The sequence below is a fragment of the Sparus aurata genome, chromosome 21 (genome assembly GCF_900880675.1).
Source record: "Sparus aurata chromosome 21, fSpaAur1.1, whole genome shotgun sequence".
NCBI classification, from domain to species: Eukaryota; Metazoa; Chordata; class Actinopteri; order Spariformes; family Sparidae; genus Sparus; species Sparus aurata.
The window spans coordinates 12,346,882-12,398,875 of NC_044207.1; the positions used below are offsets into that span (position 1 = coordinate 12,346,882).

Genomic DNA, 51,994 nt, shown 5'->3' on the forward strand with positions numbered 1-51,994 from the left:
TGGGATTTTGTTCGAAACTGCATTACACTGTGCAAAGTCTATGGTCAGAATAGAGATTGTCTTCAACCCAAGAGGTCACAAAGGAAAGCTGCCCAGCTGAATAAGGATGTTTTCCACGTCTGGTTACCATCAGGAACTTCACATTCTGTAGTGACTGAAGTAGCTGCAGATTTGAAAGCATAGGTGTAGCAAAAGGAAGTGGAAGATGACTCCTATGCGGCCTTCCGTAAACATTCACCTACCTGCAGGAACCAGCTATTATCATATGCCTTCTGGACAGAAGGCAGAGCTGAAAGAATTCAGTGATCTGAAGAACTGGTAAAATAACCCTTTAAGGAGATGCAGTGCAGGCCAGTAGCACAGGTGGCTAATCCCTGCTCAAACTGTCTCAAGCTCACAGTGTTCTGTCTAAAACCATTTAGGCTTAGGTTACAAGTGCAGTGCTCCAGCATATCTGTGAAAACAATCATGGTCCAGTCTTCGATTAAGTCTTTCATCAATGCTTCTCAAACATTTCAGAGAATAGACCTCACCGTATGACTTGATTTTGCTTTCAACAGCTACCAAGGACAGAAAAATAAAACATTTGCACCTCGTTTATTTGCAGACACTTGGAGCATACCAACATAAAGCAAAGAAAGACAAACAGGCAGGGAAAAGAGAAGAGATGATGATGTCAATATGACTTATGCACAGAACGGACCATTAGCACTCGCAGCTTGTGCCCCCTAGAGGACTGTTTCTTCTGTGTGTATTGCACTCATAATCCTCTCAAAGCTAACAGACATTATCTGCCTCTAAAAGGAGTCCAGAACATGATGTAACTGTAACTGACCCAATGACAGTGTTTTAGTTTTCACAAAGCAGATATTCTGTGTTTTGACTGCCTTTTAAGGCATCTTTGTGTAACTGTTCTGAAAATGGTGCCAATCTGGATGTGGTTTATCTATAATGGCATAATTTGTATTTGTATTAATTATCATTAATATGAACAACATTACTGATGATTTTAGTCTAGTTTTTGTGGGTTAGGGTTACTTCTACTACTAACTTTTTAGCCCATAATCACACCACATATCAATCTATCTATCTATCTATCTATCTATCGATCTGTCTATCTATTAGAATACCTATGGAAACAAAAGACTACAGTAAAGAATCTGTCTGCTATTACATTTTGCCAAAATCTGGTTCACTGCAGATTTCCTAAAGGTGATCACTAATTAGATGTCATATTTTGTGAACTTTATAGTTTTTTTTTTTACCAACACAGCAATGCAGAAAAATAAGCCATGTAACATATGATTTCAGTTGTTTAAATCATAGCAGGTAGAGGGATAGGTAGTATTAGCATTACAAAGTGCAACAGCCAGCTAAAGCCTCACCTTCAGTTGTATACCTGTCGCAACAAAACAATAACAATTAAAGCACCATTATGTAACATTCTTGCCTTAAAATAACAGCTTCAAGAGCTTCAACAGTTTTTTTGTAATAGGATATTGTGTCTCTGCCCCATCACTTGTTTAGCTTTTCAAATGTTTCAAATGTACTGCTTGTTTCAGAGTGCTACTACTACTATAGTAAAAGCAGCTAAATAAAGGTGCTCGGGTACCTGTTAAAGATGAACAAAGCCTTCCTTTATGTTGTGGGTGCTCGCCGATGGGACAACAAGGGACTGCATCTTCTGGATAGGCTGATAGCATGTTGTAATCCCATAGGAGCATGGAATAAAACACTGAACTGGCTAACAAACATTAAGATGGAAAGATGCATTAATTACAGGCTCAAACCTGGTGATAAAGCACACATAATCCTTACTACTGTAGTTGTAAATGAATGAGTAGAGAACAAATTAAGTAAAACTGACTCTCAGTGAATAGTAGGCCATTCATAACTCTTAATCAAGATGTTATTTGAGAAGACTACCAGATACCAGTGACCCAATATTTATTTACATTATAACTACTTTCTTAATCAAGTATTTTTTGACCTACGAAATGGAAGAAAAACTATTATTTCTTTCTCATTACAGTACATGCATGTTACTAGTCACAAAGGTGCTTGTAGTCATCTAATTAGAGTAAAAAACATATAATAAGCATACATTCCGACATAAATATCTTAAGTTACCTACCATGTTTGTGTCTCAAGTTGAATCTCATCTGAAAGTGTCAAGTGAGTTAGGTTTTACTCAGAATGAGCTCATAAATGACAAGTCATAGACAGCAGAAAGGAGTAATGGAAATCAATTTATATCAAATCTACAACTTACAATATTGCATCTTACAATTTGTATATTACGAAAAAACGATTTTCATATATTACAATTTCCTTTTTATTTGTTGTTCTAATGAATGTACTAAGAAATGGCAGACAAGTCATGGCACAATGGACATACTAATGTCACCAAAGATCCTGTAGAGGATTGACAATCATATCAAACAAATGTTAAAACTATATCATTACATGAATAAAAAACTAAAAAACATAAAGATAATAGTCTTTAGATCATCTTACACAACTCACTTGGGAGGATGAATGTGCAGAAATGGCATATTAATATAATTCTGAAACACAGGCAACATTTGACACCAGGATTAACTCAGTGTTTTGTCTGGCTTTGCACTGTAGTCTCCTTCACTATTGCTCAGTGCAGTGTTCTACACCAGTGTTTCCACAACACAGTTGTCCTACAAAGGTTGGCCAGGCATAGGCATGCTGGAATCAGAGCCAGCTTCTGGTTCAGGGTTACAGCCAGGTTTAACATCACAGTAAGAGTTGGCGTCAAACTCAGTACCAGTGACTCTGCCAGGGCTTAGGTTGCAGATAATGCCAGGCTGAGATTCCATCTCTGAACCGATTGTCTGATTCAAAACTGAGCTTTCATCTAGATATTCCTCTGTCTTTGCTTCCAGGTCAGAGACCTGTCCTTCTTCTTGCTCCTCGGTCCTCAGCCTTCTGCGGCTGATCAACTTCTGCAGCTGTAGCTTGCTAGTAAAGAAGATGCTGCGCCAGCCTACCTCAAATGCTAGAGACGCCACCTCAGCTGAAACTGTGTTACAGCGCTGCCGCACTGCCTGCTCCCAAAACTCCTCTGACCCACATAGCTGAGGGGAAGTGAAGGGTATGAGGAAAATTACATACGAGCTGATGCGTGTTATATTTTCCAATTTATTAATAACAATGTAAGAATAGAATATTACTTTAGATTTAAAATGATGCATATATGCTAGAGACTACAGAACACAAATAGTGCAACAGCGAAGCCTTGAATGATAGACTTAAAATTTCTTATCTCATCTCCTTATGTGTCTCTGGAACTCACCTGCCTGAACCTGCGTGATGTTCGTCCAAGCTGACCCACATCCTCTAGTTCTAGATAATTTATTATCCGCAGGAGTAAGGAATCAGACAGGTGCTCCAGATAATCATAATGGCCTTGGCACAAAGCTTTGGTGTACTGCAAGATCTGGTGACCGAAAACCATACCGACCTCACCTGGGAAGAAGCCCATTATTTTAGCTGCCATCCATATTCAACCATTCAGTTAAATCTCACATACAGTATTCACAAGACAGAACCTGAATGTAAGGTTTCAGGGATACACAGACTTGAAGGTATTATGCAGTTATAGTACCATATACACCTATGGTATTGAATCCTACCAAATTCATATGGTTCGTATAGTATAGAAAGTTTGTATCAAGTTTCACGTCTGTCAGGTCATAACATTTTGTGAAATTATTAGCGTTTATTCATACCATGAAACCTAGACATTTTCCTAGATGGTTATCACAAAGTAGAAAACTCAACCCGTTGCGACCTTCCTAAATGATAGTGAGTGATAAGCACCTTAAGCAAGGTATGATAAAAAGCAGGCATTCCTGTACAGGTTATTAATGTATTTAAGCAAAACTGACAGAGCATGTGTCCTCTTTTTAACATCATATTGCAAAACAGAAACAACCCTGTAAACTGCCCTGTAATTACTGGCACAAAACCTATATACAGGCACCACCAACTGTTAACATATTAAAGTGAAACTCTCGCCAAAAAGCAACTGAGGCTTTATTTGTGATTGAATATGAGTCAAACTTTCGTGTAAATGCATAATTACGACGAAAGAAACACTGTTAAGATTTACCGTAGTTTCGTTTTCGGGCAAGCTAATTTTCAATGGAGTGCAGGGGCACTTTTACGCTAGCATCAAAATCGCTATTTTTAAAACACTTAGAAGGCTTGAAACAACATGAAACTTTGCTCGTAGTATCACCAGGGTCTCTACACATGAACACAAGCACTGAGAACATTGTTTGTGTACGCAGAGTTTACTAAAAAGAAGGTTTTTGGACAACTCACGTTAGCAGTAGCACCTCCGGCACGCCACTGTCATGGCAGACAAAAAGTGTCGATCCCCAAGTGCGACCTAACAGGTAGGAGGTCCACCATTACTCTCCTGCCTGTTAGGTCACACTCGGGGATCGACACTTTTTATCCGCCTTGACAGCGGTGCGCCAGAGATCCAGCTCCAACGGTGAGTAGTTCAAAAACCTTCTTTTTAGTAAACTCTGCGTACACAAACAATATTCTCAATGCTCGTGTTTATGTGTAGAGACTCTGGTGATACTACGAGCAAAGTTTCATGTTGTGTCGAGCCTTCTTAGTGTTTTGAAAATAGTGATTTTGAAGTGCCCCTGCATCGCATTGAAAATTAGCTTGGCCGACGGTAAACGGTAAATCTTAAAAGTGCCTCTTTCGTCGTAATTATGCATTTATACGAAGGTTTGACTCATATTCAATCACAAATAAAGCCTTGGTTGCCCTGTGACGAGAGTTATACTTTAAACAAATGTGTCAACTGTGCTTGTACGGCAAGGACATATCATATATCTGCTGTGAAAAGGTCTATTCTGACCTTTGACATGCCTCCATTAAACCCCGTACAATGAAAGAAGGGCAGTTGGTTCTTGATATTCTCACAGCAGACATTAAGACTCTTTTAAAACACTTCTGTTACAACATTAGGAATCTCTCCTAATCACTTGTCCCAGTAAGCAATGGCTGTGTGGCAGCATGCACAATACCAGGGCCCTTAAACTTAAAACAGCTAACTTGGATCAATCATTAATTTCCTTCTTTACACCAGGAGTCTTTTCTGCTTCTATTCTTCTGCATAAAGGCCTTTTTACCTCTCCAATCGCGAGTTGTGTTTTCATCTTTCATTGCACCCCCTTCTTCTAATTGCAAATGGAAAATTAATTTAACGGTAAGTTCAAATGCTAAACCTGGTCAGATGTGTTCAAGTTGTGTGAATTACTCACTCTGCAGCCCAGAGTCATCCAAGAAGTCCTGGTGAGACTCCTTGAGTTGTGCAGGCCTGGAGTGCTTGTCCACAGTTCTCAGAGATATCTTCCAACATCTCCAAATCACCTGGAAATGACCCCAATGACCAAACTTGAGTATTCTTTTTTTATTCTTATTTCACCATCTACACTGCGGTATGAGAAAACTATCGGTAAATCATCACCCAGCACACAGAGAGCCAATGAGTTATAATTCGTATGTTAATGGTATCGTACCCTTGTTAAGTTACAACACTAATTAGACAAGTTAAACAGTTAAAGGTTATGTGTGCTACAAGTGTAAATGTTTTTGTGTTGCTTTTCTCTCATTCTTCTTTCATTATTTATTTAATTCAAAGCTCTGATACTTCCCTTTTTGTTTTTTTTGTATGGCAAAAACAGGGTACCGACATATTTAGCTAGTTAACTAGCGGAGCAAACAGCAGACACGGCGTTTAATTTTCCGCTAACCTAGCTACCAACAAACTTCTGCTAGCTACCGTTGATGTTGACGTTAGGTCGCTTAGGGGCTTGGACTGAGTTTATTAAATGGCACGTTGCTATTTAAACCCAAAACAATTAAAGTTCTATCAAAAAATATATACTTACTTCTGACTTGGTGACAGCAAAGTGATAAAAATTCTTACTGGGTGGAGGAGCCCGTCCAGAGATTTCAAACAACGGGTCTGTTAAAAGAGACGCCATGTCAACGTTTCTGCGTTGTCATAGCAACATGGCATTCTCTGATAGGGACCGTTAGCATTTACATTTTTCTTCTTCTTTTCTTTTCTTTTCTTTTCTTTTCTTACTCATTTTAAATTATGTAAGAAAATGTACATGTATAAGACGAATCGACAAATCACGTATGATAGTCATGGTTTCTTGATATTGCATTTGATATGCACACTACAATGAGCAGATAGAGGAACATACGTCAAGTTGCTTAATATTAACTAGCCAAACTTAGCTTAAAGTAACTGATTCCACCTTGTTCAGCTTTACAATGCCTAGTTTTGATGCTGATTGAAATATATGTGTTGACTTCGAAGGTTTGGTTGTGCTTATATTCATTTTGGGAGCTCAGTTCGTGGTAAAGTGTTATACTGGGAGGTGTTTCCGATATTTTAGCCCCCTCTTAAGAAAAATTACATGGAAAAGATATCAGAAACACCTATCAACTCGACATTTTGACAACTACCAATTATAAACTTCATAAAGGAACGTTCCTTTATGAAGACAGCAGTTATATTAATCTCCATTAGTTTCAGATGGTTATACGTTATACACTGGCAACTGAGTGCATATAGTGACCTCTCTGTTGGAATAAAGAATAAGACTGTTTAAACTGTTAGTTACACAGACTCAAAATTGTAGTTAAAAATCTTTTAATTTATTTATACATATATTTATATATGTACACATTCACTTACCTATTCTTGTAAAGACAAGAAACACATTTTCCAATTAATTGTTAGTCATGGGTGGCACAATAGAGACCCTAGCGCTCCGGAGTCCCAGGCTGTAAAAATGTATTAATCCCTAAACTTAACTGTTTTTTCCTTGCCTTCTTTTAAAGCAAACTGAACAGAGGTCAGCGTTTCTCCTCATCCTTTCTTTTACTCCAAAAGCTTTTTAATCAGAAGGCAAAGAAGAACACAGCCGTCAAGGGAGTGTGGCAAATACAACATAACCAACATTTCATAAATATTTTGCTTCCAAATGCTTGGCCTTGGCAGGGTCTGGAAAACCTGTCATTCCCTGTCAAGAGGACAAGTCATGGGCAACCATGTGAATAACTACTTGACTTGTTTTGAGGCTACCCAATTTGGGTCACATTCACAACCCTGAAGCTTTCACAACAGTCTTTCTTTCTGTCTTTACCATATTCAGAAAATATAGTGAATATCTTGAAATGTGCTCCTCTGACATCTTCAACCAGCAGGAGAGGTTAATGAGAGTATATTTAACAACTGTAACGTTTTATAGATTAGGTAGGGTACTGTAAAAAGACAAAGAAATAATCATCTTAATGCCTGCACTTATTGTCTTTCCTCCGTTTGTGCTGTAGTAGACATGCCCATCCCTTTGCTTGGTGGCTTTCACATCTGTAAAGTCTCTGCTGGCCTCATATTCAAGGAGCTGCCCTTTGTTTCAAACCAAAATCTAGCCCCTACAATTTGTTCACAATTTCACAGATATTGGTAATATTTAAAACGGTGACGAATAGTCCTGGATCAATGCTGTGTTCCATCCACCTATTTGGGATGTCACTCTAAATTAAAATTATGTGGTTTTGGTTGCATTGGGTTATAGGCAACTTGGATCTGGAACCGTAAGTTAATAAAGGACATTTTGCACCTTAGTGCTAGTATAGTAACATGTATGCTAAAATATATATTTAAAAAAAGAAGAAGAAATCCCTTTTGAAATGAAATACCTGCATCTTAACGGTTGTTTCAAACCACAGATCATGGATTTGGATGGATCCCTGTTAACAATATTAAATCCTATACCCTTATGTAGATAGTTTGCAGTGGGGGTTTTTTCCACAAGGCGTATATACTCAGCTCAGTTACTCAGTTAACTCAGTCCTTGTTATACACAACATGTACTTAATTGTGATTACAAATGTTGATATGCACAGAGCTTACAGTCATAAACAAAAAATAAAAAGCATATAACGTATTTATATTGTCCAAACAGTACATTTTCCCCCCATAACAGTCCCTTAGTCTTGAACGTAGTCCTTTGTACTCCTTCATAGTGTTGTAAACTTCTTTTATGAAAAAAAAAACAAAAAAAAACGTAGGTCTTTTTTTAAAAAATGAACTGCCTCTAATTGCATGACGGAACAGGTGCGTTGAGTATGTGCTGCATGCTGCCCTCTGGTGGCAAGGACCGGAGATGTGCTACAGGAAAGGATTGGTGGAACCCCCTGAAGGGAACGACCCGGCTGGAGCTCCCGCCTGAAAAAAAAGTGAGGGGTTCAACATTAACAATTAAGACAACAACAGAAAACATTACTGCAGCGAGGAAATTATTCACTACCTCCGCCAAGGAGACGGAGGAAGGGTCTTTGCCCAGGGTTAGGGTTTCTAGGTGGCCAGTATGTATGATGAGGACAATTTAATGAGGTTTAAGATTTAGAGTGATAACAAGGCTATCAAGTTTGATATTGGATTAGGCTTGCTTGAATTAAAGGGGACTGATGTGTCTTTTCGGAGGTATTGACATTCAAGTGTCATTTCAGTTACATTTAAAACGGTACGAGTAGCAATGTTTTTAGTAAAATCAATCCACAATTAATTTAAATGTTATAGAAATTGCAATATGGCCAAGGCAAATCTCATGATTGCATTTTTTAAAATGTGACCAAAGAGCATAATAATTAAGTACTATAGTGCTGCAAAGATGCCCTGAGCCACACATCTTTTTCTTCTGCTGCAGATATAACAATCTTTTTGGTTTGGTACAGACCCCAACAAATGTGACATCATCATAATATTAATAGTTTTTCAATGAAAACAAAAAAATATATTATGCAAATATGATCAATTCCACTTTAGTCAAATGTTTTAGAAGCTGACAAAGCTCATTCCGAATGAATCATTTATTTCCTTATTTGACAGTCTCTAAAAAGTTGTTGGAAAAAAAGACAACACATGCTTACCATGAAAGGATTATTGGACATGCCAGAACCAGCCATGGGCTGCCCAAAGGGCGTCATGGAGGGCTTGTTCTGACCGTAGACTGGGAATGCAGGGCCTGGGGGTGATAGGAGGACAGGGATTGAACAGATTGAGTCTGCTCTCTCCAGCAGTTAAGCAACATGTAATAGTAGTACATCATTGTAACTGTTACATCACCAGGCCATTAAAAGCTTTTTTTAAAGAGTGAAATGTAAAACAATCTTTACAATGAACTTAATGATGAGAGAAATATATATTTTTTAAATGATATAGAACTCAGACTGTAAAGAGGAGAACGAAGATAATGAGAGCCAAGCCCCAGTGTGTCAGACTGCATTTAGGTGTAAACAGAGCTTTACGAGTGATGTCAGATCTGTTCATTCTGTTTTCAGAGCAGAACCATAAAGCTTTGTACACTTAATGCAACCTTTTATCACTGTGCAGTAGGTGTCACTGACAAGTCACACTTCAAATTTGTTGCAGCAAGTCTGAAACATAATTCTGAATGCAGCATATAAAGATTACAAATAATTCATGCTGAGGAAAATGCTGCATGTGACCTGAATATCGGACAGGTACTGCACAAGTGGAACAAGGTAGGAGGACAGAGGGATGTGGTAGGCCACTAACCATTAGAATGAGGGTGGTAGGCCCCAGGTTGAGAGTAAGGGACGGGGGCCTGGCCAGGGAATTGCTGCTGGAAGTTTCCACTGAAACTGGTCGGGAGGCAGTAGGAAGACGCATTTCCAAAGCCGGCGGGCATGCTCATAGAGCCAGTACCAAACGAGGCTACAAGACACACACAGGGTGTGTACACACACACACACACACACACACACAACACAAACAAGGAGGAGTAAATTCTAGATACTTTGGCAAATCACAAAGCTACTAGGCAATGTAACTGGGTTACATGAAAGACACACAAATGTCTAGGTTAAAAACGTGGCTTATTGAAAACACTAAACTTTAAATACACACACACCTGCAGCTTGAGCTCTGCCATTTGCCTGGAAAGGGTTGGTTGCCATCTCCGGGGCAACCGCTGCAGCAACGAAGGGATTTGTGGAAGGGCCGGCTAGATGAAAAATACGCAGTAAATTGCAAAATGAGCTACATGTGAAAATGGACCAGTCGTTCTATATGCATCACTGTAGCTGTAATCACTTTTACCACCTCCAAAGCCTGGCTGCATGCTGGGTATCACAGGTGGATTCTGGGCTGGCGATGAACCGAGGACTGGTCCAAATAAGTTCCTGTAAGAAAAAAACCCAGATTTTAATGATTGTGATGCGTTTACATGCACACATTTATTAACCTCTTTTACACGAGCAGTGAGTCTGTGAAAAGAGTGTGTGTGTGTCTGCCAGACTCTCACCCTGTCACACTGCTGCCTGAGGAGACAGAGGTGCTGAGCTCGTTGTCCAACTCAGCCAGAGCAGCGTAACGATCCTCTGAGCAGCTTCCTATCTGGGACTGGGCGGGGACGGCACTAGACACTGACGGGATTGGCACACCCCCCCCTTTCGGCAAATTTTCAAAGAAAAAAAAACATACACATGCACATTCAAATAATAAAGAGACAAGGATACAACTAACTTATTCAGAGAAAGCTTCATATTTTACAACATATGCACAATGTGATGTTTAGGGCTAACTGACCACTGGGTTACTCCCTTCACAATGCCTCTGAGAGGTCTTTCTTAAATTAACCCCTATAGAAAGGGTGTATTGGTGTATTCCCAACAGTGCAAACAACTAACAGAGCAATAGTTTTAAAAACCTTTAAAATATTATTCAAGAGAATTGTGTTGCCATCAAGTTGTATAGTTGCCTAGCAACAGCAGTAGTAAGCATCTAAAGAGCAATGCTGACAACAGAGAGGGCTTGACCAGTGAACATAAGGTAAGAATAGATAAGACAAAAAACTGGTGAGTATGTGTGGTTATGGTGGAGGTAAGACAATAAGACAATGGTGGTGAGGGGGGTACCTGATGAAAAGGACTTTGAGGGGGGTGACGTGCTCAGATGAGATGGAATCGCAGTGTTTCCAAATGCCTCAAAGTTGGCAAAGTTGGTATTTGGATTACCCTGAGGTGCTGCAGCCACACGCAAGGAAAAATTAACACAGGGAATGAATGTGGAAATAAAAACAGTGAAATGAGGAAACAGGATGACGACAAACCATACTGTGAAATACCTTATTGATCTACATTAGTCGGAATGTAATGACCTTTCACAGAAAGCCATCTTACCCGACTGGCTTGGAAAATGTGCAAAGTTGGCAAAGTTGGCAGAGCTGGAGGTTTGAGTTGGCGGAGCAGCAAAGATGTCTCCTCCCAGGTCAGAGAGCAAGTCGAACTTCTTTTCCTGAGCAGCGCTGTGAGCCTGGGAACGAGCTAACCCTGGAGACTGGGCAGCAGCACGAAAAAAAGAGCGTTAAAACATTTCTCCAGCCAAATTCAAATGGACACCATGGATGGATATGGAAAGGGTGTATGTAGGTTCAGTGTACATTTCTTTTACCTGCCGCAGCGGGGTCTTGTTAAGCTGCAGAGTCTTGAGGGGTTGGACTTCTGGGGTACTACCAGTGCTGCTGGCTGAGGAGCCAGACACAGAGGCCTGGACACTTGATACTGCCCTCGCTTGGTCTGGAGGAACATACCTAGGCAGTCAGGAAAGAACACCAACATAAATTAAGAGATATATAAAAGAATAGAATAAAATAAATAAATAAAAAGGAAAACAGAAACAGCATCCCATGTGGCCGCTATGTAAACATAGTACAACAAATGTGTAATCACTACTTTGATTGATCTGATTAGGTTAAAGTATCTTGTTCTTATCAAACAGGACTTTTTCTACGAATAGCGCAGTGTTTAAACATTGTGCTGTCTCTTCCTCAACGCTGCAGTAAAAGAGGACAGTGACACGTAGCTACAGACAATGAAGAGCATGCTGTCAAGCTAAAACCATAATGGTTTCTTTTGGCAGGGGTAGCAGCCAACTCTCTGCACTCTTTTTCTCTGCATCACAGTCGACAGTAACAGATCAGCACAATTTTGACACTGACGAAGAAAGATTTTTGAGGTATTTATTACCTTTCCAATTGCATTATTTAAAGAAGTATGCACCCAAGTATAAAACAGTTATCAACTCAACTATGTACCCATTTAAACAATGGTTACCCAAATTGTACAAAGGACTGAAGAATGGTCATGAATGCTGGTTTGATCCTGATATGATTTTTAACAACAACCAAAGCCAAAACTCTTCAAACAAACAAACAACAATCTATATGTTTATGTTACCATCTTTTCTTTTCGTATTTTTCCTGAAGAAACTCTTTTACTTTCTGTGGTTCTCTGAAGTCTGGAACAACTGATGTCCTGTCGTCATAGAGGCCCAACCAGATGTGTTTACAGACCTACAGGGGGGGCAGAGGAATGAGGAGAGTGGGAGGTAAGGAAGGGATTTGGGGGGGTGGTGGCAAAGCCGGGAGAGAGGTGAGAGAAAGTAAAGGGAAGGGGGAGGGGATGACGAGAAACATGGGGGGAAAAAGTAGGGAGAGAGGAATGCCAATAAAGTTGACTAAGCAGGGTTCAGAAAAATGCCAAGATGAGCCACTTCTGAATCAAAACCAGAGAGCCATGGCTCCAAAAATGATGTTACGCAATGTGAAATATGTCCTTTGTTGTAAAGTGTGCACGATACCTCATTGCTGTGCTTCTGTAGGAACTCGATTTCCTGATGTGTGAATGTGGTCATAGAGATGGACTTCACTCTATGTGGGGGATTCAGTCCTCGCCTGTGGGTGGAGGAGGTATATGTTAGCATAAGAACAAGAGAAGCAGGATGTAACCCAGTGCTGTTCATGTGATATGAACAAGTAAACAAAAACTCCAACCACAGATGCATTGATATATTTTCTTCCCAGAGTATATGTTTGAGACATGGAAACTGAGCTCAAATCTAAACATTTGACGGTCATCATGTAAATAATACAATTAATTGTAAAATCCACTGAATTTTTAAACACCAAAATAAAACATGCAATTGATTACTTGTGACTGTTAGTTTGTTTAGATATAGGGTTGCTCAGATATAATACCAGAAGTGCAAAAGCCTCTGATACTGCCTAAAATGCTGGATCGGGTTAAGGGCAAGTATGTAAGTTTATGCATCGATCCCATACCGCTTAATTTATTAGCGCCGAAACTTGACTCTGCAACTTCCCAGCAGCATCCATTAAACCTGTACGAAACTTAGAATATTTTTCACTGCACAAGTAGACAATATCCGTAAATGGCAAGCAACTTGTGTAACTTCAAGAACATATCAGCAAACTTGCATTTGTTGTTGTTTGTGTCTCGTTGCGCCGTACCTAGTTCTGACTGACTGTAACAAGGTTTAACCTGAGCCAGGCTATACAACTATGACAAGAATGACATCACATCCATACAGGGTGTGACACCTTTAATTACAAATTAACTAGACCCATTTGAAATTGGCCAAGATTGTGCTCACTTTTATTCAGGACTTAAAGCAGATGCCATCATAACTACATACATCTACAGTGTCAGCAAAAACTGGAAACCAATCATTTTAAAACACGTTTTTTTACATGGATTAAAGGACAAAATATGTGTTTCAGTTAAAACAAATCTCTACAAAGGTATTCAAACCAAGTGCAAATATAACACACAAAAAAAACAACTTCACAACTTGTAACTCAAAAAGAAATTATGTAACCGGTTCAGCCAAGCATTTTGAAATCACCGATTAGTATTGAAAAAGGTGAAAAGTTACAGTCTGACTCGTAACTGGAAAGTGCAACAAGGAGTTGTTCAGTTTTCTGGCAAAAGCTAAATCCTGAAGACAAAGAAGCTTTACAGACAAATCTGTGACAAGATTACTGACTTACTGCTCGTTAATACAGCAAACAATCACAGTTGTGAGGCTCGGGGGATTGTCTCAACACTGATAAGGAAAAAATCCACAAAGCCACCAGAGCACATTAAGGTCAATCACCTCAAATTAAATTCTCTTTAAGTCTCTCAGGCCTTCAGATATCAAAATCTGGTGGTCTGTGCAAGAGGGACACCAGGGAGGAAAGCAACCATGAGGCCTCAGTCAGTCTGGAGGAGCTTTTACTGCATGCAGACAGCAACTATTGCTGAAAATGTTGGAGCGTAATGGCAGATTGGCAAAGACAAAACCACTGTTGTACAAAGAAAAAGCACATGACATCTAGGCAACTGTTTGCTATGAGGGTTGTAGGAGACTCTGAAACAAAGTGAGAGAACATGATGAAGGTTCACAGTCATCCAGGTACTTCTAGGTAATTCTAAGTGCTGCATCGTAGGCAACTGGACGTGTTTCAGTTTCTTGAAGACATTTCACCTCTCATCCAATAGGCTTCATCAGTTAACTAACTGGAGAGGGGTTGCAGGCTTTTAAACATTACTTTAAACATTACTCATCACCCACCTACAATGCAGCACCGAGTTCCCTCCCCAAACAGCTTTACAACCCTCCACACCTGAACTCACCTAGACCTAGCAACCCACCTGACGGTCGGTTGGGTCAATGACCAAAAGGGGCCCCATCAAGTCTGAACCTCAGAGCTCACATGTGTCCTTTACGACTCTGTAAGGACACTCTCACACACAGTTTAAAGCCTGCAACTCCCCTCCAGTTAGTTAGAGCTGAAGAAGCCTCTCGATGAGAGGTGAAACATCTTCAAGAAACTGAAGTTACGATACAGAGAGAAGGTTTTATGGTCTGATGAGACTGAAACACACCATCATCACCATGAGGCGCTTGTGATGACAGAATCATATTCTATTCATCATTCATGATTCTGCGGGCCATAGGAGGCTTGTGGAGGTTCAGGTTGAAATAAAGTCAAACAGTCAAGAAACACCCTGATGCGATTTGTAACGATACTGGCTGAGAACTGAAAATGTTCATGTCCTGGTGTGGCCAAGTCAGAGTCTAGATCTCTATCCAAACCAGAAATTATGGCATGATTTGAAGATTGCTGTGCTCAACAGCTTGACTGAGCATTCACAGTTTTTCTCAGAGGAATGAGGAAAAGCTGCTTACAGACTTTTCCACAAAGACTCAAGGCTGTAATTGTTACCAAAGGTGCTTCTTCTCATACCAACTTCAAGGCTGTGAATACACGTGTAATACATTATGTCAAGGGTTAGTACCACTTTGTTGATCCATGTCAAAAAGGGCCAATGAATGCAACATCATGTTTCACTTTTTGTAACTGGTGTGCTACTCTACTTATTCTGTTCGGCTTAATAATGGATATTGGCACATATTCATATAACTGATGATAAAAACTCAGTATATCATACAATACCACATCCTGGCCGAAAAAAAACATGCAACATACTGCCAGCACGATTACCAGAAGTGTTGTGCCTCTGTATGAGCAACCTATTGGGCGTGGGCCGCTAAGATATTGCATAAATCCTGGTTATGGTTTCATCATGGATAAAGTTTTTGAGGAAGAAGACGTGACTCCAGCGGACAGCAGTCGAGGACGACCCACTGCCCTACTTCAAGCACTTCCCAAGTTGAGACCCACCCTGCCCCTTATCTAGAGGTGTGTGTGTGTGTGTGTGTTTGCGACATTCCTTGTCGGGTCCTGCTAAAGTTCAACTAGAGGTGGTTCCTCTGTGACGTGCTGTTTTTGAACAAGGTGCTCAAATATTTGACCGTTAGGTATGTGAACCTAATGTTTGGCTTGCTAACCTTGACCACACTGGCAGTAAAACACTGAGACCACCGCTCACACTCAGCCCTAACGCCACATTTTATCACAGTGAAGTAACGCTGTACACAAACCAGGCTGCCCGGCCCAGCGCCCCCTCCCCTCCCGTCGTCAACGTTACCTGTGCCGACTTTAACGCTAGCTAACGAGCTAACGGTGCCGCTAAGTCAATGCCGGACTGGACCGCACAGACGCATGACTGACAGCGGTGGCTTGTGCCCGCCCGGCGGTGACTGTGAAACACAAGCAAGACACTTTTGCCCAAAAGTAAACTCACAAGATGCCAGAGCAGGTGGTACAGACGAAGGAGCCCACTGTCATGTTGACATAGGTCGGGCCGCGCTGGTCGCAGTCGAAGCATTTCCTATTCGCGGGCAGGCTAGTCATTTCCCGGAGCATCTTCAGATGAGTCTCCTCCTGCTTTCTCTTCGCGCTCGTCGCCATGGCCGAAAACAGCAGGATGGTATCACCGGGGGAGAAGTTTTCGTCAAGGGACCCGGGACAGGGCGGGTGCCGTCGGGGCAGACTTGTAGCGTGCGTCGGCGGTGGCCGGGCAGACACCTTGCTGAGAGGTCTAGCAGGGAGACTGGGCGACTGACAAACTACTTCTTCTGCGGGGAGAAAGTGACACACAGGGCGGCCTCACAGGCACAGGCGCCATCTGTTGGTTTGGAATGATGCCTCGTATTGTGATGAAAATCAACACTTTTAACTGGAAATATTTCAGAAATAACTGTTGAAAAATAGCGCTATGAAAACATGTTTGAACTGATCACATTCGCCTTTAAAAAAAACATCACACGAAAGAAATAAACTGACATTATTTTAATATATAAAGGCTAACAGCATTTCAAATAAAATCGAAATATAAAACATGTGTCATCTATTTACAAGTATTTTCAAATAATATTATATTTTCAATAATACAAAAATGCCTTTATGTGGATATTAACATCTCACTTTCTCTTTAAGCACATGTTTTAATATTCAAGTCTTTGGTCCCTGCCTTGGCACCCTTTACACAGCAGGTGCTCATTGAATATCTAGTGATGAGACATTCCCTGTCTCCAGTTCTGGCTTGGGGGAAGGCCACCCTGACAGTGATCACACTGTTCTCTTTCATAGTCGTCCACCGCCTGCGCTGCTTTTCTTGGTGGCTCTGCAGGAAACTGCTGGACACGCTGAAGAGCTGCTCAGTGAATTGTTGCGGACACTGCTGTTAAGACAAGATCAGATTATTTGGATTGTCAGTGGGGGCAGAGCTCCCATGCAGAGGCAAAGACGTGATGTCCTGAAAGATGTCCATTTTCTAAATGCACGGTGATTAAAAGGCACTTTGAAAAGAGAAGTCCTCTACACGGGCTGCCTCTGAACCTGTTCAAATCTGTTAATTATGAGTGTTACGGAAATTCAAATAAAATCTGAACACACTAGACTTTCATATGAACAGGAATTAAAAGCATGATGGTTTGTTAAAGCAAAATTATGCTGGAAATTAAACGTCAGGATCACAGAATTGTCTGTCTGTGTTTTGTACATAATTTTGCTGGGGATGTCTAGACGGGCAGACGGGGTTGAAATCAACTTCTTTCCAACTTTGATGGTCGAGGCAGCGAGCAGCAGATGGTGGCGGCCTTATTTTGACTTTGGTCTCTTTGTGTTGCTGCTTAAAGTGACCGCAGTTTCCACAGGCTGGAGAAAGAGAGAGAGAAAAACGGTTCAGACAGACCAACACACCACATCTGGTATTACAGAAAATTAATAATTATTGTGATGGCTGATGGTTGACTGCATTAGAAGTCATGGCAGATCTGACCATTTTAAAATTGGTTTAAAAAAATGTTTTAAGTTAACTGAATCACTACAGTTTTGAATCCAACTAATCAAGGTCACAATTAATTTAATTAGCTTTAATAATGCACTAAATCAAACATTTTGTTTGTAAGTGACTGTTGCTCACATGATCCCTCTTTCTGGTAACTCTGAAGAAGTCCTCCATTCGAGTCTGCCTGCTACGTCCTGCTGCCCTGTCCTTTTCCCTCTCCTCCCGCCTGCTGTCCCGAGTCTGACGGAACCTCACCATTCGATGACGGATCCTGTCCTCCCTAAAAACACACCAACATGAAAACACTCACGACTGTTTCTGACAGAAGCATGTGGAACAAAAGCTAAATTAAAACACAGCCACAAGTACGTACTTAACGCGTTTCATGTGGCAGAGGAACCGAACCAAAGATTCTTCATCTGGCTCAGTCCAGTTAAGTTCAGGAGCGACGGTTTGTGGTGCATCCAAAAAAATCTTCCGTGCTTCTTTGTACTTCCATGAAAGTGGCACAGGATGGGTCTGAAGGGGCAGGGGTTACTTGTGTCTTAATTGTTCTTACATTTTTTGTAAAGCAATGTACAGAAGGAAAAACAAAGATCACTGTTTGTACATCTTGTACCTTTCTGTTGACGTTTAAAACAACGCTCTCTATGGTCCGATGCGTCTGGATCAGTTTCAGAGCTCTCTTTGGACCCAAACCGGCTATCTTGTCACAGTAGTCACAGCCCAACAAAATACATAGGTCAACAAACTAGGGGAAGAAAATTTCAAAAGATGGAGAGTTTGAGCACCTTCCATAAAATTGTGTGACGATTTATGATATTCTATGTTTTAAAATACATATTAATGAAAGTTTCCGTTTTACCTCCTGGTGACTAATCTGCAGTTTCTCCAACAGCTTGGGCAAAGAAAATTCCACAACCTCACTGTGAAGAAGAAAAGCACGGATCAAAATTAGATTAGTTTAGAAATCTCCAAGACCCTTATTTAATTAAAGTGACAGATGGAAATTAGAGCTGCAATGATTAATCTTCTAGTCAATTAGTTAACCTAAAGATAATTAATTGCTGACTATTTTGATAATCACTTAATCATTTCAGTCATTTGTTAGCTGAATGTCATTCCCTGGTGCCTTGGTGTGCAGACTTCTTGCCTTTGTCATTTATGATGGTAAATGAGGAGTCTTTGGGTTTTGAACTGTTTGTTGGACAAAACTAGCAACTTTAAAACGTCCAATTTGATGACTGGGAAAATGTGATGAAAATGTTTCAAAAATGTTGTCAGGATTTTATAAACTAAATGATTAATTGTGAAATCAACTGGCAGTTGTTTTTTAATGAGATCAACACTGAGGTCACTGTGGAGGTCATCTACATGTCTAACTGCCATTCAAGGTTATTTCCTGCTTAGCTAATGGACCATATGCAGTTCATTTTTGTCTGATAGGTCTCTGCTGTGACCTGCTAGATAAAACAGATGGAACCTAGTTCGTATCTTTTGAGAGTTACTGTGGCTTAAAATACTTCTGTCAGATTGGCCCAGTTTGCTGTTGCTGTTCATTTTTACCTTGCAAGCCACCAGCTGACAGGATGATGTCTGACTCACAGCCCCAGGTGATGTCAATGCAAGGGTATCAGTGCACATGATAAGACCACCTCATGTCATACTTTGTCATAATCAATTACACATGAATACGTGTATAGAGGACATAAGCTTGTAAGTTTAAACGTGGGTCATGAAACCAGCACTGTTCTCTAAGGTCTAAGGTTCTGAAGAGTACTTGAAGAAAACATTACATCTGGGCACGCTGTTTACTGTGACGAATAATCTCTCTAAAGCATGCCTCAAGTTTCTGGAAGTAGTTATTCATTGTGCGCTGACATCAGGCGGAACCAAAGCTACTCGTAAAGTAGAGCAGGCTTTGAGGAACATAAATATCTATGGAACACTTTGGAAAATTGCCAGCTTGAATTCAAAATAATACTAAGAAATGGTTTAAAAGGTTGGAAAGTTAAAAAAATATTTATATTATATAATAATATATTATTTAAGCATGACATGAATTGCACAGTTCTTACCCGTCTTTACTGGCATTCAGCTGGCGAATGAGAGTATTTGCTCCAAATGGCAGAGTGTCCATGTCCTCTGATGCCACAGCGTCCACAGTCCCCTCCCTCACCAGCTGGGCACACAGTGCCTCAGCGTCCCCTGGAGCCTAGAGCACCAGACAAGAGGGGGAGAGAATGAGATAACAATGAAAGTGCATGAAGTGAGGGAAGGAGGGTAAGGGATGGTGAGAGAAACATAATCATGACCATATCTATCTATCCATCTATCTATCTATATCTATATCTATATCTATATATTTTTATTCTCTATGTTGAATAGGTCATACCTTGATGACCGGTACACCCATAAACTTCAGTAACTGGTGACAGTCTTCTGTCTGGGATGATGCTGTACGCGGCAGAAAAGAGTCAAAATTTACTTGAGAAGGCTCAACATTCAAATACTATTCCCAATGAATATCTACCAAGAGTGTAATGCACTCTACAGATAGTAAAGCTTCAAAACCTCTGGTCATGGTTATCAGGCGGTGACAATGTACCTTTGCCTGTGCGCTTGGGGGAGCTCCAACCAGCTGCCTCAGCTCGCTTCTCAAGCTGTAGGAAAAACAAGCGCTTCAGTCAGCAAGGGTGGCAAGTTGTCTGTGTAACACTACAGATGTGTGTTGTCTCTATCACATTGTATAAAATTCACTTTCCGGTTTATATGTTTTTATCAATCAAAATTTTTTAGGGGATCAGGGTTCTACCACCATTATAAGCACAGGTCTCTGACCTATGACTCTCTTACAGACACCAGGCGGATGTGTTCGGTATCATGTTCAGTCAGAGGATACGGACTCAAAGGTGTCACTTACAACAGCTGCCTTTTCGTCAGGAGGCTTTCCGTCCAACACAAAGACTGGCTTTATGTCATGTTCCAGGAAGGTGAGCGTCCGAAAGAAGAGACCTGTCAGAGGGCTATGGAGAACAATTGTGTTGCAGTGTTTTTATAAGGTTTTCTAATATTTAAGCTCACACCTAAATTATTTATTAAACATATTAGAAATATTGTACAATAGAAAGCAGTCCAATACAACAGTGCAGCCTAGTACAAATTAAGTCAACAAACAAACAACTAAAGCAGTAATAACAGAGATTATAATATTGGACTGCCGTGCAACACCCTCTGTACTGGCTTGGAAATGTGAATCAATGTATATGATTTGTGTTTGTAAAAAGGGAAGCACATGTGGAAAAACAATACTTGTGCTCCACTTTAATGAGACAGAGTGAGTCAATGTCAACAAGGAGCTCACCTTAGCGAAGGCGTCGCTGCACGGAACTGGTTCACGACAATAGAGGTATCCAGTGCGATGACTTTTCCTGTGGAGTGCAACACAGCAGCGTGACATAATAGAGTGACCATGTAGCCACAATTGGCTCATCTAACACGTCACCAAATTCAACAGACTACATTCATTAAAAGACAGTATTTCAAAATACTATTTATGAAGTTCTCCTTTTTTAAATATAACTGTCAGTTATGCAGACTTGTTTTCATCAAATCAATATGCTCTTTATTTCATGGTGCTTGACCGGTGATGCCTTGGGCTTTGTGCCTGATATTCTCAATTAAAGACACTAAACAAACAGTAAAGAGAGTAAGATTGACCAGTTAATGCAAAGTGTACATTTTTCTTTTTGGTTAATGTAGCCAACACTGAGGTGAACATTTCTTTATGGATTTTGATCATTTTTCAAGTATCCAGATCCTTTACCAGAGTAGTAGTAGAACCAGGGAATAAACGCCTGTTTCACAAGTTAACAGGCTTTCCAGTACATAACTATCATCAGGAGAATGTGTTATATCAGTAAAAGTACTTATAGTGGAAAATGGCACTTCTTAATTTCATAGTTATAGGTAATACTGGAATATTATTACTGATGTATGTAGGATGAATCTGAAGCTGTAGCTGATGAAGGTGGAGTCAATTTTAACTAGACCTGTAGTTACTTCATTGGTTGTTAGTTATTCTCGTTCAAAGGCTGGGAAATCTTACCTAAGTCATGTTAGTGTTTCCCTCAAAATGTAACACTAGCTGGTGAACAATTGTAGCCAAGATTACACAAAATAGCAGTAACTGAAGATACTCAAGTCATGTTACAAGTAACTATCTCAAAACTGTATCCTAATTCAGAATAAGTTAAGTGACGCTCCATATTTTTTTTATTTTAGCGGTAGTTAATATTCATATACCTTGATTCAGGTAAAGCATTGAGTGATACAACTCATTAGTTAAGTGCCAAAGTTGAGTTAGCTAACATAGCTAGTAGTCAGGTGACTGTATGCTAACGTTAGCGATTAGCAGTCGTCGTTTAACATCAACAAGACGATCAGAACTGTACCAACCTATAAAACAGATAGACTGGTGCAAAAATCAGGTATATTACCGGTGTAGTGACTGATATCCTTATGAGAAATAGCACCAGGAGCCGCTGACCGGATCAGATCAGCCAGTTTAGTGATCCCCATTGTGCTGTCAGCACCACTGGCTTTCTGAATACTTGTGATAGAAGACGAGAAAATACAGTTCAGGTTAGATTTGTTCCAGAATACGTTAATTTGCCGTTTGAGGAGGATTTCATTGATAGCACGTTTACTTGAAGGATACCTCTCTACGACGATGTCCAGTTAAATACCCTCGAACAACATCTTCCTGGTGTTGCAGTCGCACATGAGCTAATGGGGCAGTAGGGGTCAGCATTGCACAGAGACAAGACTGGAGGAAATCCACATCCATCATTTATTACGGCAAAAATATTAACAAACAATGAATGTATTCATATATTACAAAGGAAGTAAAATATTAACTTAAAACTCAAAAGTCATAGGTAGAGTGCTTAACAGACAAAAACAACATTGTGTTGATGCCTTTTCAATATGTGTGATGAATCCACCTCCATGGACTGATCTCATTACTGTAAAATAATGACAAATATTTCATATACATATGTATCTTACACATGATCATACAGACAGTAGCTATACGATTTATGTCACACTGTATGATGAATAAAACCACTTAGTCCATGCTTGTAGTCTTGTAGGTAACAGTGGAAAACCATGAGCGGTCAAATTCTGTGGAAAAACAACCTCAAACCGTATCAGCAGGATGAGAAATATGATCACTTCACAGAAAATACTCCAAGTACCCAACCCTTATTATTTTTGTTGTCACTTGATAAAGCTTATAACAGAATCCATAGGCAAGTGACCGTCAAAAAGGTAAAAAAAAACAAACGTTAGGGACAAACTACAGCATTTCCACAACAGGCTATTCAAGTACTGTACACAAACATTTTGGGTAACGCAGAACTCAAAGAACATTCAGGGCAAATGTTATGGCATCTCTAGATTTAGTCGTCTCACTTTGACACTTTAAGAATGGTAGTTTTTGACAGACAACACAAGTCAGGTCTGAGGCTTGGTCCTGTAATTACAGATCCAGGTCTGGGATGGGCTCCCAAAACATTTGTCGCTTAAGTAAATCCTTGTTTCCCCTCTAATCATTCTTCTCCTGAAGCTGTAAAAGTCTTTCACAGTTTTACTTTACTCCCATGAAGATGAATGATGGCAAGCATCACTGTAACATCTGTTGTTGCTGTGAAAAGGATTTATCGAGCTTAAAAGTGCAATCAGTAATATTTTCCTAGTTTTTTGCAGAAACAAATGCTGATTAATGCCAGACGCTCCTTTGCAACTTTTAAATTAGTCATCATATTCCGTCACACTTCTTCTCCAAAACTCATGAAACATCAGTGCAGAATTTGAAAGGTTAAGAAAGCTATAAAGTCACTGACTGAGAGTTGACACTGTATTTGTTGGTCAGCAGCTTGCATTTTAGCTAATTGTGGCTCAATAGGGAATATGTTGTTGCTGCAGCTCAGCACATCAAAGCAGTTGCTAGCAATTTGCACTCATCTAGCTATAGCATTATTGTGCTTTGTCTTGCTAATCGTCTGACAGCTTACCCAGGAATGAAAGACATTTATTCATCTTTGAACATGACATATGCTAACTTCAGCATAGCAGATCCAGTTTGTAGTCAAGTGTAAAGATATAAATAGTAGCCAATGTCAAATGTAGTAACATCAGGTCTGTATAAAACACAGCTATATCATCACTTTTGTAAACATTGGTTATCTTTTCTGTCTTGGGTCTTGTCTTGATGGTGCTAAGCCTAGGAATCTTAAGTGATATTCCAATACAATTTGCTATAAAAACCATAGAGAATCGTGGTAAACATTAGCAAGTAATGTTGTAGTTCCCTTTGGTTGCCTTTAGATGGAGTCAAGGCTTGGGATTTTAATGGTTGCACCTTAAACAAGGAATTGCTTCAGCTTCCAGTGTTTCGGGAGACTCAGTCTTGTCTCATCTTAGCGACGGAACCAGATCCAGGTGTTAATAAGCCAGAAAGCCACAGTAGCAGAGTACAGGATCACCTCTCGCTTGGAGCGTTCTTTGTTTTCTTCCTCCAGCAGCTGCAGACGCCGGTTCAGCTTCACAATCTGAAGAAGCACAAAACACAAACAAATTTTTTCACCACAAAGACGAGAACACTACTTGAGCTTGGTCTGGGTAGGATTTACAGAAGTTTACAGTAGTGGCACTTAGAACTAACATTTTCTGAGTTTCATTTTAAGGGGAGACTGTATATGTTTCAACATAATTTTGTCATGAGATTTGGGATTTTTTTTTTTGCCCATACAACATGTTTTTCTTTCAGAATAGTGGAGAGAAAATGCCCAAAACACACATTTAGTTCAGACTTGTGTTCTGGGTCTTTATGCAAACCAGTGCACATTTAGATGCCTTATTAGCATGTTTAAACACTGAAGAAAAGGGAACTTGAATTCAAGTTATCAAATCGGCATGTTTCATGATGATTTAGTTTAGTTCAGCATTCACTTTTGCAATTTCAAAACATGTATGGAATACAGTACATATAATATTTAAAGGTTTTTCCTCACAATCTGGCTATAAATCTGCACTTAAGTAGCAATCACATAAACCAAACCATCCTTATTTCTATATAGGTCTTCACAGAGGGGTTTGTTCATATATTATTTATAGCTTGGTTCATTTAACATTTTATTCCAGAAAACATGACGAAGATACGGAGATGTACCCATCATTCCCTATGTAAAAACATTTGACTCAATGTGTCACCAAAATGAAACAACGATTCTAATGTTTCTGTTTCTGGGTTTCTGTTGTTGAGGTGATCATTTGGGAAAGTATCATGCTGATATCATTTAATCTAACCTTTACCGTTTTCTCCTGTAGTGTCTAATTCTTAAATTTGAAATGCGCAAGACAACAACAAGAGCAAAGCTACAGCAACTAAATTAAAAACAACAACAGAGATAAAGAATTTGGAGGAAACATACCAATTATTTTTTCCTGGGATAATCTGTTTTGAAATAATGCAGATAAAAAAAAAAACACAACTACAGCAACATAGGTTGATCAATTTAAGAAAATCTTTTGCCCATGATCAGTTTTTTATTTTTAATGCATTTGACACAAATGCCAGTTGTTGCTTATCACTGGCTGTGTGCTGCTCTGCCAGCATAATTTGTAAGCAGCCTGAAATGGGATACATCAGACTGTCAGCATGTCTTCAGTGTACCTAAACAGTTGTAAACTACAAACCTAAACATTGGAGAAAATGCTCACAACCAGTACAATGTGCACAGCAGAGCAGCAGACAAGTGTATGAACCATGTACTGTATTAGTGACAGTGACACAGGCGGTCATTTAGACGAGTGAGACATGTTACCTGTCGTCGTAGTGAGGAGGCGTCCACTAAGCCAGACTCATCAGGGTTCATATCCAGGGCCATGTCCAGGTGTGTCCTGTGGAGAGCAACATATCTCCATTTAGAATAATGGTAACAGTGACATCCATTACAATTACACTAGTATTTAGCACAGAACTTTGTCCAACAAGCTTTTACACGGAAGACATAATGGTGACATTGAGATTCAAGATTCAATTTCTTCATCATTATGTAATCAGGATTGTACAACAAAAATGATAGTTCAGGGTTTTCCCTGCCATTATACGGCTTAGGCGCGGCGCCCAAGCGTTTTTGCCTCCCGCCTAAGCAGGGTTCTCCCCAGTTCACACACCCCCCCCCCGGACAGACGGTGCGCTGCAACACTAAAAATTTCTGGGGAGAACCCTGTAGTTGTTGTTCTTTTATGCTACTAATGACACATAATTGTATAAATGGATGACTTAATGATAAATCAGTTCAAAACTCTCATTTCTGCTTAAGTGTGGAGGATGAATAAATTAGTTGCACAGCCTGAGAAAAAAAAGCTGCTTTGTAGTCTGGTGGTGGAGCAGCGAATACTTCTGTACCTCTTGCCAGACTGCAGCAGGGTGAACAGGCTGTGGCAGGAATGGGTTAGACTTTTAGTATCCTTTGGCCTCTGCACAGGCACTAAGTCTAAGTTGCACATTAAAGACAGTGACAACTTCAGGTACCTCACATGAATTACATGGAGAATTATTTAAGTTGGGACTATGAAGCAGCATTAAAGTGAAACTCTCGCCAAAAAGCAACCAAGGCTTTATTTGGGATTGAATATGAGTCAAACCTGAAAGCATAATTACGATGAAAGAGGCACTTTTAAGATTTACCGTAGTTTCGGTTTTGGTCACGTTAATTTTGAACGGGACTGCATGGGGCAGGACATGCTAGCATCAAAATAGCATCGCTATTTTTAGAACACTAAGAAGGCTCGACACAACATGAAACTTTGCTCGTAGCATCACTAGGGTCTCTACTCATGAACAAGAGCATTGAGAACATTGTTTGTGTACACAGAGTTTATGAAAAAGAAGGTTTCTGAACTACTCACGTTAGCTGCTGCACCTCCTGCGCGTTGCCGTCATGGCAGGCAAAAAGTGTCGATCCCCGAGTGCGACCTGACACGCTTGAGGAGCGGTTCACCATTACTCTCCTGCCTGTCAGGTCGCACTCGGGGATCGACACTTTTTGTCTGGCATGACGGCAACGCGCATGAGCGCAGCAGCTAACGTGAGTAGTTCAAAAACCTTCTTTTTCATATTCAATCCTAAATAAAGCCTCGGTTGCTTTTTGGCGAGAGTTTCGCTTTAATTGTCTAATAATGTTCTTTCAATGAAAAATAAAGACACATAATCCTTTAATCCTGTTCTGACATCTTACAGCCATTCTCTCCCTTATTTCAGAAACTCCTACACTCACACACATTACAGTTCTTTACCTAAGGATGGACATTTTTTAAAAGGTTAAGATGTTGTGCGCCAATTTTATGAATTCCAGCTGTCTATTCTGAGAAACTTTGTAAATACACCACCTGAGAAACCCAAAAACAAAGAAATCACCTGCGGTGGTTGTCGTCCAGCACTTCGAGGACCTGCTGGTATGCCCGGCGTGTTGTTGACTGGATATAAGACAAGAAGCCTGTAGCTGTGAACAGGTTGATGTTTGCATCCTCAGGGGAACAGAGAGGGGGACACAAGCGGACTGGGGGGGCAGAAGGGGAAGGGGTTACACTGGCAGAGAGGAGAATGGGGAGAAAGAGTAAAGAAATAAGATTTTAACAAATCAAGAGCAAGATAAGAATGAGATTGCAAATTCAGAATGGAAAGTACATGAAAAGCAGTGGAGAAACAAGTTTATCAACTGTGAATGTATGCTTACCTTACGTCACCTCTGACGATCTGACTGCTGTAGCGGCCTGATATGTTCTCACTCGCACTGCGTTCCCGTCGAGACCGAGCCTGAAAGTGGGCCTATGAACATTTTACAGTTACAGGTTAAAACCTAATTAGTCATTTTTCACTCCCTGCCAAATATTCCAATTTCTCCTATATATAGTTTTTTTTTTATCCACTCTAGTGCTATTTATCCATCTAGATTGTTTTTGTATGAGATGCTCAGTTTTGGAGATATGGGCCAAACACATGTCTGCTACCATGTCTGACATCTCTGGAATACACTTGAAGGCATTTGAAAAACTCTGCACTGACTGAGCATTGTCTCTTTCCAGAAGCCCTGACCTGGTTACACAAGATAATCCACAGACTTGTTGTGAGCAGTTTCATTTAGGATTTATTTTCCTTCTACCAAATTACATCCACCAAATGTTTCACCCTGCAGAAGAAAGCGTGCATCTACTGATGGACAAGAGGCTCATCTCTACAGCCGATGTCTCCAAAACATGCCAACTCACATCAAAACAGTCAAGGAGGATAAATAGGTCTACAGGTAAGAGGAAAAACAGGTATAATTTGATTTTGGGGTGAAGTGTCCCTTTTAAGTAAACTCCATAGCTGAATTTCTCTAGGAGGTGTTCAAGTTCTGAAATATGTTTTTTCTTTACATTTCCACACATTAAATGACAAGCAAAAGCAATATCCAATAGCAGGCTTCCCACCTACAACCTACTTTTTAAAATTTTAAAAACTACCTTAAGGTAGGTAAACTAAATCATGGCATTTGTTTCTTCTCCAGGCAATGTCTCATTGAATCAACCTGTAGACTTTCTTCCTTGTTTCAAGCACCAGCAGCTTCAATATCCAAAAGACGGAGTCTGATTGGGGGTGAGAACGAAGAAGTGTGTAACACTATCTGCTCTTGTAACAACAATACTCTACGTTTGCTGCAGGTAACTGTGTTCATACTTGAGGTACCATGAAGACAAAAGGTCAAGAACTGAAAAGTAACCACACTTATTTAGCATCAACAGGGAGAAAATGCACACACTGTTATAGCACTTAAAACAACTGAACTAGAAGATATGAAGAACTGACCATCTTGTTTACAAATACGTCTGTAGTACCAAAAGACAGATCTGGGAATGATTTAATCAAAATTCTGACCAAAGAAATAATTATTTTGTTTTTCACCCTTCAACCTGCCTGTGACTAATCTAATTAATACATACATTATAACTGCAACATCATCTACTATATTTTAATTATTTTTTTGTCAAAAAACGAACACCTGTAACCAATTATTGATCTTGTATCTTGTAAGTATGATTGTGGATCTGCGTGTTTAACCCCAGGCTGCTACCCATCTATCTTTTTATAATGCACAGGATAGCGTAGCAGTACAATATCATAGAGATATTAATATTTGGATCAGTGTCAAGCCTTACCGCGTGGCTGGGATTGCTTTGTGGTGAGGCAGCTTGATCAGTTTCGAGGGAGTCCAGTGGCTGTTCTGTAAGGGTGAGGATACGTGGAGGGGCCTTCATGTTCAGGAGGTCCACAGAAGGGACGGACTGGATCAGGTCCAAGTCTCGGGGACGGGAAAACAGAGGGTCCCCATCGTCACCTGTGGAGGAAGTGAAGACAGAGGGACAAACAAATCAATGGCGGTTGGTATTAGAAGTAGGTAGTTTAGAAAATCTTTGCTGTCCTCACCTGCGACGACAATCCTCTCCGGCACCTGCATCATAGTTGTGTGAATGGGCAGGGATTGCTGAAGTGGCAGAGCCCCAGTCTGCTTTTCCGGGGCCACCATGAGGGTCTCAGGGATCCGCATGCGCTGGCTGATACCCTCTGTGTACTCCAGCTCATAATGGATGCGGTTCATCTCGGCCACCTCTGCAGAGGGGGACGTGAAGGTTGGCCCACTCATCCAGCCTAAAGAAGACACAAATGGAAAGAAATGGAAAAACACTTTTAAATAGTCAGATACAAGGAAAGACTAGTGTGCAAATAAGAAGGTAGATTTCTACAGTATACTTTAGTCAGAATGTCAATAATCCCTGAAGGCTCCTGTCTGTGAACCCTGGATGTCAGCCATCACCCTCATGTGAACGGCAGTAAGCCTGTCTGCAACGCCATCCTAGTTTTCTGACTGACAGCAGTACTGTTACGCCTAACTAATTTAAATGACAAATATATTGACTTTAGCACTTGGTAATTGGCTCAGTGGCTTAGACTAGTGCCCCAAACATGCTGCCTGGCTCGTGTATAAGGGCATGTCCCGTAGAGTAACCCAAATAAGCCCGACCACAAGGTGGAGGGAAGGGGGTGTAACAGCCGAAGCTAATAAATAATATAGAAGAAGAAACATTTCACGTTGTGTTGCATAAAATTACGTAACGTCGACATGAGGTGTAGCTGCTGTTGACACATGGCTTCAATGTCACTCAATGAAAAGCCACATGAGACGCCATGTCTAGCAAGTACGTAGCTCCTATCGAGCTAATTTTACGAGTATATCAGGTCCGACAGCATTAGCTCGTGTTATCTTTATCACAACTCGTTAGCTCAGCAGAGCGATGACAACCGCTGCCAAAACAGGCGGGCTAACCAAGATATCATGATGCTACAATTAGCTTTAGCTTTCAGGGTCACTTACCGTGATGGTTTCAGCACCGGAGTTTAAAATGTCATGTGTCTAAATGTTGTCCGCTCTGTGATATAGCAGCATTAACCGGGACGGACGACAGAAAGACACACCGCTTCTAGCTAGTGTGTGTGTTCCGCTGGTAATAATCCCCGCGTGCCCGCTGGGGCGGAGCTTATGAGCTACATCGTCAGCCCAACAGAGCCGCAGCAGCCGGCGGCACCCAGGTTCCAAAACGAGCGCACACCGTTATCACGCTTAAATTAGTTGGTTCACATAAATGTTTTTATGTAATTAGTTTAATCCAGACGAAGTAATACTAAGAGGCTATTTATTTATGATTTGCATTAACACAGGAGGGATTTGGCCTTTTCCAGCTGTAATTCAATTTATCCATCGTAATTTAGTGGAAAATGTCAAAATCTCTTGCAGATAGCACATTTTTGCATTATCTTCCTGAAATACACAGAGATATCAAAACAATTTAATAAGGAACAGATAGAAGTTGTGGAAAATGAAGGTCAAGATAATTTATAATAACTTATAACTCATCATGAATGCATCTTTTACCCAATATAACACTCAATAATGAATTAGTATACAATTGTGAGGAACTTGTAATTGAGCATTTCCACTTTCTGCTACTTAATGGATACTTGACCACATTTTAGAGGACATTTTTTTTACCTTCTACCCCTGTATTTAATTTGGTTACTTCAGTAACTAGTTACTTTAGGGATGACATGCTGTTTCAGAGCCAAAGCACATTTTTTAATTAATTTATTATTTTGAAAATAACAACGACAAAAAAGTCTTTAATTCCAATAATACTGAATATTGGATCCAATAACCTCCCAGTTAAACAAATTATATATTTGTTGTTTTACTGAGGTACATTATATATACCATTATATTTATAGTATATACAGACAACCCTAAGTATCATGACTCATCAGATTATTATATGGCCAGAATATTATTTGGGTATGCACTGTTTACATATTGTCTAGATTGTTGACTTTGATGTTATGAACATACACCACTATGTTACTCTTTTCTTGTAACCTTTAGTTGAATTGCTCTTATATAGTTTATACTTCCATTTCTATTTGGATTTTTATTTTTATATACTTTAAATTATCTTTTTTTTACCCTCTCTTTTCATCCATGCTTATTTCTTTCCATGTGCTTCTGCAACACCTGATTTTCCCTTGAAGGATAAAAAAGCTTATCTTATCTTGGGTCTGCCAGTGACTCTGCTATAAATCGTTTAAACACAAATTAGTAACATCTTTCAGAGGGCCAGATAAATGGATAGATTACAGTAGGCAGACTGTAAACCCCCCATAGACACACATATTTTTGATATTTAGTAAACAAACATAATGATTTAACTGCCAAATTATTATTATCACGGTCATTAATTTAGTTAGCTAAATATTTTAGCTTGTCTATTTATACTTTGGTGTTGATATGCAATCAGGCTGTCATGTATTCAAAGATACCCCTACATTTGATTTATATGCATTATAAATGTTATGTGTAGCTTTATTTAAGATTTTGAGACAGCAAACAAAAATACTTAGATTTACAGATCCGTTTTCCTCCCTTTCATTGCGGTTCATCCACTAAGATACTTTTTCCTCCACAACGAAGTAAATATTGTGTTTGTCAGCATTTTTAACTGTCCATTTTGCAGCTAGCACTCTCCTCCCTCCTCTCTATGTCACCACATTAACAAAGGAGCAGTAATGGCCAGAACAATCAGTTAACATGAAGATCCTGCTCTCTGTTGGTTCAGACAGGACCGCCTGTCTATGGAGTTCTCTGTCCTGATTGGATAAAGTCAGCAGGGATACCAGAATATTTATTTACTCTTTTATTGCATGAGTCGGGGGAGGAGAGACATGGGCTCCTGACCAAACACTCTACAACAGTGTTAAGTGTTGGAATATAGAACTATTTCATAGTTATCTTAATACAAAATATATCACTTTCTTCCCACAGGCAGTGAAATGCGCTACATGCTAAATAGGTAGTTGATTATTTATGTCCCTCTATCTGGGCCCCCTAGTGGCATGGAGGCCCTGGGCATGTGTTGGTTTGAGATTATCAAACACAAATGTGTTCAGAAACATTCACATTCTTGTATTCATGAAGTATATTTCGGTCATGAACGTCTGCGGCAGCTTCTACATTCAACAGGTTTTCAGGTATCCGCCCTCACATAGCCTACATTCATGGTGCCTCAACGGAAAAGCGCAACAGAGCTCAGAAATACAACTCCCACAGTTCCGCACGCTCCAAAACTAATGCGCATGCGTCTTCCGTCTGGGCCATTATTTTGTCCTCCTCAAGCTTCAAATGAACAACAGGCTAAACGTTCCTTAAAATGAATTAAATATTAATACGCGGAAGGAGCATTTTTTCTTCTAGTTCATCACTGCCGACATTAATGGAGTCTCTCTGTCAATAGCTCGTTGTCTCGCCGGGCTCTTCGGTCCTCCGTTGGACTTGGAGGCCGAAAACAGTGCGCGGAGTGACAGCCCCGTTAAAGCCAGCAGCAGATTGGGTGTTTATCTAGTTGGCTAGCGACCTAGCTAGCTTCCTAGACAGCTAAGTGGGGAGGAAAAACGCGAAAGGACCCTTTGATAACTTCGGAAGGAGAGGGCTGTGGCTGTCCCTGTCCCGTCCAACCTACAGAGGGGATGGCACACCTTCATAACATGCACAACCAGGTACAGAAATCCTCTTTTCAGTAACTGTCACCTCCCTTCTTCTTGACCAAGGCGAACCCCCATGACTGTCAGGCTTTCCATGAATAGGTGGGTGGGGGTCTAAGACGACAATGCAATTCATGCAACTTACTATATACAGATATAGGAAATAATTTAATTTTCCTCGCTTTGTCAACATCAGGGGAAACATTGCAATCAACAAGCTGACAACAATTTCAATACATTGTATGGCAATATTCTAAAAGTCTACATTGTTGTAGAGTTGTAGATGTTACCATAGAATAAATGTAATGACTTCTTTATGTGCCTCCTACTCAGTCAAATCATCAGTCATTTCCTGCTGTAATGAAAACAGAAAACCACTGAACTTTCAAGTGTCATGCATCTTGAATTACATCCTGGCACAAAGTTCGATGAAGAGTCTAGGTAATTATATGGGATGTGACTGAATGGATGCATAGACACAGATAAGAAAGGGTAATCATTCATTTTCTTTTTATACGTAAGCAGTGCATGAAGGCATTATTTTATAAGCAAACAGATTGATGTAACAACTGCTGTCTAATTAACCTTTATAAAAGAGCATCAAAATGTGAAACAACTTCTGTTCAAGTGGTTTGAAAGTAACACACACAAATAAGCCTAGAAGCACAGTCATCACGACTTGCCCTCAATAATTTCTTTGCTGTCTCTGGACCAGAACACTCGGTTGGACCCCGAGGAGTACTTCACCAAGCAGGAGCGGATTGGAAAAGGTTCCTTCGGAGAGGTCTACAAAGGCATCAACAACCGCACGAAGGAGGTGGTGGCGATTAAAATTATAGACCTGGAGGAGGCGGAGGATGAGATTGAAGACATTCAACAGGAGATCACAGTGCTGAGCCAGTGTGATAGCCCTTTTGTCACCAAGTATTATGGATCGTACCTGAAGGTAAGACAGTAATAAATGTAATGAAGCAATACATGCACATATTGTTTCTTCAACAAAGCATATTTTTATGGTTTAAACTCAGAACTTGTTTCATCAAGTATTGTTTTCCTCTCAGGGGACCAAGCTGTGGATTATCATGGAGTATTTAGGTGGAGGATCTGCTCTGGATCTGGTAAGAAGATTTAATTTTTTTTATACAGCTTGCAAAGTTTTATACAAATCTTGCAAAGTGGCAGTTTTTATACTTGAGAAGCAAAATTCTCTCTCCTAGCTTCCACATTTTTCTGATTTATTTTCTCATCTCCTTTCCTCTCCTTAGCTACGCCCAGGGCCCCTTGAAGAGACTTACATTGCTACAATACTGAGGGAAATACTGAAGGGGCTGGAGTATCTGCACTCTGAAAGGAAGATCCACAGAGATATCAAAGGTAATAAGCAGCATCTTGGAGCATTGAAGAGTCCCTCTTTCAAATTATTTTACCGTTCTGTTTCAGTGCAAAGCCAGATACCATGATCATTACTCAGAACCTGATCGCACCAGTATGCGTTTTGAGTAGAGACATTATCCATTAACTTGCTTTGATTCAAGCTTCCTATCAGCAAGTAAATACCTCACTGAGTAAGACTCTGAATGTTGAGCAGAGATGAGCGAGATGTAAATCCAGTCTCAACCAGATGCTGCACAGAGTCCACACAAGGAAATATGCTACCGAGCTGCATACATTTATCAACACCATCTGTGGGCTCACAACATAATGCAGGTGTTAGATGTATATCTGTGAGAAGCTATTTTTTTTTATCTTCAGCTGATGTTGTGCTGCTTGAGTTGGGAGTCAGTTCATATTTACATAGAACCTGTTTGTGTTCCAGTTCATGTTCTAACAGAAGGCACTGCCACTTATCTACTGACAGCTGAAGCTGTTTGTGATTCCCACAATGAAACTGGGGATGAGACTACAAAGTGTCTCATGTCCATTCCTCCGTAATGCACAATATCTCAAATAATTATTGTTGTGGCATTTCAGAAAGTTGACACTTGATTGGCCCAAATCAGGCGCTACGTCACTTAATTTCCTGATTATAATCTCAAAATGATCCACCCACCTTTCACATGCATTCATGATGACATGTTAGGGGATTTATTGTCTTTAGTATTACAGTGAAAAAAACTTTAAATAATGTGCCCATATCAGGGGTCTCCAATGTTTTTCAGGCAAAGGAACCCTTAGCTAGTAGAAATGGAGAGCAGGGACACCCGCCTACATATAATGTACGAAATTCTGTTGCATATTTAACATACCCTAATAATGTGTTGCTAACTGGTGATCATGTTTCGATAATGCGTAATTAGCATTGACACTGCTTTGTCATGCCCCTTTTCAGATACTTTAGCGTCTGTATGCAACACTCAAAGCAATCCTGTCAGAAAGCCTTATGGAACATGACAAACTGTCAGAATTTCATGCCCTGGGAAAGAGCCCAGCCTGAGCTAGTTAACTAGTTCACTGTTATGGATGGATGTTACCTAAGTCTGGAGCTGTACCCATACTGAGATTATGACAGGAGGGAGAAAGTAATTTTCTCTTAATGAAAAATGCAGTCTTTTTGAAGTGTATGACATTCAAAAATAAGCCAATGAGATGCAGCAGTGGCACTTGGAGTTTCCCAGGCTGCCACATGTAGTCCAGTTCAACAACGAGCATCAATCATGGCTGGTAGTGAAGGAGACAGAAAACTAATGCGCACAGGGAGAGCACCTGTGGTTTGATAATGCCCAGGCAGATGTGACTGCCATCACTGTAAGAGGTTTCATCATACTTGTATTGCTTGTTCTTGTACTTAAGCTGCCTTTCTCTGTCTGTTTCTCTCTCCTAGCTGCCAACGTGCTGTTGTCAGAGCAGGGCGACGTGAAGCTGGCAGATTTTGGGGTGGCAGGACAGTTGACAGATACCCAGATAAAGAGGAACACATTTGTTGGCACACCTTTCTGGATGGCTCCAGAGGTTATCAAACAGTCAGCTTATGACTTTAAGGTGAGTCTGTGGTCTGGACAAGACACACTGTGTTACTGCTTTGAGTGAATTATGTGTTTAGATTGATTTTATTGTGTGTGTTTTTTTTGTTTTTTTTTTATATGATAAAATATATATATACCGTTTTTTTCATTGAAGCTCTGATAATTAGACAGAATAAATGTTCACCATTTATGTAAAGGGAACACACCTTACTCACACATTGCACTCTCCCCTTCTCAGGCTGATATCTGGTCCCTGGGGATCACTGCCATCGAGCTGGCTAAAGGGGAACCTCCCAACTCGGACCTTCACCCCATGAGGGTCCTCTTTCTTATCCCGAAAAACACTCCACCCACACTTGAGGGACCTTACAGCAAGCCCTTCAAAGAGTTTGTGGAGGCTTGTCTAAATAAAGACCCTCGTTTTGTAAGTAACACACCTGCATGCATCTGCAATGTGATCAGACGTGCTTGTTTTGGGCAAACTAAGATCAGAAACGTGGATGATAATACCAGATTGGCTCAGACTTTGGACATTTATTCTCCCAAATATTTGCTTTGATTTGCATACCTTGTCCTGAATAGGAATTATCGTTTGTACTGTTCTCTCTCAAATATTCAAACTCAATTCAAGTCACATTCTTGTTAAATCTAAGTAATGTGATGGTTGACTCATTACTGAAGTGTCTTTTAATTTCTTATAACTAGACAACTGATCCCAGCACTGTGACCCCTCCGATGCTGCTGTCACTGAATGTTAATCTTTTTGTTTATAGAGGCCAACAGCCAAAGAGCTCCTGAAGCACAAGTTCATCACGCGTTACACCAAGAAGACGGCCTATCTTACAGAGCTGATCGACCGCTACCGCCGCTGGAAGTCGGAGGGACACGGAGAGGAATCCAGCTCTGACGACTCAGATATGTGAGTCTCAAGAACACACAGTCGTACACTCCGGCCGTTCACTTTCCAAAGGATCTATTAAGAGCCTGTTAAATTAGTTGGGGTCCAACGGATCATTAAATTCACAGTTTGGATCTTATGACAGTACTGACTCAATTATTGGATAATTTTACATATCGGTAAAAAAGGGGGATTCATTCTGTAAAACACTTAAAGCAAGGATCTTTTGCCTTGACCCCCTGCCGAATGAAAAAAAGGGGTGTTTTTGTGTGTTTCATCCAGTGAGAATGCATGTGCACACACACAATCTGTGTTTAGGTCAATTATATTACTAGGACAGGCAAAGTGATGTAAAAACTGTTGCTGGAAACTAACTTGCGACCCTCTTGCGGGTCTTGCCCCAGATGTAAGTAGGTTACATGCAACTACTTACATGGCTGTGGTAAAGCGGAATCACTGTTTCTATTTTAATAGCCTTTTACTATGAGCTGAGTATTGTTTACAAGGTCCATTATTAAAAGGTAGGTCGGCTTAATTTTGATGAATTATTAACGTTAAAATGCCCTCTGCTCCCAGTGGTCTGCAGAGTGGACAGTCCGTCAAACCAAACTCTATTCTTAGTAGTAACTAAGTGTTTTAAATTTTGCAATGAATGGTTTGCACGCACGACAAACAGTATGTGTATGGGGGGGGGGGGGGTGTCTGTATGAAATGAGGATCAACTACATTCTGTGGCACATATTTAAATTACTGATACTAAGCTGACCTACAGTATTAGATCATTTCAAGGGGATTTATGGATGATTTACTAGAAGAATTGGCTGCCCACCATTTGGGCTGCATTTTTAAATTGTCCTCCGTAGAATCATTTTGCCTGAATGTACTAAAATTAGGTCATTGAATCATTACATGGAATCAGGTCAAGTTGGCGCCCCTCACATTTCCTACATGTCTCTCCTCTTGTCTTATTTTTCCTACAGGGATGCAGATGGTGATGTGGATACGTGTCCTATGTGGACCTTCCCCACAGTCAGACCCACCTCTATGAACAAGTTACAGAAGGGCTACACACACACAGATTCAGAGGTAAGACACTCGTAGCACTCAGGTTATACATAAGATGTGATTCTTTGTCTAACAACATTTTTTTTTCTTCTCCCTACCAGTCAGGAGATTCAGTGAAAAGGCAACCCAAGTCACAATGCTTGTCTGCTTTGGTAACACCCATCTTCAGAGAGGTAGGTCCAGCTGTTGGGGATGGGGAACATACAACTTTGAATGATACTTTTTTTGGTAGTATAAAGAACAGAGAAAAACATAATGTTTCTCTGTCAATAAATACAAGAACTAACAAAACCTGATTCATCTCCGCTTGTTATAATGTTATAAACTGTTAAAGTACAGATGAATTAGGCTCACATTGTGTGGCTGAAGCTTCCAGGTGCACAACAAACACAATTCTTTCTATTTGATTTCTGTAGTTGAAGGAGAAGCGGCGGGCGAGCGGTGGCGGCGTAGGAGCCATCGAGGAGCTGGAAAACGCCTTCAACCTGGCCGAGGAATCATGTCCGGGCATCTCCGACCGCCTCGTCACACACATGATGGAGAGAGTGTGCAGGTGATAACAAACACAACTGTCAGCTGGGATGTCCATTATGCAGCAGAAAAACTTTCATTCATTTATATGGATTAATTGATTTCGTGTCGTTCTTGCAGGTTTTCTTTAAATGGTAACACCACCCCGTCTTCGCGGTGAAACCCCAGCTGGATGTAACTTAACTCTGCCCCTTTTCTGTCTCCCAGACCCACCCAACGCCTCAGATAAGGACCACAGAAGACCAACCCCCCCCCCCCCCCCACATCCCTCGTATCTTTGCACCCTCCCCAGTCCCCTGAGAGATCTTTTAATTAGTTATAATTAAATATTTTTACAGTTTTTCTTTAAGAGCGGAGAGTATTTAAGACAAAAAAGCCATGACATTTAGAGCGTTGTGTATACCTGTTAGATTGAGAAGAAAAAAACTATAATAAAGTCTATGGAAAATGTCCCGCTGTCTTTAGTGTTTGGTGTTGCACTGATTCTCGCAAGACGGAATGAAGCATCGCCGTTATGAAAAATGGATGGTTTACGGTCGTATATTTCCACAACAGGTTGATAGTGGTATGTTTCATATCGGAATACTATCCGGCTCATGTTACTTTTTTAACATCTTCCTTTTTGTGTTTGATGCTCACATAGACATTTTATCTGTTTAGATGTGTTACGTGAAGTGACACTTCTGTCTGGGGCTGCACATCATACTGTAAAATCCATCTACTACATAAATAATTCAAGTTAATATTCATTTGTGTTTATAAAGTTGACATTCATGGAAGTTGAACAAGTATAATTATGTGTATTTCCTTTTGGGAAAACTATAAATAATTACTATTTTCTTCTTAATAAAAGAAGAATGTAAGCTTGGGGTTTGGGGTAATTAACCTCTTCGTACTGTATAATTACTGACGCCCTGTTAGTCAGGGCAGGTTCACTCTGGTTTTGTCTGTCAGAGGCAATTAATCTCGCTGAGACGAAGCACAAAGGGAGCAGGAAGCACCTGCTGATGTGTGTGTGTGTGTGGAGAAGCTTCAGGCTCTTCTACACCCCCATTAGATTAAGTGTGGGGTATAACAAGACAAAAATGTATGAAAGGATAGAGATGAACCTTGAATAGACTTGGATGTCTAAAGGTATAAGACACTTAAATCTAATGCTTTTTAAGACTTTTTCAAGAGTAGTTTTTTTCTTTTTACTTCATTCAGGACTATATTTCTTATTCAAGTATTGCAGGTCAGAGGTAGATTTTATTTGGGCATTAGGATATTTGATTAAGCATGCGTATCTACATTTTGCCAACAGTGTTGTAAAAGGTATCTGAGATTCATACTTGAGTAAGAGTAAAGATATCTTGTTAAAATACTACTAAGGTAAGAGTGAATGGTACTTAAGTGTTAAAGTTTTTGATATTAAATGGACTAAGGTATCATAACTAAGTAAAAGTAAACTATACATATATTTGCATGTATGTATATACTTTATACTACAGGTCTATTAATTATCAGCCTGAAGAATTATCAGATCCCACATTATTTCCAAATAAAGTTACTTTTTAATCTGATTGCCCATAAAATGTATATATTTAATTAACTTTGGCTCTGGTGCAGCATGTAATCTGAAAACTAAGTAAAGTTATCAAATAATTTAAAAACTACCAAATTGGCCTCCAAAATGTAGTTAGGTTGAAGTTTAAGGGTAGCAGAAAATGTGACTATTCATGTATCTCAAATTATACTGAAGTAAAGTACTTGAGTAAATGTGCTTAGTTACATTCCATCACTGCCACTAGGTTAGTGCAAAGATGAAGTAAGAAGAGAATATTAGTTCGCTATTAAGATTTGACATCAGAAGTGTCAAGTTATGCAGAAGAGCTTGACCCGTTTCGACCAAAATTAGAAAAGATTTAAATTGGATAAAATGATTGTGCCATTTAAGACCCAAGAGTCAAGTCACTTTGATTACTTTTAAAGCCTAACATTTATAAAATCGAGATTATGAGACCGAAGATTACTGCAAAGCTCAAATCACACAAGAGATGATCAAAGTTTAATAAAACTTTTATTACAATATATGCATCAAAACAATATTTGGAATTTTAATATTGGATAAAAACAGCACAAAGAGGAATGTCAAGAACTCACATCTTGGCTGGTGAGGGAAACGTTGGCTACACTGACCTCATCGGGTCACCGTTAATCTCTGCGGTCGTGGAAACCACAAAGTACTCAGCAGTTGGGACAGGTACAAGTTTATACCTCTTTAAATCTCACTGCATCAATAACGACAGAACAGTTAATGCTCCCTGGCACATGACTTCACTTTACAGAGTGGAGGAGACGTGGAGTAAATACATCTAGCTCACTGAAAGCACCAAGCAGAGGCGTCAAACCTCATTTGCCTGTCCTTCATTCGTCAGGTCTACAGGAAGACTGGAAGAGGTCGAGGGTCACAGTTTATTCAATTTGTATCAAACTCAAAACACTTGAATTCTGTTGTACTTAGAGACACTGATCTGAGAACTGCACTAATGAAGAAGATTTGGACAGGAAGCTGATCCCAACACATCACTAGAGGGAAAATTCACCTGAATTTTTACCTGACAGTCTCGAGAGTCGCATGCACACGAGGAGGGTGTTGTGATTAATACTGAGCAGGGTGGACCCTATTTAAAGGGAAGCTTGTGTGGTCTCTTAACCAGAGGGAATATGTTATCATGGTTTCTCTTGACAAAAAGAGTATTGAGACAATGGCATAACAATGGCATAAAAAGCATATATCTGCTACTCATTTTCACCATGATTGGCTCTCCCAATGAAGCTCTTTCACAGAGCAAAGGTTAGCACGCGCTTCGACTGATGTTTTTTTAGCACTAAAAGCACTGAATACAAGCAGCGATACTTTGGTTTTTCTAAATAGCAAAAACAGTAAGGGAACAAAAAAATGGAAAAGTAACAGAACATCCCAAAATATACGCCACCATTTTAAAAGATGGGTCACGTGACTTCATTTGAATAACTGGCATAAGTTTTAAGGAAATGAAACAAAATTTAAAAAAAAGAAAAGAAATAGAACCGTGTGTAAATATATAAACTTAACACTGTTTGAATATACTTAACTGTATGTATGATAAAAAAAAAAAAAAAAAGACTCCACATCCCGTGTAGGATTGGAATAAAAAATAGTGGCAAGCAGTACGAGTCAATAACCAGATGGCCTTCACACCTTCTCTGCTATCATCAGTCCCCCTCCAGTCAAACTCGAGCAGTGGCTCAAACACCTGCAGCGCAAAGGTAGACAAAAAGTTTCATCATCAAAAAAAATCAAACAAGGCTTCAAAGAACACAAATTACATTTCTTTAAATGCAGGAAATTAGATGTCTCATTGTTAAGTATATACAGTGTCATGTATGCAATGTGTCTGCATTAGAGTAAGTGTTGAGTGTGTCCACCGGTCTGACTCTTACTGGAGACTTTTCACGCTTCTCCCTCTCCGGCTCCCTGATTCTGCATCTGGGCCTGCATCTTAGCAATCATCTCCTGCATTCGTCTCAACTGTGTGACACAGAGCATCAACATGAATGACAGGGAAACAACAGCTGTTCTTAGAAACAAGACCAAATCCCACTGACTCAGACTTTCACTCAGATTCTTTGAAGGTGTCAGTTTATTCCTGAGCCTTCAGTCTGAAGGTTCTTCTAATTTCTCAATTTTTGTGCCTTGTTGTGTCTTCTCTCCTCTGTCCTCCCGCCAGTGACCTGTAAATTGATCTCAGCATGCCATCTTGAGGGGTGTCTCAATTCCTAAATGCATCTCGAAGAGAGAGGAATGAGGAGAGAAGAGGCTTGCCGTAGCAGCTATGAGCAAGGATGTACAAGTGTAAAGGTTTATCAGAACCTGTGACATTTAAAAGAGTTGTGACACAAAACTGGAATATACAAACCATGGTGGGGACATGAGTCTACAAATGTAGTTTTTATATTGCATAGTTGTACAGGTGATTTAAGATGATTAAATGTGCACTTAAACTTTCCGTTCTGCTGTAGCATCTCTTAACATTCGGTTCCTACTGCATATGTTAATGATATTTCAGCTTGATATTATACATCCCATTATCCCACATTGTTAATTCAGTTAAAAGTAGGAATACAAGTTGCCATGGTCAATGTTAAGCTCCTCTGACAGAGATCATAAATGCAGCAGGAAACTATAACAAAGGGATGGACGGGTGATTCAGCCGTGCCACACTTCTTATTCAATTGACCTTGATTTCAAATTATGTTACAGAGCACGGATGTCTAATTTTGTTAAATGCCTGTTGCGTCAACTCCTCTCTAAGTGTGTACCTTCCTCTCCTCCTCTGCCTGAAACTCATTTGGGAGAGAGTAAGACATGAGGAGCAGAGGCGAGAAAAGAAATTGCGTTTGTACAAACTGAGAAAACGAGAAGGGGGAATGAATAGAAACAACTGGTCCCACAATGAATGCATGACCAGAAACCAAATGTTAACTTAAATCATTTAATGTTTCTTTATGAGTATATACACATTTTTCTTCCATACATTAGATAAATATACATAAAATGGAGAGGCTTGACACCACTCTCATGTCTGTACGCTAAATCTGAGGCTACAGCCTGCAGGCGATTAGCTTAGCTTAGCACAAAGATTGGAAAAGGGGAAACGGCTAGCCTGAGAAACTAAAAAAATCCAACTGTTCCCATTTGTTATGCTAAGATAACTCTCTGCTAGCTCAAGCTTCACATTAAGTGTGCAAATATGAGAGTGATAATCTTCTCATCTTACTAGCAATTAAGTATATTTCCCAAAATGTTAAACATACTAGAAGAAAAGGCTGATCCATGACAAATGAATGTCTTTTTAATTAGTGAAAAGTTGTCTAGTGTCTTAAAACATTTTACCTCAGCCTCCTTCTCCTGCAGGATCATATCCTTGTCCATTTCCTCTGGCTCCGGTCCCTTTCTGCATGGATGACACAACTATAGTTACTTTTGATGTGACTGTGATGCTACCGAATCAACCCCCAATAATTCTGCAGAATGTGTGCTGATTAACAAAAGCATTACGTTAAATGCACAGTCAGAGAGGTTAAACATGTGAAATCACTGTGAGTGTTGATTAATAAAAGATTTGTATGTGTGCATGCGTGATGTACCATTTCAAGTATAGCATTAGGCAAACATGACAATTGCCACATTGAGAAAGTGAAGAAGGGGTCAGTGGGTTAGTGGAGTTTTTCTTTGCGGAAAAGATGAAATAGTGGGCATCTACAACAAATATCTACAAAGAGGTGAAAGCAGTAAAGATTTGAGAGAGAGAGGAAGCAAGTGCGAGAGGTAGGGGAGCAGCATTACCTCCCCCAAATTATGAAAAAAGGTACCTCAATAGTCCACACATGGGTTTGGACAAATCAAGACCAGACAGCCATCATTGGGCAGATGGCGAGCCAATGAGACGGCAGTAAAGCCACTCCTGTTATCCTGGCATGGCTTTAGAAGAAAGTCTAAAAGATTGTTTCTGGTCTACAATGAGGGTTAAATGATGATATATCCACACTATGTTAAATGACACACACAGTAATCTTGTTTACAACTTCTGCAATACTCAGACTACATGTACCATTTAGCTACCAACTAACCATGTAAAACCACAACCCACAATGTGAAATTCACTTCTGCCTCCCTACCACGGCCTGCCTGGTGTAGTTAAAATGCAAAATGATGAGTCATCATTCATGTTGAACAGACAACAGAGGAATCACTGGAGGTACATGATCCATTAACTCAGCTTCCATTTAAACAGCTTTGGATGTTTCATCACAGTAACACCTGTGGTATGTGCATTTCTGTGTTTTGTTTTAAAACACTACTGTATTTATCGTACATGATTCAAGTCTAATCAGTGGTTTGCTGTTTGAGTGGGGGAGGTGCAGAGAAGCAAGCCGACAGACAGGTACGTACGCAGGAGAAAGAGGCAGAATGTAACCATGGGAGGACAACCTGCCACCCCGCTTGAGGCGGTCCGAGCGGAAGTTCTCGTAGTGGAGGTCCTGGGTCACTTCCTGTAGATCCTGCATGTGGGTGCTGTGGGAGTGTGAAAGTCAGCAACCATTTATTACTCTTGACAAAAAGCTTTTGGCAGGTGTATTTGCTCTCATCGTGTTTAAAGGCATTCTGGAGAGGTTACTACCGTGTCTTTTCACAGAAATTTGGGGAAAACAGGCAGGTCAGTAAATCTTGTCAATTTACTCGCATCTCAAAAAATTGTAAGGATACGGAGGGCGTGAGGTTTAAGCTAGCTCCCCTTTCACTCACATGAGCATGATCCGTAGCTTGAGGAAATCGTTGTGCTCTGGATTCTCCACCTCCACCACTCCCCAGGGGTACAGGCGACCCCTCACCTTCTTCCCCTTGGCCTCAATCTGCTGGTTGGATCCCACCACAGCGAATGGGATGCTAGCCTGGAAAAGATGAGCAGTTCATGTGTCTGTAGTGTTGGCTCAACCACACAAAAAGTAACTACAACACTTAAAGCAAACCCATAAAGAAATGGGATGGTTTTCAGCTATCATAAAAAGCTCATACAGCTTTTATCAAAAGATTCCCATTCCTGTGGTTAAAATAAACAAAAAAACCCCGCGTAATTGTCTTTTTACAGATGAAAAGCTGAGCAGGGAGTGGAAAGCTTACCTTGAGGATCCTGGTCTGCTCTTTGAAGTCCTCATCTTCATCAGACTCAGCATCAGGAAGGTGGTAAATCTTGATACCATGTTCATCGATCTCATCCAGAATCTTACGAGACAACAGTAACAAAGCGCAGGTTAGTATCACAGTTAATTAACTGTAATGTACACAGTAAAAACTCCCTATCTAATCAGGACTTTAAACATAATTAAATGAGTACTTCACCACTGTAAAAATGGTCTTTTCATTAAACTGGGCTGTCCATGTCGTAAAACAGAAAACAGGCTGTGGCATTTCCTTTTGCTCAAAAGACAGAAAACCTGCAGCAACCACACTGCACTGCAGAATCTTGATTCATATTTGATCAGCACTGCCTAGTTTGACAATTTGACCCAAGTTTCTCTCTCCCTATACAACTTCTGTACTCTTCATTAACGTTTCTGTTGATCAAAATCACTTTTTACTGGTCCCTCTCTTGACACTTACTGTCTTACTGTGGTTTATCTACTGTTTGGTATGAAATATTGAATCTAAAGCCCAGTTTCAATATGGTTATTTTTGTAGAAACAGTATTTTCACACACTGGAAGAGTAAACCATGAGCACATGATAGCTACTCTTTATTTCAGGAACTGGAAAAGTTCCTGAACAATGGGTGACTATTGTTCTCACCCTGCGCTTAAGCCTCTCCCTCTCTCTGAGGGTGAGTGTGTCTGCCTTGGCGATGACAGGAACCACGTTGACCTTATTGTGAATGGCCTTCATAAACTGAACATCCAGGGGTTTCAGGCTGGGTGGACAGGAAACAGACAGGCATGACGTCAAAGACAGACAAAAAATTCAAGTATATATGAAAAGGGGCTGTGGGAAATATGGTTAACAAAATAGAAAATAACTTCTGTGAAACTTTACCGATGGAAAATCCCTGAATGTGTGCACAGGTGTGCAAGGATGTGCAGAAGGACTTACCCATGGCCAAGCGGGGAGATGAAATAGAAGCAGCAGTGAACTCTGTTGTCAACGATGTGTCTACGATTAAGACCGCTCTCGTCATGGAGGTAGCGCTCAAACTGGTCATCAATGTAGCTGATAATGGTGCTGAAACTGGGTGAGAAAAATAAACATCATCACAACCTGTATCACTGTACCAGAACTCAGCCTTGTTCACAGCAAAGCCACTGAATATTAAAATCCAAAGCTAAGAGGAAAAAAAAATTTGCCCTGTAATGTCCTTATGATTTAAAACATCAAACAAACATTTAACTGCCCAACATCACAGACTGCCGTAATGGGTAATTGCTGGGTATTAAAAAATTCCTCATCTCTTCATCAGCATACGCCTGAAAAACAGATATCATACCAGTCCTGGCTGTTGATGGCGTCTCCGTATCCTGGTGTGTCGACCACGGTGAGACGGAGCTTTACCCCTCGTTCCTCAATTTCTACTGTCGACGCCTCGATCTGAACCGTTCTTTCAATCTTTTCTGTTAGAAGAGAAAAAAAAATAAATTTTTCATTGAACAACCCCACTGAGTTGATTTACTGATTATGGACTTTTAATACACTACGTGTTTTACAAAAACCTGCTTTCTTACCTGCTGCTCCAGGGATGACTCTCTCGGGGTAAAGGTCAGTGAGGAACAGGCTGTTGATCAGGGTGGATTTTCCAAGTCCGGATTCACCTTTTAACAACAAGCAACATGCAGTCACCATCAGTTTGAGAAGTCAAAATAAGGAAATTGATAAGATACAGGTTCTGGTTAGTGTGAATCTCTTCTAATACAGTGTTCAGTTTCAATGACTCGAACAAAGGGGATCATAACTGTGCTGCAGGAAACAAGACATCTGCACTGTGATGCACAGCAGGCCACACTCCACCTGGAAATACGTGATACTAAATCTGACTTGAGCATTAATCTTTCCGAGAACTATGTCAGGTGGCTGATTAAATAACCTTTAAGACCTGAGGAAGGAGTGCAAGTGCTTATAATCAGTCAGCAGCTTTCAGGTCAAGAAGGAGAACACTGGACAGTTTCACTCTCACATTATCAGCAAGAACTAAAAACCTGGACATCCTCTTCTATCTTGACTCCAGCTTTACAGGAGAGTCTGCGATGGATTGAAGTAACTGTGCAGTGTGGACCGAGACCGATTTTGTTCAAATGTCTCTGCTGAGATTATCTGATCATGAATGAAATAAACCAGCAGTAGAGTACAGCAGTATCAAACCAAATCTGCTTTATAATGGATTAATCCTAAAAATATCCCCAATTTTGTTGCTTACTAAATTTAAACAATCCTCCATATGCCAACAGCAGGTGCTGGACTACTACAAACACATGACAATAAGACAAAGACAATAACCATCTACAGGATAATTGAAGTTTTAAATAAAAGCCTTGTACCAGAATAAATATATCTTCCAACATATTCTCCCAGGCCCGTTCAGTATTGTTTAGTCTAGCAGTATGCCTTATTTCTGTCTTGTAAATCCATAAAACTAGAGCAGCAATTCACCAACAGCAGTGATCAAAATTTAGGAAACTATGTGTAAGAAATTATGTTCCTCAAGTCTCATGGTCACAGAGTTACAGATGCACAACTTAAAGCCTGAGTGTTTGACCCAGGAATGCTGCTACTGTGGTTCCCAAGAGAGTCTTCGCAAAAGATTTACAGAAATCCTGAACTGGCAACTTTCCAGAACGTCTTGTATGGATAGTCTATATTTCAGGAGCATGTAGAAAAAAAATCTTATGAGAAGAAATTACCATTGTTTGAGGGTGAGCATTAATAAAAGCGATGCACCTCAAGGAGAAATTATGAATTTCAGTGAGTGGGGGACAACAGCAGCTATCTAAATGAGCAGGAAATCGCTGATGCATTTGAGAAGATGGGTCACGCAGAGGGTTAAATAAGCACTCAATGAGTGCTCTTGCAGTAGAGGGACCAGCAGGCCTTGTCCACTGTGTGAATCAATCCCTCGAGGCCTGCTGGCTGCATTCCTCTCTGGTTTATTTTAAAGCAAAAGGATGAGCAGTATTCAGGGGAGCTTCTACCCTCCCCCCGTACCAACAAGCAGGGAGGTTCACACAGTCACAGCACTCGCATCATGCTGCTGCTGACGCCAGCTGAGCAACTACACTGACGTGACATCTGCCATTTTCTACTAACCAACGGCCTTCATGTTCACTAAAATACACCTCTGAAGCATCACGCTTACTCTCAGCATACAATCAAAAAGAACTAAAGAGGTGAGCTGAAAGAGATGAAAGAGTTAAACTGTCCTGTAGGAAGGGTATTATTAAATAGAAAGCATGTAACTGTATGTCATGCAGGCTAATGGCCAAAGTCCCACCATAAATCTAACACAAAAAAAACAAACTCACATGAGCCAAAAACACTGAAACACATTCCTCAAAATGTTCATGTTTACTCTTGCTGTCTAGCTTGTTATCACTGAGCTACACTATCATTTTTCAAACTAAATAAAACCTGAAGAAAAGAGCAACAAAACAAGAAAAGGCTTGAAACACACACTCACCTACCACCATCAACGTAAACTCAAATCCTTTCTTCACTGACTTGCGATGAACCTGATTCGGCAGATTGGCAAATCCAACATACCCTGGGGTCTCAGGGTTGGAGAACTGCCCCTGCTGTAGAGAAAAAAATGGTAATGTTAGGAGATTCATCATTAAGAAAAATGTTCGGAGACACCGACATTGAAACTTATGTAAGGATGTGGCTTTGCACGTCATTCCTTCAGCTAAAAGTAATTGTTGTCATAAATCTGCATCAGGTTGAAGTCGAACATCATTTTAACAGCCCATTATTAGCGCGAGAGTAGAAGCCACAGAGTAGACATCTGTTCACAAACAGCCAGGATATTTAGGACAGCAAAGTGATTTCTATGCTGTCTATTTGCAAAAGGCCTTCCACCCATCATTCCGGTGTTTATGGCCCTTCCTACATAGTAAGAAGCAGGATAGGATTTAACCGCCCCTGCAGCAATGTTAGGCTATTTCAAGTCAAACACAAAAAGGCACAAGTTCCTTATTTAGTTTTCTCACTTGGACATGACGGTATTGTATGATTAGTGAACCCTCCCTTTCCTGTTCTTTCAGTGGAGGTCATGACTGATAAGCCTGATAAGCAATGTGTTCTCGCTCAGCCTTTGGGCCTTTCAACCAGCATAAAGCCACAGCAGTGAAGTCATGAGGATGGGGAGCAGCACACTGAGCACAGAGCTGAGTGACCCACCAGTAATATCAGTGTTTTGAACAATGCATGAATTATGTGAATTATGTGAGAAAAGCAAGGAAGCACAAAATGTCCAACTGAAAACAGGGGGAATGATTAGTTTAAGACGTTTTGGACTGAGTAAGAGCTGAGTATTAGCAAAGGCAACAGCAACATTTTAGTCTTCTTCTGTACCACTAGTAGGCATGGAAAAATATGATTTAATCTAATAATTATCCCATCCTACATGATGGCGATTCTTGATATAATCCAGTTAATCGTCAGAATAATTTTGTAACTCTAAAATAAAACATATTGGAATCACTATCAAATGTGAAATCACACAAACAAATATTTTCATGGCCTCACAAAGAGGACACATCTTTTTTTGGTGGAAAAAAAAATCAAAATCTTAAATAAGTAATAATAAATCGTAAGATCCTCATCAAAGATAAGTAATGGTGGTAACCTAATTTTACTGTCGTTTTGTAGTTTATAATCTGTTGTGTTTAAACACAGATACACACACACACACAGATACACACACACACACACACACACACACACACACACACACACACACACAAGCCATGGTGATTAGGCAAAACAAAATAACTAAGGAGACCAATGTTGGACTGTATGTCAGCAAGGTAGACATTCCTGTGAGGATACTAGCAATTATCTCAACTCACAATTATCGTGAAAATTACATTTCCACATGATCAACTTGAAGTTTAACTCACACACAGCTTACTTTCAAATCACTATTAATGCACAGCCAAACAGTCTCGGAAGAAGAAGTAGGAATCTGGTACAACTGCATCCTGTACTGGTTCAAATGTGATATCTAGTTTCTGTTTTCGGAAACTTACCTTCATTTTTTCGGCCTGAGACATTTTCTCTTCTCGTTAAACCTGAAAGAAAAGAAAGACAGCATCAAAAAACTGACAAACACATACAAACTGTCACTGTAATCAAGTCAAATTCTGCCACAATGCCAGCCTGCTTCTGGATCTTCTTTGAAATGGAGATCATTCATACAGCTGCACACTAAGCAGGCCTGACTGTGTGAGAGACAGGAAGTCTGGTTTGTGAGAGCACTGTGTCTCACCACAAAAAAAAATCCTCTTCCTGCTCAGATAGTTGCATTAAGTTACCGATGCCTCCCACTACAGCGCAATGATACGAGAATAAGAGATTAAGCTATTCTAATGCTATTAATCCCACTATCTAATCCACAAAATGTCATATGTTTAATGTCTGGGTGCTGGTTGTTGTTGTGCTGTACATTGTTTTATTTTAACACTCTAAAAGAGCAGAGAGTGTCAAAAACACACCCACAGCCCCTCACCGTGTTAGGGTGAAAACGGCCGTATGAATGCAAGACAATACAAAATGTGTCCAAGCTAGTTTATAAGATAGCTGTGAACGATTTTAAATGACCTACTCCTTTAATTCAATCATAGAAATGACTGAAACAAACACGAGTGGCTAACTTCCTGAGCTATCAGTGAATGGAAATGATCAGCCGGTTAGCGCTAATTAGCAACGGCTAACGTTATATTCATAACGGTCCAACCCACAGTGGGTGTGAAATGTGTTGATGCCGACATCTACCATGAAAAAACACTATTTCATGCAAATTCCTCTTCTTGAAAAGCTAACAGGACGACACCAAATCAGATCTATTTACCAAGCTAACAGCCCAGGCTAGCTGTTCTGTAAACTGGTACAAGACAGGCTTAGCATAGCTTTAACTACTAACTAGCCGAGTAGCTTCTCCTGCAGGATGTTCACTTGAATGGCTAATGTTAGCGTCGTCGGTTTAACAGCAACACCGCGATAAACACAGCACAGAGACAACTTCTAGATTAATAAGTGGTGAACTAGATAGAGGGATAAGTTACCTTACAGTCTGTCCACCGAAAGCACAGTGCAGATAGACACACGGAGAGACGAGGCGACGATGAACAGCAGACTTGGCGGACACCTCAAATTCTTCAGATTCCGGTGCAGCAGCTTCCTTTAGCACACAGACCACAATGCACTGGGCGAGAGCAGCGGCGGCGGCAGCACTGAGACACTCATGAACACTTCTCCACTGCTGACACTGGAAGGCAGCCTGCTTGCTTTGTCTGGGGGACAGCAACAATATACATATATAATAATGCCATGTAGAAAAATAGAATTATGAGTCCCCCAAAACAAGATTATTTTGGCTACCCTGAATTACTCAAGTTGTCAACTTGTTGATAGAACACAAGTTAGGTTATTACAGATCTTACCTGTGAACCCCTGGAGTCTTTGATTCTTCTCACCCTATTTCGAGACTGAATATGATAAATTATTGTATTATATGTGCTTATATTATATGCTTTTTTAGTAGCATATATTGTAACTTGGCACTGGGACCTTTTTTCCATGTTCCTTGGTGAAGAAATGACAATAAAATGAGTCTGAAGTCTGAATAGATATTATAAATTAATTATAAAATTATTAATAAAATAAGTCCAGCCAAAATAAAACAAACTGTCATTTTCTGTCCACCGCTATACTCATTGAAAGTTGGGTGAAGTTTCATAGTCCGCAGAACATTGCTGGAGCATCACAGCAACGTAAAGTGTTTTCACCGAACTCGCATTGTGTCACATGCAAGCGTTTAACCAGTCTGCTGAATCTGTGTGTGTGTGTGTGTGTGTGTGCGTGTGTGTGTGTGTGTGTGTGTGTGTGTGTGTGTGTTTGTGTGTGTGCTACTCT

The 51,994-nt window shown here is 40.2% G+C and overlaps 6 protein-coding genes across 11 annotated transcripts; 1 reads left to right on the plus strand and 5 right to left on the minus strand.

The window, feature by feature from the left end:
- Positions 1-2,781: 2,781 nt before the first annotated feature.
- On the minus strand, positions 2,782-6,092 carry fbxo36b (F-box protein 36b). Its single transcript, XM_030403815.1, is given in 5 exon segments — positions 2,782-2,981; positions 2,984-3,107; positions 3,326-3,498; positions 5,322-5,430; positions 5,952-6,092. Coding segments are annotated over 5 exon segments (567 nt in total). The 5' UTR covers positions 6,048-6,092; the 3' UTR covers positions 2,782-2,916.
- A 618-nt stretch (positions 6,093-6,710) lies between these two features.
- Positions 6,711-16,482, minus strand: agfg1b (ArfGAP with FG repeats 1b). Of its 2 annotated transcripts, XM_030403794.1 has the most exons (12): positions 16,099-16,482; positions 12,746-12,839; positions 12,343-12,458; positions 11,558-11,696; positions 11,287-11,443; positions 11,023-11,130; positions 10,410-10,554; positions 10,208-10,287; positions 10,017-10,109; positions 9,662-9,820; positions 9,013-9,107; positions 6,711-8,308 (listed from the first exon to the last, which is right to left on the minus strand). In XM_030403794.1, exons 1-12 carry the CDS (start codon positions 16,263-16,265, stop codon positions 8,252-8,254), a joined length of 1,410 nt encoding a protein of 469 aa, XP_030259654.1. In that variant the 5' UTR covers positions 16,266-16,482; the 3' UTR covers positions 6,711-8,251. The 2 variants fall into 2 exon arrangements, with proteins under 2 accessions (XP_030259654.1, XP_030259655.1); XM_030403795.1 differs by lacking the exon at positions 11,023-11,130 and having other exon boundaries at positions 16,099-16,265.
- A 149-nt stretch (positions 16,483-16,631) lies between these two features.
- LOC115573144 (probable flap endonuclease 1 homolog) lies at positions 16,632-22,496 on the minus strand. Of its 3 annotated transcripts, XR_003982226.1 has the most exons (13): positions 22,367-22,496; positions 22,146-22,258; positions 21,011-21,077; positions 20,570-20,672; positions 20,255-20,309; positions 20,042-20,103; positions 19,725-19,861; positions 18,512-18,572; positions 18,266-18,397; positions 18,020-18,165; positions 17,782-17,926; positions 17,359-17,513; positions 16,632-17,037 (listed from the first exon to the last, which is right to left on the minus strand). XR_003982226.1 is itself a non-coding variant. In XM_030403804.1 (12 exons), exons 2-12 carry the CDS (start codon positions 22,225-22,227, stop codon positions 17,457-17,459), a joined length of 1,047 nt encoding a protein of 348 aa, XP_030259664.1. In that variant the 5' UTR covers positions 22,228-22,258; positions 22,367-22,496; the 3' UTR covers positions 16,632-17,456. The 3 variants fall into 3 exon arrangements, 2 of the variants coding, with proteins under 2 accessions (XP_030259664.1, XP_030259665.1); XM_030403804.1 differs by having other exon boundaries at positions 16,632-17,513; XM_030403805.1 differs by lacking the exon at positions 22,367-22,496 and having other exon boundaries at positions 16,632-17,513; positions 22,146-22,360.
- On the minus strand, positions 22,485-30,294 carry LOC115573146 (mitochondrial fission factor homolog A-like). Its single transcript, XM_030403807.1, has 7 exons — positions 30,132-30,294; positions 29,186-29,407; positions 28,918-29,096; positions 27,456-27,547; positions 27,137-27,307; positions 25,539-25,614; positions 22,485-24,263 (listed from the first exon to the last, which is right to left on the minus strand). The coding sequence occupies exons 2-7, from the start codon at positions 29,400-29,402 to the stop codon at positions 24,132-24,134; spliced, it is 867 nt and encodes a 288-aa protein (XP_030259667.1). The 5' UTR covers positions 29,403-29,407; positions 30,132-30,294; the 3' UTR covers positions 22,485-24,131.
- A 2,114-nt stretch (positions 30,295-32,408) lies between these two features.
- Positions 32,409-38,750, plus strand: stk25b (serine/threonine kinase 25b). 2 transcript variants are annotated; one of them, XM_030403797.1, is made up of 11 exons: positions 32,409-32,857; positions 33,558-33,788; positions 33,904-33,960; positions 34,108-34,216; positions 35,664-35,821; positions 36,044-36,229; positions 36,579-36,724; positions 37,684-37,789; positions 37,870-37,941; positions 38,185-38,321; positions 38,507-38,750. In XM_030403797.1, the coding sequence occupies exons 1-11, from the start codon at positions 32,828-32,830 to the stop codon at positions 38,526-38,528; spliced, it is 1,254 nt and encodes a 417-aa protein (XP_030259657.1). In that variant the 5' UTR covers positions 32,409-32,827; the 3' UTR covers positions 38,529-38,750. The 2 variants fall into 2 exon arrangements, with proteins under 2 accessions (XP_030259657.1, XP_030259656.1); XM_030403796.1 differs by having other exon boundaries at positions 32,410-32,857; positions 38,420-38,750.
- Positions 38,751-40,339: 1,589 nt separating this feature from the next.
- Positions 40,340-51,301, minus strand: septin2 (septin 2). 2 transcript variants are annotated; one of them, XM_030403799.1, is made up of 13 exons: positions 51,145-51,301; positions 50,110-50,151; positions 48,540-48,654; positions 46,594-46,680; positions 46,359-46,482; positions 45,968-46,102; positions 45,671-45,788; positions 45,006-45,107; positions 44,631-44,776; positions 44,316-44,399; positions 43,218-43,278; positions 41,765-41,852; positions 40,340-41,577 (listed from the first exon to the last, which is right to left on the minus strand). In XM_030403799.1, the coding sequence occupies exons 2-12, from the start codon at positions 50,131-50,133 to the stop codon at positions 41,775-41,777; spliced, it is 1,074 nt and encodes a 357-aa protein (XP_030259659.1). In that variant the 5' UTR covers positions 50,134-50,151; positions 51,145-51,301; the 3' UTR covers positions 40,340-41,577; positions 41,765-41,774. The 2 variants fall into 2 exon arrangements, with proteins under 2 accessions (XP_030259659.1, XP_030259658.1); XM_030403798.1 differs by having other exon boundaries at positions 44,277-44,399.
- Positions 51,302-51,994: the final 693 nt, after the last annotated feature.

Coding starts and splice junctions, on each gene's coding strand:
- agfg1b (XM_030403794.1), bottom strand. CDS start 16,265: ATGGCGACGAGCGCGAAGAGAAAGCAGGAGGAGACTCATCTGAAGATG. Junction 12,840..16,098: donor ACCACCTGCTCTGGCATCTT/GTGAGTTTACTT, acceptor CTCCACCCACAG/GCGAGGACTGAATCCCCCAC. Junction 11,444..11,557: donor ACAAGACCCCGCTGCGGCAG/GTAAAAGAAATG, acceptor GCTGCTGCCCAG/TCTCCAGGGTTAGCTCGTTC.
- LOC115573144 (XM_030403804.1), bottom strand. CDS start 22,227: ATGGGGATCACTAAACTGGCTGATCTGATCCGGTCAGCGGCTCCTGGT. Junction 18,398..18,511: donor TGCAGATTAGTCACCAGGAG/GTAAAACGGAAA, acceptor TTCTTCCCCTAG/TTTGTTGACCTATGTATTTT. Junction 18,166..18,265: donor TTTTAAACGTCAACAGAAAG/GTACAAGATGTA, acceptor CTGCCCCTTCAG/ACCCATCCTGTGCCACTTTC.
- LOC115573146 (XM_030403807.1), bottom strand. CDS start 29,402: ATGAGTGGGCCAACCTTCACGTCCCCCTCTGCAGAGGTGGCCGAGATG. Junction 27,548..28,917: donor AAAGCAATCCCAGCCACGCG/GTAAGGCTTGAC, acceptor AAATGTTCATAG/GCCCACTTTCAGGCTCGGTC. Junction 25,615..27,136: donor CTGGACGACAACCACCGCAG/GTGATTTCTTTG, acceptor TGCTCTCCACAG/GACACACCTGGACATGGCCC.
- septin2 (XM_030403798.1), bottom strand. CDS start 50,133: ATGTCTCAGGCCGAAAAAATGAAG. Junction 46,103..46,358: donor GCCATCAACAGCCAGGACTG/GTATGATATCTG, acceptor TTTCTCACCCAG/TTTCAGCACCATTATCAGCT. Junction 45,108..45,670: donor GGGAGAGGCTTAAGCGCAGG/GTGAGAACAATA, acceptor TTGTCTCGTAAG/ATTCTGGATGAGATCGATGA.
- stk25b (XM_030403796.1), top strand. CDS start 32,828: ATGGCACACCTTCATAACATGCACAACCAG. Junction 32,858..33,557: donor TTCATAACATGCACAACCAG/GTACAGAAATCC, acceptor TCTCTGGACCAG/AACACTCGGTTGGACCCCGA. Junction 36,230..36,578: donor TAAATAAAGACCCTCGTTTT/GTAAGTAACACA, acceptor TTTTGTTTATAG/AGGCCAACAGCCAAAGAGCT.